The sequence below is a fragment of the Medicago sativa genome, chromosome 1 (assembly GCF_051527215.1).
Source record: "Medicago sativa cultivar Bolivia chromosome 1, Bolivia_mono, whole genome shotgun sequence".
Classification (NCBI taxonomy): domain Eukaryota; kingdom Viridiplantae; phylum Streptophyta; class Magnoliopsida; order Fabales; family Fabaceae; genus Medicago; species Medicago sativa.
Genome location: NC_140749.1, coordinates 4,879,481 through 4,937,237, shown reverse-complemented (window position 1 = coordinate 4,937,237; position 57,757 = coordinate 4,879,481). Strand labels below are relative to the sequence as shown.

General features: G+C 33.0%; 4 protein-coding genes and 2 long non-coding RNA genes across 8 annotated transcripts; 3 read left to right on the top strand and 3 right to left on the bottom strand.

Annotated features, from left to right (window-relative positions):
* Positions 1 to 8,346: 8,346 nt before the first annotated feature.
* LOC146951945 (uncharacterized) lies at positions 8,347 to 11,752 on the top strand. Its single transcript, XR_015032854.1, has 2 exons — positions 8,347 to 9,021; positions 11,487 to 11,752. It is a non-coding gene; the product is annotated as an uncharacterized LOC146951945 (long non-coding RNA).
* Positions 11,753 to 14,608: 2,856 nt separating this feature from the next.
* LOC146951944 (uncharacterized) lies at positions 14,609 to 16,245 on the top strand. The gene is made up of 3 exons (XR_015032852.1): positions 14,609 to 14,919; positions 15,531 to 15,601; positions 15,998 to 16,245. It is a non-coding gene; the product is annotated as an uncharacterized LOC146951944 (long non-coding RNA).
* Positions 16,246 to 16,994: 749 nt separating this feature from the next.
* LOC146951943 (cysteine-rich receptor-like protein kinase 29) lies at positions 16,995 to 22,068 on the bottom strand. Its single transcript, XM_085756786.1, has 7 exons — positions 21,164 to 22,068; positions 19,027 to 19,149; positions 18,800 to 18,945; positions 18,490 to 18,700; positions 17,860 to 18,097; positions 17,583 to 17,733; positions 16,995 to 17,454 (listed from the first exon to the last, which is right to left on the bottom strand). Exons 1-7 carry the CDS (start codon positions 22,002 to 22,004, stop codon positions 17,158 to 17,160), a joined length of 2,007 nt encoding a protein of 668 aa, XP_085612912.1. The 5' UTR covers positions 22,005 to 22,068; the 3' UTR covers positions 16,995 to 17,157.
* Positions 22,069 to 24,956: 2,888 nt separating this feature from the next.
* LOC146951942 (cysteine-rich receptor-like protein kinase 26) lies at positions 24,957 to 28,679 on the bottom strand. Its single transcript, XM_085756798.1, has 7 exons — positions 27,737 to 28,679; positions 26,983 to 27,105; positions 26,478 to 26,620; positions 26,165 to 26,375; positions 25,828 to 26,065; positions 25,540 to 25,689; positions 24,957 to 25,412 (listed from the first exon to the last, which is right to left on the bottom strand). The coding sequence occupies exons 1-7, from the start codon at positions 28,617 to 28,619 to the stop codon at positions 25,103 to 25,105; spliced, it is 2,058 nt and encodes a 685-aa protein (XP_085612924.1). The 5' UTR covers positions 28,620 to 28,679; the 3' UTR covers positions 24,957 to 25,102.
* Positions 28,680 to 36,039: 7,360 nt separating this feature from the next.
* LOC146951941 (cysteine-rich receptor-like protein kinase 26) lies at positions 36,040 to 44,904 on the top strand. Of its 3 annotated transcripts, none has more exons than XM_085756767.1 (7): positions 36,334 to 37,271; positions 42,899 to 43,015; positions 43,149 to 43,291; positions 43,370 to 43,580; positions 43,695 to 43,932; positions 44,035 to 44,185; positions 44,327 to 44,789. In XM_085756767.1, exons 1-7 carry the CDS (start codon positions 36,410 to 36,412, stop codon positions 44,642 to 44,644), a joined length of 2,040 nt encoding a protein of 679 aa, XP_085612893.1. In that variant the 5' UTR covers positions 36,334 to 36,409; the 3' UTR covers positions 44,645 to 44,789. The 3 variants fall into 3 exon arrangements, with proteins under 3 accessions (XP_085612886.1, XP_085612893.1, XP_085612878.1); XM_085756752.1 differs by lacking the exon at positions 36,334 to 37,271 and adding an exon at positions 40,723 to 41,794 and having other exon boundaries at positions 44,327 to 44,904; XM_085756760.1 differs by lacking the exons at positions 42,899 to 43,015; positions 43,149 to 43,291; positions 43,370 to 43,580; ... (1 more) ...; positions 44,035 to 44,185; positions 44,327 to 44,789 and adding an exon at positions 37,925 to 38,140 and having other exon boundaries at positions 36,040 to 37,271.
* Positions 44,905 to 46,281: 1,377 nt separating this feature from the next.
* On the bottom strand, positions 46,282 to 48,259 carry AOS (allene oxide synthase). The gene has a single exon (XM_085756777.1). It carries the CDS (start codon positions 48,215 to 48,217, stop codon positions 46,643 to 46,645), a length of 1,575 nt encoding a protein of 524 aa, XP_085612903.1. The 5' UTR covers positions 48,218 to 48,259; the 3' UTR covers positions 46,282 to 46,642.
* Between the last annotated feature and the right edge of the window lie 9,498 nt (positions 48,260 to 57,757).

Here is a 57,757-nt window from a genome sequence, read left to right as displayed (position 1 = left end):
TATGCAGTTTGTGTTAGGAAGTTACACATTCAGTTTATTTTAGGAAGTTACAAAAGGTGGTTACATTGTGACGTATATATAAGGCTGCTAGGCAAGCTTCGGTTTTTTCTTTGCAGGTTTTTCCCTTGGCGGCTTCTGCTTTTGAGTTGGGGTTTACAGGAGAGTTTTGTGCCAGGTTGGAGGTTCGGTTCTTGCTGTTTTTGGTTGTGAGAAGTGGCTGTTATGTTTTCTGCTATTTTGGGGTAGTAGGTGCTTTGTTTGGGTTCCTGGTGTTTTGGTTTGTTTGGGGTAGTATGTTTGCTTTGTTATGTCTTCTGCTATTTTAAGTGGAGAAGAAGAGAAGAGGGTCACGTGCTTTCTCTATGTAATCCTTCTTTTTTTATTTATTTTTTAATTGCCATAATAATTTTCTTTTATTTTTTAAATAATAATTACACACATGTCTGCCACCTCAGTTAAGTGACCTGACACATGGGCGTTGACTGGTCAAAATCAGCAAATCAAAAGAGTGTCAAAAGTTAGGGGGTCAAAATATCCATTTTTTTTCTTAGGGGGCCAAAATCGCAACTATTTGAAACATAGGGGGCCAAAAGTGCATTTAAGCCTAAATTAAATCCCTACTTACATTCATTACAATTGCATATGGAACGAACATATATATATATAATACATTATTTTCCACCATATTCCTAAACATAAATCCGACGTCGCTATCGTCTTTAATAAGCCAAGGCATATAGCTTGCCGTTTTCCATGCGAATTCATCTCTATCTTCTCCTAGGTCTATCATTGGCATTAAAGCAGACAAGTGACGTGTATATTGATTTTCACCAAGATGCTCAAAATAAGTGTTAAGTTGTGTCTTCAAATCATCAATAGAGTCCGTCAGTGTTATCATAACCTTAACCGTCTTTTTAAACGCGCAATACCTAACACGACCTTCAATTCTTGCAACCTCTGACATGTTTCACTTGACAAAAGCTTTAACAAAATAATCATAGATTAGAACAAAATTAAATGGAATGTAATAAGAAATAAATCAAATGCGTAAACATTAATAAGCTATAAATAAGTATTGCACTAGTTTCAAGTCAATAAAAGTCATATTATCATATATATATATATATATATATCAATATCATTTACATAATGTTACTTATATATTGGCCACAAAAAATTGGCATTACAATTTTGACCCCAAAATATACGTCGGTGTAATTTCTACCAAAAAAAAGGACTAACACCGACAAAAAAATCCCTAGTTAATTGCCAAGTGATTGGAGAAGATCAAGTGACATAAAATCTTCCTCATCTTCCGCAATAACTTCAAATTGTTGCTTTGGTTTTTCGGGAGTGTCCAACAAAATAGGCGCCGCTTTGTTTGATTCCTTTTGTGGTTTTGGCGGTTTGTTTCCACTTTCAATAGCCATGAGCTTTCGGAACAACTCATGTTGATCCAAATACTCATCTTCCCAAGTCACTGCATCTTGTTTCTTGTGATTGTGCCACTCCGTAGATGATGGAGGTAGTGGACAACCATTCCTCAAGTAAATAAGCACAAAGTGATTAGGAATTACCCCAAGGCACATGATGGGAGTTTTTTGCTTACCCGGCGGTGGTGGCCCTCTTAGTGGAAAAAAAGATTCCGAGTTACCAAGTTCAAGATTTGTCAACACAACCACACACCTTTTGTAATAATTGGCAACAATGTGCCCCATGTCCGGAAAAGTCAACCACTTATCAACAAGATGTGCACAACTTTTTGTATTTGCGGGAGGATGTAAGCCATTTAAAATGTAGTTATAACGATCCTCACCCGCAAATACTTCAACATAATCATCTCTATGATATTTTAATTCTTGAATAAGATGTGTACGAATCATGAGATGATTTTGTTCGGTTAAGCCCATGAACTCGGCTATAGCCCGGATCCACAATGTCCATCGCCAATAACATCCACCACTTTTTCAATAAATGGAAGCATGAAGCGTGGCATATAATCAATAGGCCTCATAACCGGGATAGCCTTAGGCTTTGGATACCGAGAAGGTGGTGGAAGTGGGGAAATTGGTGCTTTACCAAGACGAGCACCTTTTTTCCTTTTATATGATGATGTTGTTGGTGATGGTGACGGTTGATTATCCGGATTTTGGGAATCAACAACCTCCCAAGAAGAAGGGATCCGGCTAGTGGATGTAATTCTTCCTTTAGACCTCGCAATGTCCACTTTTTTCTTGACTCCCTTGGTTGTTGCTTTTTGTGGTGGTGGAGACATCATGGTGGTTTCAGGAAATGCCAATTGCCGCAAAGCCTCCTTGACTTCAAGCTTCATTTGGAAAGGGAGTTTCTTGAGACGTTCTACAATACCCTTCAACTCATCATCCACCGAAAAACCAAGTTCATTACTTTCTTCTCCCATGCGTAACCTTTGCCAATGGTGGTGTATCTCATCCAATAAAATTGGCTTTTCTTCACGGAGTTTAGTTGCAATTTCGCATGCACATGGTAAGCCGTAAGATGTCCTTTGAACACAACCACAAATTTCCTTGTTCATGCACAACGTTTCCCTACAACGTGACTCTTCCATAGCAATGTTGTCCAAAGCATATCTAGACACATGACCACCTAAGCCGGAGTACAAAGTGACATCTTTGAATCTATGTTCCAACACGGTAACGCTCTGACCAAAGGCTGTTTGTATCGCAGTGTGTTGAAGCAACAACATGTTATGTATTTTCTCCTAACAAGTACCCAAATCACCCACACTATTGTCTAAATATTTCTTCACCAAAGCATGAGCCGATTCTACCCTATTGGTGGATCTACAACCAAGATGCAACACACGGTCTGTCCATACCCTCACTATTTTCTCCTTCACTTCATTCAAGGTGGTCATGGCATAGGCTAGGAAAGGTGGGAAATCACTACAAGCATCTTGGAACTCCACTAATGCATTTGCATATAACTCTTGAGTGGACGATTCAACCATATCTTTCCATGCCCTCATGATCTTCTTGACAACATCGCGATTACTCACCTCTTTCCCATCCTTTTTTCCCATAGGATATTTACAATCTAAGACGCACCTTTGTTTAACATTTGCTTGCACATGAAAGTAATAATTCATACCATAACTTTCCGGGAAAACAATTCCAACCGCTTTCATCAAAGACCCATCTCTGTCGGTAACAATCACCTTAGGCATATTCATCTTTGAAGTAAGAAGTTTACGCAACATTTTTAAAACCCAAACAAAGTTTTCCTCTTTCTCACGCATCAAGAATCCAAACCCAACCGAATATGTCAAATCGGTCGAAGTTACCCCAACTACCTCAAACATTGGCATCTTATACAAGTTGGTTTTGTAGGTGGAGTCCATAACCAAAACCGTTGGAAAATTGTTAAACAACTTAACGGATGTTGGATGAGCCCAAAAGATATCTTCGATTGTATTACTTTCACCATGTGTTCTTGAGTAATAAGTATAGTTGTGCTCCTCCAACTTCGAGATTAGATATTGCAACGGCTTCTTGTCACCTCTATTTGCCTTCCATATTTTTTGACGTTCATTGTACACTTGCTTCACATTTGTCATGCAATGTGGTCTTTTGTTCTTCAAGTGTATCAAAATATTTCTTGGAAGCATCTTGCTCTTGGTCAAGTCATGTACAATCTTCTTGTCATCCTCCTTTAATCTACCGGCAAGAATGTGTCCTTCTAAAGCCGGCTCCATCGCATGGTTGTGAACTCCATTAAGAATGTTCAATCCCCATTCCTTTGTTTGCGTACTTTGATATCCACTAATCATGAACAAGCACCCGCATTTTCTTGAGCCCGTTGTCGCATGCTTTGGTTTTTTTAGGCACTTTGTGAGCTCCACTCCTTTCACACACTAGGCGCAATATTGGATGGATCAAGCTTGATCTTTGTGTAACAATTGTAAATCCCGCCTTATTTGCTTGACACCGTACCCACCCAAGCAATTCTTCTCTATCTTGAAACTTAATGTCGTCAGAAAAAAACCTAGCCGTGTCCACTTCGTGGGCTTGAAGTGGGACGACACCGGGACTAACATATTTAGAAGCTTCAACATGGACGGAAGCTCCATCAATGTTTGGTTTGACTTCAACCTTAGGCGGTTTGACATCTCCGGAAATTTGGACAAAATTACGTTTTGTCTCTCCCAAAACATCTTCCGCGTTCTCGGTCATTACTATAATTAAACAACACAAAAATATAAATTAACAACTTACTAATGCATAAACATCAATGCCATAATGAACTAAAACAAAAAAAAACAAAAAAAAAACAAAGAAAAATTTTTTTGGAAAAAATGGCAATAGCTGCCATTTTTTCGTTCCAAAATTTTTTCCTAAGTGTTCCTCGGTAGTTAACTACCGAGGTTTTCCTCGGCAGTAAGGTACCGAGGTTTTCCTCGGCAGTAAACTACCGAGATTCCCCATGACAGTTTTACGTAACTGACGTTGTAAAACTACCATGACAGTGTTACAAATCCAAAAAATAAACCGAATAAAATGCACAATACCTGTTTTTTTACGTCAAAAGTGTGTTGAATCATCCTATGCTTGATGCTTGAATCATTTTGGAGCAAGATTTGATGAAAAATAATTTAGGATTTTGGGTTGGATTGGAGTTGTATGGAAGGTGATGAGAAAATAGTGTGTAGGGGGAGCAGGTGACTGTTTCATCTGATGAAACAGCTTTCCTCGGCGGTTAACTACCGAGGAATTCCTCGGCAGTTAACTGCAGCCGGATTTCAAATTCCTCGGCAGTTAACTGCCGAGGGGGTAAAAGGGTATTTTACATGTGTGTCCCAGCCATATGGAATGTGTGAACAGCAATTTTCCAATGAAATTGGTTGCTCCGTGGTTAAAAGGAAAACGGAAGAAGTGCTTACTCCAAATTTCCAGTCTCTATATTTATGCTAGTATAAAATCACTTAAGACCAAAGTCCGTAGTTTATAATGTGAACTACTATATGCCTATAGTAATTATAATAGAGCTACTTTATTATTATAAGTGTATACAAGATAAATTGAAAATGATGAATTATTATCTATGATGTGTAAAAGTTGTGTTATTTAATAATACGTAACTAAATGTATTTTTTTTTAGGAAAGGTAACTAAATGTATTATTTGACGATGTATTATATAAAGATGTGATTTAAAAATGTGTTATATAAAGATGTGTTACTATTTAAAGATCGTGTGGTTTTAAGATGAACTTGGAGTAAGAAAAGAAGGATGTCTAGATTATTAGAAGTTGTTCAGAAAGCCTAAGTTAAGATGACTAAGATTATTAATGATGTGATATTGTTATATATGCACTATATGTGTTATTTATGATGTTTATGTTGATGCGATGTTTGAGATGCTATTGTTATCATTTGATACTGTTAAGTTATGATGCTGATATGATGTGACTTTATAAGTGCTGCATATGTTGCTGTTGATATGTAAATGTCGGCCTAAGTCAAAGAATTATAAGAGATGTTCATGAAGTTGTCTAAGTTGTACGGAAGTTATGTCGTTGCATTAAAGTTATGTCGTTGCATTAGAGTTGTGTCGTTGCATAGTCAGAGATGGGGGCTTAATGTCCGACAGGTCCTTTATGACCTTAGAGATGGGGGCTTAATGCCCGACAGGTCCTTTATGACCTTAGAGAAGGGGGCTTAATGCCCTGGTGGTACCACATGCATATTGAAGATGTCTAAGATGATTTAAGATGTTAAGATGTCAAGTTGATGAGCTATTAATGAAGTGTTTTATGAATGATTATGGTGTTTAAGATTAGTAATTTGATGGTATATGAAAATGTTTATGAATAGTATTATGATAGTTTTATGACTAATATAAGAAGATTAATGATACTAGTTAAGAAAGTTAAGTTGTTAGATATAATTAATGAATTATATATGTTGTTAAATGTAGTTCATGAGTTACCTGCTTAATATTATTGTTTGAGAAATCTCACCCCTTTGCTTGGAAATGTTGCTCTTCGTATGGGTAACTTGCAGGTAACCAGGATTAGTTGTGGTCGTGAATGGACTCCTCACAAGTGTGTCTTAGGTGCTCTGATACGTAACGGGATGGGGATTTTGATACTATTTTATGTTCCTTTACGTATTGCTTTTGAAGTTTAAGAATTATTATTGAACTAAGATTTATGAGACTTTTATGATGAGGCCTGCGTGCCAAGACTTTTTTATTGTTGAACTAATTCCACTGCAAGGTTTTTGAATTACTTATGTTAAATGATTTTGAAGAATAAATTGTTATTTATTCAGTTTATGAATTTTTAAGAAGTGAAGCATTCTGTTTAAAGTTGTTAAACTCTGACTTATATTTAAGAAATTTTTATGTTGGGAAAAATGGGGTGTTACATATATCACCTTTAGACCTAATACCACCATGTATCCTAGATGTAGGAGTTGAATACTTTGTTGTCGTGCGAATGTTGTTCGTAAAATGATGACTATAAAGTCGGTGGACGTGTACTCGACAAATCATGTTGAGGAATATGAGTGATCTAGATGAAATTTGTCCCTCCCATATAAGAGAAGTAATATCTATGAGCCTCCTGATAGAGTATGACTGTAAATAAGCATGACTATGTCGAACCCAATAAATGTGAGATATTAGACTAGTTCGCTAGTCTGTATATATGGTACAAATAAGTAATGCATTTGAGTTTCATGATCTTGATAAGCTCATCTATAATATATGTGCAAATGATCAAATGAGATTTGAACCTAATGTATACCAATTACATATTATTGGACTTATTTAATTTTATATCATTTGAAGGATGTGATTCTCGCTTTTTGGGAAATAATTTAATGTATCAATCACCAATCAAAGTGATTTAGCATACGATATTTGAACTAATAAACATATGACTTGTATATTGGTCACTAAACTTATTTGCTAGATATATTTTATTTCTATTACTTCATCTACATTACTGACATGCTTAGTAGATGTGAATATGTGTATTTGACACGAGGTGGAAATCTTTGAGTTTGTTCAAAAGTTTGAGAATGAAGTAAAAGGAACAAATTTGAAAAATTTAAGGACCACCATACGAATAGGTCGTGATGGAAAATATGCAAGAAGTATAATAAATATTTATATCAAACCATGTTTGACATGATTCGATTTGAAATAGTTCAATTATAACTCCACGAATCTTTCTAAAATCGTTTTACTTAGTTACAATAAGTTCCAATTAAAGTAGTTATAAAGGAACTATATTTGATATGGAAGTAACATCACCTACCTATTTGCGGATTTTAGCATTGTCGTACGATGCAAGATTCTCTCCCTTTCCCAAGGGCAATCCCTTATTTAGGCCCTTGCAAAATGCTGACAGCTCATGTGTTGTGTTACATCACTCAGCTTCAAACTAATTTGAAATGGAGAGAGGTTTCTCGCCTCAAATTTCCCAGAGGTTAAAGTATGTTTGTCAGGGTTAATCTCCGGCATACCCAAATCTCTCAAATCGTGTTTTCTAAGGATACCCGTGTCTCTACCCCTCACAAATTTCTCGGGGGCATGTAGTGTGTTGATATGAGGTTCAAGGCATCTCCAAGATGCATAACATTGGGAACATGCTCAAACAAAGAGTACCTAAAGCCTCCCACCATACCATCCAGACGAAACTGTAACACACGGTTATTATTTATTTATTTTGCTTATAAAAAATATATATTCCACAAACACACTAAAAAAAAAAGTCACGTGACACCTTACCATATCACTCCGGTGAGGTTTAACCTGGGAAAGGAATTTTGTTTCCCACCATGGGAAAAAGCTGGTTTTAAAGGACAGGTGGCAGTTGCTACTTGTTGAGACCAAACAAAAAAAAAAGAAATTTTCATATTTTAATATTTTCCGTCCCTTTTACTAATTGACCTCCCCCCTTTATTATTACAACACAACTTATTTTATCTAACAAATTAATTGAAATACAACTCCACCACTGTACATCTTCTGAAAATATGAACTTCGTGTGAGAGAATCTAATCATCAATATTTCAATCTATTTTCCAATACACAGTGGAATGTTACTTCAAATGACAGATTTCTTAAAAATAAAAATTAAATTGATGATGGAAATTCTTGATCTGTGTTTATTCTTCAAATGCATGTCTAAATATATATATTATTTTTAACGTTGAAGCTCCCTTCCTTTTCCTTTCAGATCTGATGCACCATGAAAAAGTTTGTGAATGAAATATTTCATCTTTTATTCGGTGAGTGAAAGGCCATTAAAATCGTCATCTTGTTCGTTAATCTCAGCAGTTGAAGTTAACAGAATTCCAGTAACCGGAATCTCGCTAGAAAAGTGGTACTTGAAAAACTAAAATTGATGATGGTTTAAATAAATAAATGGAATTTATAAAGGATGACGAAAGGAGTTTACGTAGTGGCGTGTTCAAAGGAAAAAACGAGTTATGGTTATGGAGCATGGTTGAGACCTGAGAAGAAGAAAGACAAAAGTGAATTAAAAAAACAATTTAATAAATAATAATAAATGAATTAAACCTAAAAGGATAAAATGTTATTTAATGAATTGGTGGGGTCATATTTTTTTTAATGTTTTTTTCATCAAAAAGTCATTGCAATTATCAGGTAAACAATCTCAACCATTGAAATAAAATACTATTATATCTATGGTCATGTTTAGCCTTTCCCATCATGGGAAACAAGTTTCCTTTCCCATGCTAAACTCCACCTATCACTCCCCTCATTCTAGAAAATACCAAGACCCACCCAACATTCTTTCTCTGTCTCTCCCGTAAACTAACTACTACTCCATTTTCCCTCAAACCCACCTTTGCTCCATTCCTTATTTCTTCATCATATTATCACTCTCATCTTTCTTTTAGCCATTCCTCTAATTTTCTTCATCGATTGTGACTTCAAGTTTTAGAAAAATATTTGAGTGAGAAGTAAAAGTACCACTCATGGAAAGTGTTCTCTTTGGTGTTCTTGAGGTAACAAATTTATGATTCATGAAAAATTTAGAGTTGATATCTAGCTTAGATGAGTAGTGACACTAGTATAGAAAGTAAAAAAAAAATATTGATTTTCATGAATCCCTTTCAACCCTAAGTGTAGCAAATTGGGGGTTTTGCCAAATTCTTTTATATATGGGTAGTGTGATCGTAAATAGGTATTAATAAGAGTTGAATGCATTGTATGATGGTCAGATGTGGTGAAAATTGCTCCAGTGATCATTTCGGAAGGCATTGCTAAGCATAGTTTTCAGACTCGGCTCGGTCATCGACTCGGCGAGGGTACTGGGTCACTGGGTCAATGGTCGAACCACTGCGTCGTTGGTCGAACCGCATGACTGAATCGGAACCACTCGGATGACTCGGTTAGATAACTCGGTCCTTAGATTAAATTTATATAGTTATTTAACCGGATTAACTCGGATTGAATCGGTGACTCGGTCACTTTAAAAACTAAAATAATGACCCCTGTAAAATAAGATAAAAAATATCCAACAATAATAATTTCATAGGCTAATTGCTCAAATTCAAAACATAGTCATAACTCAAAATACATCTTGGTAGTAAAAATCCAAATAGATCCCAAAAAAGTATGATTCCAATTCCAACATAAATTCAAATAAGAGATTGCCCCAGTTGTAAAAATCCAAAAAGATCCAAAGAAAGTATAATTCCAACACAAGTATTATCATCAATAACATTTAATTCCAAGGAGTCAAGATTGATTGAGCAAAACGACGTCGTTTCAGACTTTCAGTTAAGCAAAAAAAAAAAGCAAAAAACCGGTCTGACCCATGACTCGGCCGAGTCACCGGTTTTTACCGGTTTTGACCGGTTTTGACCGGGTTTGACCGAGTTAACTGCATGGCCGATCCAAATGTTGGCTCGAACCGGCTTACCCACCGGTTCACGGTCCGACCGGTCCGACCGGCCGGTCCGAGCCGAGTCTGAAAACTATGTTGCTAAGAACGGAGTTGACTCGTCATAACTCTGAGTTGATAACGATCATTATCACTTATTTTAATTATTGTTATTATTGATATTTTGTTGATTTTATATGTTAAAGTATTTATCAAATTCGGGAACACACCCTTTGAACATTTTTCTCGTCATTGTTATATAATTTCAAAGTCATCAAATTTAACTATACTCTATTTGGATTTATCTATGATTTATTGAGCAAATGATTTGAAATTAAGGTTTGGTTGCATATACTATGACATGAGCTTTGAGATATGGGGAAATACGTTTTGAGATATGTGTTCTTGGGAATTTTCGGTATTGATATGCGCTCCATTTGGATTTTACTTGTGAATTATAAAGTAGAGAAATTGAAACGGAGAATTTGATTGTATGTATTTTCGTAGTTGTGTTGATATGTTGTGAAACGTGGTTTGAAATATGTGCTTTTGAAAGGTTTGATATTAATTTGTACGCGGTTTGGATTTTGAATTGGATTTGAATTTGGATTTACTTATGTTTATAAGTAGTAGATTTTCGATTGAGTTTTTATGATACATATTTTGAAATAAGTTTCGCTATGTTGTGAAATACGGTTTTAGCATTGTGTTTTAAGAATGGTGTTTTGAAAATTACGGTTATAATGACGACGACCTAGGTGCACCTAGTATGTGATTTCAATTAGGTAGGGTTACTCCGTTAGATGGAGCCGCCCCTATGGATAGGCCGCCATTAGGAGGAGAGGGCTATCAACGAGAGGTAAACTACCTAATTGAAAATGTTTTACATTTTTGTTTTGAGTCGAGAGAAAAGAGCTATCCGTTAGATGGAGCCGCCCCAATGGAAAGGCCACCATTAGGAGGAGAGGGCTATCAACGAGATGGAGCTAGTTCTTGATTCACCCATTTTGATTATTTTCACTAAATTGAGTTTACTATACTTTAAAAACATTTTTGTTTTGAGTCGAGAGAAAAGAGCTATCCGTTAGATGGAGCCGCCCCTATGGAAAGGCCACCATTAGGAGGAGAGGGCTATCAACGAGATGGAGCTAGTTCTCGATTCACCCATTTGATTATTTTCACGAAAGTTGGATTTTTATACTTTCTTTAAATTTTATTATTTTGGTATTATTAAATGGAATTTGATTTTATATTCTATTTGGAGTTGATTATTTCGATTCCTTTTTCATTATACGCGATTTATACATTTTCTTTAAAGTTGTGGATTTGGGTTCACTTCTCTACGACATTGGAATTTTGATATAGTCTTATTTGGTTTGATAAACTCACAAAGATTTTCAAATTTTCACGGTACACTTGATTAAAAGTTATTACATTTTTATACGGTTAGTAACTTTGTAAATTACAATTTGATATGAGAAAATAAAATAATCGTGCCCTTGTGTGTTTCCCTTCTAGTTGGTGGTGGTTGTTGTCTCTCACTAAGTCCTTGTGACTTACTCTTCTATTTTCTATTTTTTTCAGATTACCAAGCAGTTAAGTGGGAAGTTGCTAGTGGATTCGAAGTTCAGTGGTGTCACTCTTTTTGGTAGGCTTCCTTGATGAATGTCTCTATTGTTTATGTATATGTTGAGTCCAAGTATCTGCAGCTATTTGGAGTTTAGAAATGTCTCATTTTGAGTTGTACAAATATGTTGAAATGTCACTTTGAAATTCTGGTTGATGATGATAGTTTATGAACAAGATTTACATCTTGGTAATGTTGAAAATATAGGGGTTACTCTGTCGAATTTTTAGTGAACATGATTTTGAATCGAAAGTTAACTTGAAAATTGTTTATTAATTCTTTGGTCATTAGGCTTGCCGAACTATGAGGTATTAGTTCGTGCGCCAATCACGATTAATGTCCTTGGGTCGTGACAGAAACCGTGTCAATCCTCTACATGCCTACTATATATCAACATTTTATTAGAATTCTGGATATATATAGTGTAACAATCCTTTGTCTTCGTTTAATTACTTATAAATAACACTAAAAACTACTAAACTAAAACAATATAAATAGAAGAAGGAAAAAGACTTAATTAGTTACAATTACAATACATATAGAGTTTAACTTTAGCGGTCTGAATCATGTCGGGTTTGGTCGGATATGACGCAAACTATGAAAAGAAATAGGAGAGAATGCAATTATTGTGATTTTTTTTAAAACCAAAAGATTTATTAATTGAAAATTATTTCATCATACAAATTAATAAGAGGAATTCTTCGATCTAAACATTCTTTTGACTCTTGAAAGAGAGCCATAATATTTCTCTGCCTTTCAACAAAATGCAAGAGTAGAACCCCGAACCACCGCGCCTAGACCCAGGTGTTGGGTTGTTGACGGTTTTCATCACTATTCCCTTGTATCCAACAATTTTCTGGTTTTTTTCACCGCTAATCTAATTGTATGGATAATGCGCCAGAGCAAAACTTGGTACCTAGGAATAGTTTTAAGCTTCCAGATTTTGGAGTTATTGTGAAATTGAAACAAATTAGATTAATTTTTATTTTTTTTTACAAATAAAGTTCATTATTTGAAACGTCAACCCTTAAACTAAATTTATTTTTTTATGGTAAAACAGTCAGAACTCTAAATAAAAAATAGTTATTTAGTTACTATATAGATAGTTTCATGAGTTTTAAATCATAAATTTAATTATTATTGATCTACATCATTTGGGTTTGATCAGATTTGACGCAAACAATGAAAAAAAAAATCTGAATTGAACTCTTTGGATTTAGTTGAGTCATCGAATTGTTAGTCTCATACCCGTGAACTACTCTAATTGATGTTTGTGTAAAAAATGACACTTTTAATCCATAATTATTAATCTCTTTTAATATTATATTAGTCTTGATAAAAAAAAGCTTAATTTTAAATTTAACATACTTTTTATGAAATGCATAATCTCCTTCAATGACAAGATTACATCATTAGTTAATTAAAAAAATATTTATTTTTATTTTAAAATATAGTTTAAAAACAAATTTTTCATACATGTTGTTTTCATTTTCTCAATCCCAAAACAATATTTAAACATAGAATTATCAAACATAAACATGTTTTTAATTTACTATTTACATATTAAAAATAATTTCTTAAAATTGATTTTGAAAATACATTTCAAAAACTAAAAATTAAACTCAATCAAACAAGCCCTAGATGCTAAGTTTCGTTTCGAATTAACATGTGACATGAAGGTCGTCAAAAAATTTGTTAAGGGAGGAGTTAAGGATATGAATGGTTAAATGGAGCTATTGTGAAATTGAAACTAATTGATAAGTGACAAGATGACAATATATTTTTTAACAAGGGCCACATTGATGGTGAAGCAGAGGTGTTTGTATTTAAAATAAACGAAGAGCAAAGTTCATATTCAAATATGTGAAGACAGAAAAAGACGACAATGATGAAAAGAAGAAATCAAAGAGGAAGATAAATCAAATGTAATTTGGTGTATAAACAACAACCAATAATCAATGGTTAAATCTTCACATGTTATATGAAATATGCTCATGTGTTACATGAAGATGTAAATGAAAATAAATAAATAAATCAATAACTAATGACTACATCTTCATGTGTCACATGAAAATGCTCATGTATTACATGAATATGTAGATAACCAATACTTAGTTGATGACTACATCTTTATGTGTTACATAAAGATGAAGCATGCTCATGTATATTGCATGAATATGTAGAACAACAACCAACCTTCAATGACTTAGAACCAACATACTTAGGCATTACATGAAACATACTCATATTTTACATGAAGGAAATGGAGGAAGAAGAACATGAAATAAAAAGGCTGAGTTTTTAGAATATTTTCAATCAAATAAATAGCATCGAAGGGAAAGAAAAAAAAAAGCATTCATTTGAAAAATATTTTCAAAATATTTAATTTGTAATCACTAATAATTGAAAATGTTTTTGCATAGACGTTTCAATCAAATCTCACTATTTATACATATATTATTTCATAAGATACCTACAAAAATATATAAATAAAAAAATTATAGTTATTTTTAAAAAAAATTATAGTTAAGTGTATATCAAAAATGATTTTACACTATATTATTTCCTCAAAAATAATAAAGCATAGTTAAACGTATATTATTTCCTAAAAAAAGATTATATAAATAATAAGGTATATTTAAATGTATATCTAAAATTATTTTACATTTTATGTGCATATAAATTAAAATCTTACGGAATAATCTACAATTAACCATAATTTTTCTTGTCCATGCCAATTTCCTTGAAATGTTTTCCTTCATCAAAAATATAGCTCAGGGCAGCTCTAGACACATAACCTCCCAACCCAAAGTACAAAATGTTGTCTTTGGATCTATGTTGCAAGACAATACAACTCCTCTCAAATGATGCTTGTATCTCAGTTAACTGGATTACCAACATATCATGTATTTTCTTCCTACATGTACCCAAATCACTCACACTATTGCTTGTCGACATATCCAATTAAGCATGTCATCTCTATCTGTAACACCCCAATTTTATATTAATATATTTTGGTAATGATTGTATTTTTAAATACTAATATCTACATATTTTCCTTTGAGTTTGCCTGAGTGATATATTTAAATAATTAGATAAGCTTATAATGAAGAAAAATAATAATAAGAAAATAGAATGTAAATGTGGAGGTACGAAAAAGCTTTCAACCACTGTATAACCCATAACCTAATTAGCCCAACACCAAATATAAATAGTGTTTCGTCTTGTAACCTAATAGAAATTCATTCATATATGAGAACCATTAGAGTTAATGGCCGCCACACGCATATACAAAGAAAATAAATCCACATACCTAGTAGCCAAATGCATCTAAGGGCTCAAAGAAAACAACAAAGTAGCATTGTACTATTTGAGAGGATAACTGCCATCGTAAGTACTCTAATAATTCTCTATTGTTTCTTGTTTCATTATTTTTGTTATTCACAAATTAGCCTTGATAGTTATTATACATATACATCATAGAAGTTGTTATCTTGAGTTTCTGTGAACCCTCACCGCATCAATCGTAGTAGGTATCGGCCTGGTAATTTTAGTTTTTTTTAGGGTTAATAGTGTTTTATCATATACCAATTTTAAGGGAAACAAGTACTTTTACTATTGAGATTTCTAGTATCAAGATAGAGAAGTAATGATTGACTATATTTTAGTTTACACGGTTAATCTAGGTTCTACCTTTCAGGTTGTCATTATTATATAAAAAAAGATTTTATCATCTTGATGGCATGCATCCTATTTTGTAAATATAATTTATTTATATTCGATAGGTTTATAACAGGTATTAAACCGGAAAAGGTTTAGAAAACATATATGATTTTAAATCTGATTCCTTTAACCTAAAAATAAATCATAATCATTTTGTTTCCACTTACACAATAGAAATATATTTAGTATTTTAATTAGTTAAATTTTTGAACTAATGGTACATAGTTCACTTGTATTTGGCTGTTTGTATTTATAGTATTTCTTTTACGGATTGTTAGATACAACAGCTGATGAAGAAGAAACATGTCAAATAAGATGTTCGGGTTTGTTCGGAGAATCTTCAATCGAGGTATGGGGTGAGAGAGAAGAGTTCGAGATCATGAGTGTAAATTAATTGGGATGAACGGGAAAGCCGTATTTCCCAAAGTTCATTCGGGGCTCACCGAGACGGTTGTAGCCCTTTGAGAGAATAATTAATTAATGTGCAAATTTAGATGTGGGAGGTTAGAAGAAGAATTAGAAACATTATTAAGGTGTTGCTTGATTTAAACTATGTGAATATGTGGTATTTGAAGTCATGGATAAATTTGTGGGTGCTTATGCTTGATTTACTGCAACTATTTAGATTGATGACTTAATTGCTTACGTGTTCTTCTCATTTTTTTTTATACTATTACATGTTCTCGGAACTCACCCCTTCGTTGTTTGTGTTTGCTGGCTTGGCCCTGCGGTTGCGAAACCGTAGTTATATAGGTTATGAGTCTTGGAGTCAAGTGCATGCCTTTCGTGAGGACTTGTCTTGTGTCGTCGATTATTTTGGGGAAAAGCACCGCTCTGATAGTGACACGGGAAAAGGGTTACTTATTTAATTTTGTGCAAGAAAACCATTGTCTATGATGTAAAATGAAATATTTTCAAAAGAAAAAGATTCGATGTTATTATTACTATAATTTTTAATGAAGTGAAATATGAATTATGTTTGTTATGAGTCAATGTGGTATCCTAAATTTTGTGGAAGAATTCTTATATCATTAGAGAAGTTTTTATTTGACACTTTCCGCTGCGAATCAAACTTTATTTTTAATTAAATAATAGCAATAATTATTAATTGGGATTTAGGGTGTCACACTATCTTTCCATGTATTTTCAATTAAAAGAAATGAGCCGTGTCAACTTCATTGAACACAAACATAACAAGTATTTGTCACTAATAATTCTGAGACAACTATTAATCACTAACACATAAGAAAGCACGTGACAAATATTTGTCATTGATAAATATCAAGAAAACACTAGACAAATATTTGTTAATGATAATTATTAGAAAACACGAGCAAAATATTTGTAACTGATACATAATAAAGTACGTGACAAGTATTTATCACATGTTTTTTCTGATGTTTTTATCACTGATAAATATATAGAAAATGAGACATATATTTGTCAATAATGAACACATAACATATATTTGTCGTAAGAGATTGGATAACTCAACTAGTTCAAGCTAAACTATTTTATCAATATTTGATAAACAAAGTATAAATAAGATTGAATGATAAGCCAGTTTAGACAACGTGCTAAACAAAGGTTTAACCAAAGTATAATTATTAGTTTAGACAAATATTGTAGCATGAGATTTTCAATTAATACAAACCGAAGATGGTTTCTCTATCGCATTTAAAAAATTAAAAAAAAATTCAGTTTACTTATACAAAAAGAAGAAAAAAGTATAATTATTAGCATTTTCCTTATATTATTGTTATACTCTTCTAGTTTTAAATATAAGAAGAAAAAAAAAGTACATGCTTGGTATATACATTGGAGGAAAGAATTAAGTTTGTTTATTAATGGACTATGTATGTATTATGGTTGTGATAGACATTCCCATGACTGAAATTAATCCAACTACCGAGGATATAGCTCTGTATTTGAAGCCCCATTGACTGATTCTTGAGCTGAACTATGACCCCATGATTTCATACTGCCATCCATATGAAATGCAGGTTCCAAAGGCATTGGGAGAGTAACAGAATCACTATTAAGCATCACTACAACAGAAGCCATGGTTGGTCTGCTAGCTACATTCTCTTGAACACAAAGTAATCCAATATGGATACATCTCAACATTTCATTTCGTGAGTCATTGTTTAATGTGGGATCTATGATACTTGTTGCAGTTCCCTCCTTCCAATTTCTCCATGCCTTTACAAATTTGTCCAAATGCAAATAAAATACTAGGTTAGATATATATAATACACTTCTAAACAAAGTTAAATTAAAACAAAGTAATATAACATGAAAGATATGATGACATGAAAAATATGACTTACAAAGCTCGAGAGATACTCCATATTCTCCTCAGCACGAATGCCGCTATTTTTTGAACCACTTGCAATTTCAAGAACCAATATACCGAAACTGAATACATCTGACTTCACTGAAAATTGTCCGTGCATAGCATATTCAGGTGCCATATATCCACTACAAAAACAATATGGACAAGTAACCTCGATAAATCAAATTTTGTTCACAATCATGTTTACTTTGCATTTGCTAAGCTTGTTGATATAATATCAATAATATCATATACTTCTTTTGAGTACTTACTAGGTTCCCACGATTCTTTTTGTGTTTTCCTGTGTTTGATCCACACCAAATAGTCTTGCCATGCCAAAATCAGATATCTTAGGATTCATTTCTTCATCTAAGAGAATGTTACTTGCTTTGAGATCACGATGAATAATGCGCAATCGAGAATCCTCGTGAAGATAAAGAATACCTCGAGCAATACCTAAAATGATTCTGTAGCGCATTTCCCAATTTAACTGTGCTCTCTTAACTTGATCTGCATATAACATACCCAACCAATTTGAATTTTGTAGCAATGCAATTAATGAGCTTCGTATTCATCCAGAACTAAAGTACTCCCTCTGTTTCAAAATGAGTGTCGCTTTAGCCAAAAAAAATTGTTTCAAAATGAGTGTCGCTTTCAGTTTCCAATGCAATAATAACTTTTTTTTTCAATTGTACCCTCTAATTAATACTCTGTGCACTACTTTCAAAGTACTACTTTTAAAACTAACCAATAGTTAATAAGGATAATTTGGTAAAATAACCACTCTCTTTCTCTTAATCATTGCATTTCTTAATATGTGTGTAAACACCTAAAACGACACTCATTTTGAAACGGAGGGAGTAGTATAGATATTATACATTTCAAAAGATATTAAAACTTACCAAAAATGAAATAATCAAGACTTTTATTAGGAACAAATTCATATACAAGTACTCTTTCTCTTCCTTCCAGAGAGAAACCGAGTAGTCTAACTAAATTTCGGTGTTGAAGCTTAGCCACCAAAAGCACCTCATTCTTAAACTCCGAATCTCCTTGTCCCGAGCTCATTGACAACCTTTTGACCGCAATCTCTTGTCCATTGGATAACCTACCCTGAAAATATATATTATTTAGGAGTGATAAGTTTTCAAAACAAGTATTAGAAATTTCATATTTTAATTAATGAAGTGATGTTTAATAGTGGTATTTTACTTTGTAAACAACCCCGAATCCGCCTTCTCCAAGTTCATTAGAATGCGAGAAGTCATTTGTAGCATTACGTATGGTGTTGAAGTTGAGTTGTAGTGGTACAGGACTTTCAATTTTATCTTCTTCATCATATTCTTCTTCTTGAATTTCTACAATGAATAGGTAAACAAAATGTTAAATGTGATATAAAATACTTAAGTTACGGTATATCAATGTTTCAATTTAATTACCTTCAAACGGTTTCTTTGGCTTCCTTACTCTCAAATAGATGCAGATAAAAATGAAGACCATAGCAACAAGAGCAATTGGTACTCCTACAGCGATGCCAATGGTAGAACCATTGTTGCTTTTTCCTGCACAAACCAAATCTCTCCTTACCAAGATAATAAAAGACCATTAACAATTTCAAATAAGTTGTTTAATTAAGGAGTAATGATAAGTTTTTTTTTGAAGGAAAGGAGTAATGATAAGTTGACAACCAAAATGTTGTTTAACATTTATATGGATTAGGTGTCATTTGGATTTTTATTGCTTTTATTTCTCTCTCTCTCTCTCTTTTTTTTTTTTTTTGTCAAGTAGCCTAGTGGCTAGAGCCCACACATTTTAAATATGAAGAAGTGGGGTATCCGGGGTTCGAACTCCGACCCCTGCATATAATATGCAATATCTTTACCAACTGAGTTAAGCTTACAGGATATTTTCTCTCTTTTCTAGTCATGTCATTAATGATAAATGATATATTTTTATACTATTATCAAATGCGTTGTTCATTTTTAGATGTTAGAAGAACATTGTTTTATTTAAGAATAGTGATGCGATTAGGGATGGGAATAGGCCAGACCAGCCTACAGGGGCCTACGACCTAGCCTACGACAGGTCAGGCCAGGCCAGACTTTTTTCTTAAATAGAGAAGGCTTATGCTTTTTTTTTAAGCCTATTTAGCTTAAAAGGCCATGTCACAGGCCTCTCAAAAAGCCTCTTAAGCCTATTAGACCGGCCTATTTAAGTAATATGAATAATATTATTTATTATTATATTATATTTTGTACTTTGAATTAAAATATAAATTTGTAAACTTTTTCAATAATTTATGCTTTATTAGTATACATTAATTTTTTGCATATATAAATGTATTATTATAAAGTAGAACAGAAATATGATACAATATATAGTCGAATTCTCTAAAACCTTGTGTTGATTATCAAAATAGAGTTTAATTTAATTGAACTATTAGTTCGCTATCACATTGCGTATTTAAAGATGTTAATAAGATATAAGCTTTTAAACAGGCTAGCAGGTCGTATCAGGCTTTCAGAATGCCAGGCTCAGGCCTAAAAAGTAGGCCTATGACAGGCCGCAGGCCAGACTTAGGCTTTAAGAAAATATGGCATGCCAGACTTAGGCCTTGCAAAGCCTAGCTCGGCCTACCCTATTCCCATCCCTAGATGCAATGATGTTCTTTGAATATAAAAAAGTTGATATTATGCAAATATACATCATTTATAATTATAGATGTGACTTTTTTTTTAAGAAGCAAAAATGGTATATATTAACATAATCACATGTGTCTTCTCAGCGCAAGGTGTACTAAGAAGAACCGTCAAAAGTTACAATCTGTCAGACAAAATAATACAAGAACATAGGTCAGCCGATACCCAAGCAAAACAACGGGTCCGACCACCATCTCTGACAACTAAACACAAATGTGACATTATTAACCTTCAACCACCAATAGGAGTGGAACTTAACTTTTTCCATCATCTCATGAATAGAGGAATGAGAATTATTAAAAAACCTGTTATTTCTTAAATAAAACAGCTAATAAAAAACAACTAATAAAAACTAAATTTAGACACTGTAAACAAATTTGGTGTAATTATTGTCAAATTAACATTTCTCATAGTGATTTTTATTTTTGTACAACATTTCTCACAGTGATTTTGTTTGGTACAACATTTCTCATAGTGATAAAATAACTAAATGAGTTAAGGATTCAAATTCTTCCACTTTGATAAAGTAACATTTACTGCTTGTTTAAATTTTTTTAGTTATGAATCTATCACTCAAGAAGTTGAGCAAAAATTTTAAAAACATCCCCTAAAACAGTTAACGTATTTGGACCACAAGAATCATTATATTCTTCCTAAACATAAATTGTAGACAACCTATACCACATAATTTGCACGTTATTTTGCTTTTGAAAAGGCTTTTCATTGAAAACCTTGGAAGCATTTGCATAACCAATATAGAAAATATCATCCCCTCATCATTTATCCATAAATAAATATTTCAATAAAAGATATATTTTTCAAAAACATAACAAATTAGATATTTAGAAATCTATAAACTCCTTAATGTAACAAGTACCTTGTGAGGAAGTATTACCACCGGTGGTGCTCGGCGGAGGAGGTGATGGTGGTGGCGGCGGCGGTGATGCTCTAGGCTCATAAAAAAGGTAAGAAGTTTCAAATCTCATATTACAACTAGGCCTAACAACTCTTCCACCAATCTTATTTTTACAACAACTAGGAATTTGTTGAAGATTCTCAACCAAACATGAATTACAATCCGTTTCAGACAAATCAGGTGTACATTGAACCAAACCATATATAACTTCATACTGAGGACCAGGTTGACTGCCTACAGCATATTTAATCCTAGAATCACCTTTCACAGCTCTACTTGTTAAATTATTCAACAAAGTAGTAACAACTTCATTAGACAAATCAACATCACTTGAATTATTTTCATTATTTGAAGCAAACATAGGAACATCTTCCATTACACCTAATATTAATCGGTCCGAATAACGCAACATGCATTTTTCATCTTCGGACCAAAAAATAGCCTCTTTTCGATTTGGACATATACGTGTGAGATTTGTTCTGGCGCTGCCGAGGCAACTGCGACAATTATTCGGCATAATATCCCCTCGGCATAGTCCTATTGCGTAGACTTTGTCGCTGTTTTCACCGTGTGAAAAATTGTAGAAACCGTAGTTGATTTCTATGTTGGAAGTGAGAGTGGATAAAAGTGTGTTGAGGTTTTTGTCATAGGTGCTATTTGTTGTGTAGTTACCTCTATTATTGTCTTGATCACAAACGTAATGGTATAAATTTGTTTCATCGTATACAACAGCTTTGGTTTGAGATGTGAAAATTATGATTATGAGAATTTGGAGAGAGCAAAGTAAGGAAGGAATAGCCATATTGATTGTCCTATTGATACAAAGAATTGAAGTTTTTTGTTGTTGAAGATTGAAAGATTTGGATAGGTTCTATGTGGCGTTAGGTGTGTATAAGTGAAGGATTGACTATTGCAGGCAAATAACTAAAGTCACCTATCTTGAATTGAAAATTATTTCATTTCATAAAAAGTAATTTTTTGTTTTTGGCATTCGTCAAATTTTGGTAGGTATGAGCATTTAAATTCCCTCATAGTTGAGTAATAATTCCTACAATTCTTTTTCGTATTCTTTTAACTAGGTGTGAAAAAATCATGTGATCGTTATATATGCAGAAAACAAATTATAATTCTTTTTCTTATTATTTCCTTTTGGACTATAGTTACCTTTCAATGTGATTAATAATTTTTTAGGGGATCAATAACTTTTGTTGTTTTTTTTACCAAACTTTTTGCTGTTGTTGTTATTGTGATGTGATAGGGAGAGTCTTTATACTTCTACTATTATCAAATATCAATTATCATGCATTAAAAAGAATATGAAACGGAGACACGGTGATATTTATAGTTCTGCTAGCGACCCACCCAATTCCCATTCAATGCAAGAAGTTTCTTTGGTTGAATAACTATATTTTCTTGACTTTTCTGCATTAGATTATTTGTTAGAAAGATACAAGAAACCTGAGACAAAAATTGGTCCACAATACACACACCGTACCTGAAAGTTCCACGGCACTTTCGAACCGACGATAATTATTAATTACATGATCTATAAAATCCTTAGTTAAGTATAGGATTACCAATCAAAACATACACGATTCAATTATAAAATTCTTAGTTATTACAAGTCAAAACATAGACTATTTAATTATAAAACCCTTAGTTAATACCAGTCAATAGTTTAAATTATTTTGTTTGACCAAGCACTCTCTCCTCATACACTAATGGATCACACAACAAGATCATTTTGACCTCCATCTCTACTGTTACTTTGTTGAAATGAGAAATTTGGATTTAGGCCAATTTGGGCGATTTGTGCCAATTTTCATGGCACAACCTCAAATCAATATTATTTGGACACATACACATGAAAGCAATAATTTTTAAGAAAAATAATTTAGTCAGATCAACTGATATTATTTAATTTCATTCTCTTTTAAATTTGTTTAGTATTGTGTGTGTACCTGAATATTGGCTTGTGTCCAAACAAATACTATATCTCTGCAGTTAGAATCAAGGAGATCTTGTTTTTTCCAATCCACGTGTATTTCGGAAATATATTTATCTTCTCAAAGATTTGGCTACTAGCTTCCAATAATGATTCTATTTTTCTTGAAAACATAATTTTTTTTGAGGCCATTGAATCGTACCTTGGAGGAGGAGGATGTGTACATGGAGATTTCACATGCCTTTGGTCTCATAAATGGAGCCAACAACGTGTGTCAATTGAATAGTGTCTTATGTGGACTAAAGCAATCCCTCAAGCATTATTATTAAGATTCACACAGACAATGATGTGCTTGGGTTATAAGCAAATTCAAGGAGATCATACTATTTTACTGGAACATTCACAAGGAGGAAAAATGATAGTACTTCTTGCTTATTTTGATGATATTATTGTTACAAGAGATGATTATCTGAGAGAAATCAACTCAAATATAAGTTATCAGCCGAATTTAAAATGAAGCATCATGGGCAACTCATTTTTAGTAGAATTTAAAATAAACAAATCATTTTCAATAGAAAGTAAGAACCTACACGTAAACTTTTGTGCGTAAGTGTATCTCTTTATAGGACTGACAACCCTAAACACTTAAACACGTAGAAGCTCCGGTGTAATGGTTGCAACTGACAGCTGGAGGGAAATGATCGCATATCTATGAGAGAGGAAGACCCCACGCGTACCTTTTCGTGTGATCAGCAGGTGCAACTCGACAGCTGATACGTAGTAAAACCCCATGAATTCATCACTTAGATAGATAACGATAAATAACATGAATAAGACTTGACTGTTAAGTAAACCCAACAACTAAATAGAGGGGATTCGAAGAATCCTAACCGCCGCTAACATTCTGCAATCAAAACATGTAAACTTTGTTCTGTTGCATACATATTAAATTGTAAAACTCTAAACCCTTTATCTTTATTTATTTTATTGTTCCTAAATAAGTAACGTGAATTGTTTGGTTGACACTTAAGAAACCCCCCCCCCCCCCCCCCAAGCCAAGGAGTGGACATCTGGACATGATATGAGTGTGTCAACAAATCTTGAATAGATTTTGATACCATGTAGTAAAGAAGACCGGTATACTTCAATAATGTGATACCAATATAAGAGCTACTAAATTTAAATAGATAATATTCTTAAGCTAATGACATTATATAACCAGCCTTATGAAGGAAAAAAAACTACTATTTACAATAGTCTAGTATTTACAACACTAATGATCTGTGTTGCACGGGTGCGGGTACGGTACCCGGTACGGGTGCGGGTGCGGGTACGGGATACGGCATTTCTCAAAAAACAAAGGTACGGGTACGTTACGATAATTTTTTTTAATTTAAAATAAATAACATTGCATGAGAAAATTATATTGCTCAAATGACGACAAAAATTCAACCAAAAAAAAATTACAACGCTAAAACATCCAAATTGAAAAACTAAAGTACGTGATAAAACTTAATAACTATGCATGAATAGGAAAAATCACACTCCAACTGTGTCGATATCACTATTTCCTTCCTCATCTTCAGTAAAATGACTAGCTTCAATGCTATTAATTCTCATAAAAGGGTTTGTTTTTCTCAAAAAAAAAAGAGGATGTGCGTGGAGTTAAGTTTGACTTTTATAAAAAAACAAAAAAAAAAACTATAATTGCTCCATTTTCTCCAAAAAAAGAGGATAAACGTACCCAATCAGTACCACTGCAGTACCCCGTCCGTACCCAACCATTAAAAAAAAAAAAAAACCTGGTGCTTCATGGTTGCGTACAGTACGCGTACCGTACGTGTACCAGTACCCGCGCAGTACCCGGTACGGGTACGTTTAGCAAAACGGAGTACCCGTGCTTCAGAGCTAATGATCTATGACTATCATCGACATTCTCATGATTAAAATTATAACTAGCGAGGAAAAGGCTCTGTATTTGAAGCCCCGTTGACCGACTCCTTAGCTGAACTATCACTCAATGATTTCATATCTTCAAAGTTTCTGGAATCCATATGAAATGCAGGTTCCAAAGGCATTGGAAGAGTAACAGAGTCACTATTAAGCATCACTACAACAGAAGCCATGGTTGGTCTGCTCACTATATTCTCTTGAACACAAAGTAATCCAATATGGATACATCGCAACATTTCATTTCGTGAATCATTGTTTAATGTCGGATCTATGATACTTGTAGCAGTTCCCTCCTTCCAATTCCTCCATGCCTGTACAATTTTACCCAAATGCAGATACTATTCTAAGTTAGATATAATTTCACTTCTAAGCTAGTTTAAATTAAAACAAAAATATTATAACTTGGAAGATACGATGGCAAAAAAAATTTGACTTACAAAGCTTTGAGAGATATTCTATATTCTCCCCATCACGAATGCCGCTGTTTTTTGCACCACTTACAATTTCAAGAATCAATATGCCAAAACTGAAAACGTCCGATTTTACTGAAATGTGTCCATGCATTACATACTCAGGGGCCATATATCCGCTACAAAACAATACGGATGGTTAAGCTAAATTAAGAAAAATATTTTCACTTATCTTCAACTTTCTACTAATTTGCATAAACTAAGCATAGTGATCGAAAATGAAAATCAACCAATATTTTTTTTTCTTTCATACTTACTAGGTTCCCACAATTCTATTTGTGTTTTCCTGGGTTTGGTCAACACCAAAAAGTCTTGCCATGCCAAAATCAGCTATCTTAGGATTCATATGTTCATCCAAGAGAATATTGCTTGCTTTAAGATCACGGTGAATAACACGAAATCGAGAATCCTCATGAAGGTAAAGAATGCCTCGAGCAATACCTAAAATTATTTTATAGCGCTTTCCCCAATTTAATTGCGCTCTCTTTGCTTGATCTGCATTTGACATACCCAACCACTTTCAATCTTATAACAATGTAATTAATAAGCTTAGTGATCAACCATAACTATAGTTATAAATATAATAAAACCTACCAAAAAGAAAGTAATCAAGACTTTTATTACGAACAAACTCATATACAAGTAGTCTTTCTCTTCCTTCTAGGCAAAAACCGAGTAATCTAACTAAATTTCGGTGTTGAAATTTAGCCACTAAAATCACTTCATTCTTAAACTCTAAATCTCCTTGTCCAGAATTTATTGATAACCTTTTGACAGCAACCTCTTGTCCATTGGAGAGCCTACCCTGAAAATAAAAAATATTTAATAATGATAAGTTTTTATAACAAGTATAAGAGTATATAGAATATTTTGATTGATAAAGGAATGTTTAGTAGTGTTATTTTACTTTGTAAACAACCCCAAATCCGCCTTTTCCAAGTTTACCAGAATCTGAGAAATCATTCGTAGCAATACGTATTGTGTTGAAGTTGAATTGCAGTTGCTCAGATGTAATATCAATTTTGTCGTCTTCCTCTTCTTCTTGAACATCTGCAACAAATGGGTAGAAGATTTTTGTCATACGTGATATGAAACTATATATTACCATTTTATTCAGCAAAATTTTGTTACAGGGAGTATAAGTATTCCAATCCTTTCAAAAAAAAAAAAAAAACAGCTTTATTCCTCAACTGTACTTTTTTATTTCCCCTCTACTTTTTTCTCATTTTATGATTACTACGAATGAGTAAAGTATGCTTTGAATTACTGAAAGAGGATTTACTAACATTATCTATGTGCAATTGTAAAAGTTCCAAGTCTCATAAAATTGTATTGCAATAGTGAAGGTATATCAATGTTTCAAACATCATCAAAAAAAAAAAAAAAATCAATGTTTGAAACGAATTAATTACCTTCACACCTTTTCTTTGGCTTCCTTACTCTCAAATAGATACAGATAAAAATGAAGACCATAACAAGAAGGGCAATTGGTACTCCTACAGCGATGCCTATGGTAGTACTGTTGTTGCTTTTTCCTGCACAAACAAAAAATATTTCCTTTAACAAAAATAATTAACAACTAACAAAATTAATAATTAATAACTATACTCATTAAGAGAAAATTTTATGTATCAATGTGACATGAGGAAACATTGAAATATCATCCATTGAAAAATAGATAGAAAGATAATTTATGCAGAGAAGAGTTTTAAAGTGGTGATTACATAACATGAAGATTTTTTGTTGACAAGATTCATTCCTTAAAACACGGAGAAAGACCACCATAAACTTGATTTTGAAATCTTTTTAACATATATAATGTTTGTTTATTTAAGATCATTAGGAAATTATTTTTTATGTTATAGTTATGTTTGTGTGTACCTGTTTCAAAAAAAAATATTGTTTAAAAAAAAAAAAAGGAAAAACATTACAAAGAGTGATTTTTTTTTTTTTTTTTTGTAATTTTAATCAAACACAAAATAACATTGTTTTCATAAAAATCTCTAAAACTATAACTAATTTATATCAAAACTATTTTCAAAAATAGCTAACACAAAAACCCAACTATAAAACATCAAAAATGAGTTTTTAATAATCTTAAAGAAACTATCCATGCGACATGTAAAACTTTATATGATCTATTGACAAGTTTAATATAATATATACCTGGAGAGGAAATAGTGTTTTGTGCAAACGGAGGAGGAGCTGAGAATGATGGCACTGATGTTGGTGATGGTGGATCTGATGTTGGTGATGACGATGATGACGGTGAATCTTGTGTTGGTTGATAGAAAAGTGAATTGGTTTCATATCGCAAATTACAACTGGGTCTAACAATTCTAGTACCTAACCTATTGTTACAACAATTTGGAATTTCTTTGATAGAATGAACCAAACAATCATCACACAATGTTTTAGACAAATCAGGTGTGCATTGAACAAGACCATATATAGTTTGACTATTATTTGGACCAACCTGGTCACTTCCTACAGCATATTTAAGGTCACTGTCCCCTGAAGAAGCTCCATTTCTTAAATTATACAACAAATTTTTCAGTGCTTTATCAAATTCATCTCCGAATTCATTTGTTACGTTGTGCACATTCCATGCTAAATAACGAGGTCCAATTTCATTGAGACCAAATATTGAACGGTTTGAGTAACGCAACATGCATTTTTCATCATCGTACCATCCAATTGCTTCTTTTCGATTTTGACAAAGTTGTGTTAGAAAGACGGTTGAATTTTGAAGGCAATTTTTACAATCATTGGGTTTGACATCTCCTCTACATAGTCCAATAGCGTTTACTTTGTCAGTATTTATGCCATAAGAGGAATTATAGAAACCGTAGTTGATTTCTTTGTTGGAAGTGAGAGTTGATAAAAGGGTTTTGAGGTTTGTGTGGTAGGTGCTGTTGGTTGTGTAATTGCCTCTATCGTTATTTTGATCACATAAGTATTGGAATTTGTTTGCACCGTCAATGTTAGCTGTGGTAAGTTGAGATGTGAAAATGAATATGAGAAGGAGAGAACAAAGAAATGAAGACATTGTAAGGAAATAACAGACAATAATTATGGATCTTTGAAGCTTTAAAAAGTGGAATGAGCATTTACTGAAAAAGAATTTGGCCGGCCATAGATTTGGCTGTTCCTAGCTTTTAAAACTATATTTTTTGTTTGGTGCAAAGCTTTTAATATTAAAACTATTTGAAACAAAACTTTCTTAAATGAAGATGTCAATTCATATTTGAATATGCAAATTCCTATTTCTCTCTCTCTCTTGATATCTGTTGTGAATTCGGTCTCAAATCTCACACCAATAAATTTAAATGTATGGAGCAAAGGGGAAGTAGTAACTAATATCAAAATAACTTGATCAAACAACAACAACAATATCAGTCCTAAAGAATGTTTCTGTCGAAGAATGCTTTCCTTCCCATTAGAAAGAAGAAAGAAAGCATTGTTATTACTTCTTGTGGATCTGTTGTGTAACACTTCAATTTTGCAAATTGACTCCCACAGTATCCCCACGGCTTAGGCTCTTTGGGCCCGCTATGAGACTAAACCTCGAGAGTATCCTTGAGCCAGCAGCGGAACATATGGTTTTTTACCAAGGCTGAGCTACCTCCCAAATGGGCGATTCTAGAAATCTTAGTAGAGAATCATGTTGCCAACTGTGTGTCAATTTTATCCTTAAATTATCACTCTTTCTTTTATTTGGTCTCTAAATGATAAAAATACAATAAATAGTGTCTAAAATTTCTCAACTTGAAGACAGGAAATAGACTCCCTTATGGCTGTAATAAACAGTCTAAAAAATATACTCTATTTTATAGGTGTAAATTTTATGGAACACACGTGTATAGAGCACCTAGGATCAAAGTTAGTACATGTGGTTTATTTAAACAAGACTACAAACAGACAATTTAGGGATTACAAACATGAGTCATTATTATAGAACCAGTACATTAAACCAAAGGCCAACAAAAAAAAAAACAGATCAATTATAAACCAGAAAGCATTCCCAAATTGCAAACTTTTGTAAGAGAAATGAAAAGGATAGCATTTCTTATATTTGGCAATATAGCACTATGTTACTTCTTCAATATTCTAACCAGTACAACCAATAAAAATATACTTAATAAAATACCTCATGAAGTATCAATCTTCCCAAGATTACTTAGGCATATGACAGCATGTAATGCTTTCATACTTTTAGAACCTTCATAACACAAGTTACATATCAAAGTTTTCACCTTAGGATATATAAACTACAAGTTTGGCAAGATTACTTTGACCTGTATTTGAACATGATTTGAGTAAAAAGTTACTATCCCATTGGATCAAACACTAATTTCAAAACCTATCATCCAAACATTCACTTAGCTGAGGAATTCAATTTCTTATTTCGAAATTGAATCGACTATGTGTTATGTCACTAATTTCAATACTGTTTTTGCATACATACTAGGTTCCCACAATTCTATTTGTATTTTCCTGAGTTTGGCCCACACCAAACAGTCTAGCCATGCCAAAATCTGCTATCTTTGGATTCATCTCTTCATCTAATAGAATGTTGCTTGCTTTGAGATCACGATGAATAATACGCAGCCAAGAATCCTCATGAAGGCAAAGAATTCCTCGAGCAGTACCTACAATGATTTTATACCTTCTGTTCCAGTTTAATTGTGATCTTGGTTTGATCTACATAGAAACATAAAAAAAACAAATATGAATCGTTGAACTATTTGATTAAGTTGTCTTCAATCACAGCAAAATAAATAGAGATACGTTTCAGTTCAACATATATTAAAACCTACCAAAAATGAAGTAATCAAGGCTCTTATTCTGAACAAATTCATATACAAGTAGTCTTTCTCTTCCTTCTATACAGAAACCAAGTAACCTAACTAAATTTCGATGTTGAAGCTTAGCCACTAAAAGCACTTCATTCATTCATAAATTCTAGATCTTTTGACAGCAATCTCTTGTCTAGTGGAGAGAGCCTTCCCTAAAAATACGTTCGATTTTTACAAAGTAAGATAACATTATTCAGAATGAATAGTTGTTTATAGGCCTCTCTCTTGTCCAGTGGAGAGAGCCTTCTCAACAAGTACCTGAGTATGAAACGATATTTAATAATGTTATCTTACTTTGTAAACAGTCCCAAATACGCCTTGTCCGAGTTTATTATAATCAAAAAACTCACCCGTTGCATCTCTTATTGTGTCGAAGTTGAATCGCAATGACTCAGAAATTTCAATTTCACCATCTTCATTTTCTTCTCGAGCTTCACATGGGAACAAGTTAAATTGTAGAAGTTTTCATGTAATATGAGACTAACATTTACATTTAGATTCATTGCAGTTTAAATTAATCTATATTTGTTAGAAATAATTTTTTAGCATGAACTTCATCTCCTCTGATATTCCTTTTCCCTTTCTTTAAATATAGTAATTCTAGGGGGTGTTTGAATAAGTCGTGCTTTGAATTACAGAATAAGAAGAAAAAAAAATATCTTCTAGTTGCAAACTGAATTTTTATATGGCATGGTTTAATAGAATGAATTACCATAGTGACCAGCAATTTAGAAATGTCCGGTAAATATAGCTCGGATGGAAAAATACTCCAGACACATTTGAAATATTGGAGCGTGATTTCGAATTCGTAATTTCCCACTTCTCAGCGGTTAGTTTTTGTGAGTTAGCCACTAGGCTCTTTAGGAAAGAAAAAAGAAACTAAATACTTTGTTTATTATGTTCGGTATATATTTTCTCTCTTCTTTAAATTGTTATGCCACAATGCAGTGTTGTCAAATATCAGCCATGGTGGATATCGGTGGCGGGTTTTTGAATTCCTACCATTGGTCAATTTTGTGAAGGATTGTGGCGCCACAAGGTCATACTTAGATATGACGGCACCGATTAATAAATTTGCAAATGTGCACCTTTTTATTTTAACAAAAATGTTCATTTGGCACTATTCAAACAAATTTAAAATAAACAACTAATTTTGTCAATTTCATTAAATTAGTCAAGAAAAAAATCTAAAATCTCTATCACACCAAGGCACATTTTTCTCGTTTCCATTTTTCAGAAATCGCTATTTCGTTTATGTTGATGTTATGTTATACCCTCGATTTTAAATCCAACCGCTATTTCTTCTTCCTCATTTTAGATCACAAAATGCATCTTTCTCTTGTTATTGTGACATAATTTTTTTTTTTTTAAGAAACTAAATTAGTCCGCTCAAATGGACATTAGAGAGAATCAAACATAAAATCTTGAAGAAAAGCACACTCTAAGATCTCAATCCTACATCATTAGACCAACTCAAATGAGTTGTTATCGTGACATAATTTTTGAGTAAATAGTCAATTACCTCCCTGAAATTGTAAGTTTCGTCAATTACCCCCCTGAAATTAACAAAACTTCAATTACCCCCCTGAAATTGCACAACGTTAATCAATTTACCCCCTCGGTCAAATTTTTCTGTTAGTCAAGATGATGTTTTGCAAATACCCCCCTAAAGTTTTGCACTTATGTTCAAAATGCCCCCTGAACTTGAAAATTTATATATATTTTTTTCTTATCCTTAAAAGTGATTGCATTATCACTAAATTGTGGAGCATATTAGCTAAATTTTGACGGTATACAACCATATATTGGTAGTATGGTAGAACAAAACTTAGCTAATATGGACTAATTATCCAAACAATGTAGTTTAAGCCAATCCTTTTAAGCACATCCTAAAAACATACCACTCACTAAAATTACTCTATCTAAACAGACATTGAGGTTTCTCTCTGTTTGCGACATTAAGGAATTCTAGCAATAGGAAAGTGAATCTATGAAAATTTGACTAGTTAAGGAATTCATAATCGAGGCTCCAACTTCTAACAACCTTAAGACAATACTAACTACCTGCAAATATGATTAGAAAATGGTAGCTAGGAATATATAGAATCCGGAAAATGGTAGCATATATTGCACCATCCTTTTGAAAATTATTGTAGGTTTTACCAAATACTGCCAATTTGTTCTACCATACTGTCAATATATGATTGTATATCGTCAAAAACTTAGCTAATATGCTTCACAATTCAGTGATAATGCAATCACTTTTAAGGATAAGAAGAAAAAAAATCAAGTTTAGGGGGCATTTTGCACATAAGTGTAAAACTTTAGGGGGGTATTTGCAAAACGTCATGTTTACTAACAGAAAAATTTGACGGAAGGGGTAAATTGATTAACATTGTGCAATTTCAGGGGGGTAATTGAAGTTTTGTTAATTTCAGGGGGGTAATTGACGAAACTTACAATTTCAAGGGGGGTAATTGACTATTTACTCCATAATTTTTAGTTAGAAGGTTTGACTTTCATATGAAGTCGGGGAAAAGTGATCGAGTTTGTCGGATTGGATGAATTAGGATTACATATTTCTAATTTAAGGGGTGAATTTTTTTTCTAGGTTGTCAATCCTTTTTGTGGTTTTTCTTGGGTTGTTTAATGTTGTCTTTTTGACACGTAAATATGGGAAGCAGATTCTCTCCTGCCTATCTCTCATGCCTTTCGTCCCGCTCTTAATATGAACCATCGATCAATTAATGTGTTGTTGGCTACCAATAGTTGACTGAAATCAACGATCCAGATCGCATAGGACCGTCCTGCGGCTGTAGAGGATTCGGGCCCATAAATAAGTAATCTAACAAAATGGATGTAAGTTAATAAACTTTATCTGATGAAGGTACAAAACTAACCATCGATCAATTAATGTGTTGTTGGCTACCAATAGTTGACTGAAATCAACGATCCAGATCGCATAGGACCGTCCTGCGGCTGTAGAGGATTCGGGCCCATAAATAAGTAATCTAACAAAATGGATGTAAGTTAATAAACTTTATCTGATGAAGGTACAAAACTAACCTTAAATCCTTATTTATTAATTTTGTTACGTTTGCAGCAATTTAACCTAATTTTTTCCCGCTCATTTGCTTTATTAGGTTTGCAATTATTTAACCTAACAAATTCTATCTAAAAAATGCATCGCACCAATTTTATTCCTATCCTCTTGCCTTTTTTTTTTGAAGAAAATATTTTCTACACTTATTTGATGTTGCACGTTTATTCTAGAAACTATGAGCATATCAATGATCACGTTTGATGCCTTCTATTTTATACTTTTTTTTCGGCTACCCTAATTTCCATGTAAACTTGGTTATATATACCTGAATTATTGATAGGATTACCGAATTTTCTTTTATAATATTTTCAGATGTCATACATTTTATGAAGTGTTTTATTTTCTCTACTATGAATTATCACGTGTTATTTTTTCACTGTTACCTATTATATATTGCATTTTATTATTCGTATGTCAATCCCTTTACAATAAACCCGAGCGGAGCACGGGTCAAAAATCTAGTTTATTAGTTATTATAAATAACAAAGATAAATAATGTTTTGGTTGAGATTAAAATATGCACACTTACTGATTTACAAATTCATGTTAGTGTAAATTAGTGATTCCATATTTAAATAAAAAAATATATATATTCACAAGTAATCTAGCATGATGTATACAAAGCAACATGCTCATGTTCATGTAAGGGGCTTAGCTATTTCTTCACTCCTACTTTTTTCTTCTTTTGACAAGTCAATGAATACTTGTCTTCCAAGAAAGTTTCCATGTCTTTTATGTTGTTGATTAGCTGGCACCAACTTCCTTCAATCTAAATTTCTTGTTTATTTGACGAATATTGGTCAACTATTATTAATATTAGCACAAATAATTGTCCAAGACTTGCTCCTTGTGTGGTCCAAAATGTCTGTAAATGTTTCCTCATTTCAGTCTCAGTCAATGGGTCAACTACGCTGCTAAGCTGTTCTGCTCTTATTTTCTTTCTAATTTTAGAAAACACGAATTAATTGGTATTTTTTAAAGACCGAACTAATTGGTATTTGAAACCTATAAAATTTCCATTAACTGAGGAAGTATTAAATAACGGGTGACACGTCTTGAATGTTATTCTCTTCAAGCAATAAGACGGTTAATGAGCTTTACGAAAAGATAAATTATCCTTATTTATTAATTTTGTTACGTTTGCAGCAATTTAACCTAATTTTTTCCCGTTCATTAGCTTTATTAGGTTTGCAATTATTTAACCTAACAAATTCCATTTAAAAAAATGCATCGCACCAATTTTATTCCTATCCTCTTGCCTTTTTTTTTTAAGAAAATATTTTCTACACTTATTTGATGCTGCACGTTTGTTCTAGAAACCATGAGCATATCAATGATCATGTTTGATGCCTTCTATTTTATACTTTTTTTTCGGCTACCTTAATTTCCATGTAAACTTGGTTATATATACCTGAATTATTGATAGGATTACCGAATTTTCTTTTATAATATTTTCAGATGTCATACATTTTATGAAGTGTTTTATTTTGTCTACTATGAATTATCACGTGTTATTTTTTCACCGTTACCTATTATATATTACATTTTATTATTCGTATGTCAATCCCTTTACAATAAACCCGAGCGGAGCACGGGTCAAAAATCTAGTTTATTAGTTATTATAAATAACAAAGATAAATAATGTTTTGGTTGAGATTAAAATATGCACACTTACTGATTTACAAATTCATGTTAGTGTAAATTAGTGATTCCATATTTAAATAAAAAATATATATATTCACAAGTAATCTAGCATGATGTATACAAAGCAACATGCTCATGTTCATGTAAGGGGCTTAGCTATTTCTTCACTCCTACTTTTTTCTTCTTTTGACAAGTCAATGAATACTTGTCTTCCAAGAAAGTTTCCATGTCTTTTATGTTGTTGATTAGCTGGCACCAACTTCCTTCAATCTAAATTTCTTGTTTATTTGACGAATATTGGTCAACTATTATTAATATTAGCACAAATAATTGTCCAAGACTTGCTCCTTGTGTGGTCCAAAATGTCTGTAAATGTTTCCTCATTTCAGTCTCAGTCAATGGGTCAACTACGCTGCTAAGCTGTTCTGCTCTTATTTTCTTTCTAATTTTAGAAAACACGAATTAATTGGTATTTTTTAAAGACCGAACTAATTGGTATTTGAAACCTATAAAATTTCCATTAACGGAGGAAGTATTAAATAACGGGTGACACGTCTTGAATGTTATTCTCTTCAAGCAATAAGACGGTTAATGAGCTTTACGAAAAGATAAATTATTAAGGAGAACCTAAATTCAATTTCTAGTTGAGCAATTTTGGCCAAACTGCAAACTCCAGATTACATGACTATAAAAAATATATATTATTTTCAAAGTTTAGTATCTTAAAAAAAGTAGCTCAAATGATCTAGCTTAAATAAGGTTCGGTATAGTAGTTAATGTTTGGTTGCGAGTTGGCTATCCTATCATCTTTAATATAAATATTCCGTAGTGTTATTAGAGAAATATGTATAAGTTGCATAAATATGACGTAACGTTATAGAAACCGCTCATTAGTAGTTTACGAAACTCAAAGAATGATTCTTAAAACAAGATCATCGGAGATGCTCTACCAGCTTGCACTGGTAGTAGCCAAATCCATAATGATTTGGATTTCCTACTACCTAGGATGTTTGTAACCGTTCACAACCATTCGATTTCAAATTGATAGTCAAGATGGTTTATAAATAATTCTACTTATGAATAATCTAAACCGTTTGATCTCAAATCAACAGTCAAGATCTCCTACTACGTTGAATTGTGTATAGCCGGCCAAATTCTTGGTCAATAAAAGCTCATCCACTTCTATCTAAAGCTTCAAAATATTCACAATTATTGTCTGTTATTTCTTATACAATGTCGTCTTCATTTCTCTATTCTCTCCTTCTCATATTCATTTTCACATCTCAACTCACCACAGCTACCACTGACACTGCAAACAAATTCCAATACTTCTGTGATCAAAATAATAATGGTGGTAACTACACAACCAACAGCACCTACCACAAAAACCTTAACACCCTTCTATCCACTCTCACTTCCAACAAAGAAATCAACTACGGCTTCTATAATTCCTCTTATGGCAACAACAGTGACAAAGTAAACGCGATTGGACTGTGCAGAGGAGATATCAAACCAAATGATTGTCAAAATTGCCTCAAAAATTCAACTGTTCTTCTAACACAACATTGTCAAAACCGAAAAGAAGCAATTGGATGGTACGATGATGAAAAATGCATGTTGCGTTACTCAAACCGTTCAATATTTGGTCTCGATGAAATTGGACCTGCTTATTTTGTTTGGAATACAAACAACGCAACAAATGAGGTTGAGTTTAACAAAGTGGTGAAAAAATTGTTGGATAGTTTAAGAAGCAGAGCTGCATCTGGTGACAGTGACCTTAAATATGCTGTAGGAAGTGACCTGGTTGGTCCAAATAATAATCAAACCATATATGGTCTTGTTCAATGCACACCTGATTTGTCTAAAACATTGTGTGATAATTGTTTGGTTCAATCTATCAAAGAAATTTCAAATTGTTGTAACAATAGGTTAGGTGTTAGAATTGTTAGACCAAGTTGTAATTTGAGATATGAAACCAATTCACTCTTCTATCAAACAACGTCATCAGATTCACCCGCACCATCACCGGTGCCTGTTCCAGTGCCATCATTCTCAACACCTCCTCCGATTGCACAAAACAATACTTCCTCTCAAGGTATTTATAATATTAAACTTGTCAATAGATCTATAGAAAATTTTACCTATTGTATATCTGTTAAAAAATATTTCAAAATCAAATTTATGGTGGTTTTTGAATGTGTTTTTACTATATCTTTGATGTATTAAATATTGGCTTAATTACTCTTTTAGTACCTTAACTTATTTTTTGATTTCGTTTTGGTCTCTTAAGTTATTAACGTTACAATTTAGTCTCTTAACTTACTTTTTGGTTTCGTTTTGGTCCCTTAACTATTAAAAGTTTCGTTTTGGTCCCTTAACTTATTTTTTTGTTTCGATTTGGTCCCTTAACTTATTTTTTGGTTTCGTTTTGGTCCCTTAACTTATTTTTTGGTTTCGTTTTGGTCCCTTAACTCTAAAACATTCATCCTAACGTAAAGGACCAAAGTGGTTGACGGAGGAAGAGTTAAGGGACCAAAACGAAAGCAAAAAATAAGTTAATGGACCAAAACGAAACTTTTAATAGTTAAGGGACCAAAACGAAACCAAAAAGTAACTTAAGGGACCAAATTGCAACGTTAATAACTTATGGGACTAAAATGTAACCAACAAATAACTTAAGGGACCAAATCATTAATTAAGCCTTAAATATTTAATGTCTCACTTAGGTGTTAATTCTTGTTTTTGCAGATAAAGGCAACACGTCAAGAAATGTCGTCCCTGTAATTTCATTGATGTTGATTTTATTGTGTTCATTGTTATCATCTTTTTGATCAATTAAGAACAAGGAAATCCAAGGAAATAATTTGAATGTACTACTATGTATTGCATATTAAAGGAAACACAAGGAAATAATTTGAATATTATGTTGGTGTGAATAAATAAAGGTGAACGACCATAAAATACCCTAGAGTTTTGTTGAGTACCGTATCCAACTTCCCGTCATTTGATACTTATTTTTTATGGGTCTTGTTAACGAGTGTCCCCGGGGCACTCTTTAAGGATTCCAAAAAAAGAAATTATTATACAAAAAAGTCAAATATTTCAATTTCCGATACATTGATTACACGTATTTTCATGATAAGTTACCTTTTATAGGCCTTAACCAGTGCTCCGGGGACACTGATAACATTTCCCATTTTTTATACTCAATTATATTCCGGTTTCATGATATGTTCTAGACGCCCCTTTGCTTGCACGGGACCCATAAGAACCATGGCATGAAACTCACTTAGGACGGCACTGGAATAATGGCCCTTGAAGACAATTTGAACCCTCATGTCTGGATCCAAAGTCATCTCCTCATAATCTGCTCACAAAATGTCCATTGAGATTCACAATCCACGTTGAAATAAATTAAATATGAATTTTTTTAATTCTCCAATCATTTGAAACTATTATCTCAAAGTTACAATTTCTTGATTGTTATAAGTCATTTCCACACACAACAACGTCTCTACCACCTTTTTTAATCTTGTCGAGGCTTTTATCGCATGCAGGTGAACATGACTAGAGGTGTCAATATCATGAGGCCTTGAAATTTTGGCCCCAACCCACATAGTAAGGGGGCTTGAAAATTCACAAGATTAAAAGTGCAAGCCCACAAATAAAAAAATAAAAAGGCCCCAAAATTTCTATAAACATTTTTTTTACCGTAAAAAAAAAAAATTTACCGTAAAAAAACTTTTTTTTACCGAAATTTTTTTTTTACCGTAAATATTTTTTTACCGTAAAAAAAAGTTTTTTTACCAAAAAAAATATTTGAAATAATTAATATGGAGCTTTTTTAGACCCACAAATAAATAGATTTTATAGTGGGGCTTGGCCCCAAATAATTTTGGGAATTAGGGGGCTTTAATTTAGTGGGTTTGGTGGAGGCTTTTTTGAGTGGGTTTTGAAATTTGGGGCTCTATTGACACCTCTAAACATGACATACTCCTTGATACTAATAATTACCTGGATTCGCTGTGTTCCAAATACCTTTCTTATTTATGGATTCTCTATTTACAACTGGTCAATCCCAAGTTGCTTTTTCTATTCTCAAACAAACCAATTCCCCTCATTTTTTCACTTTCGACATTGCACTTTTTTATCTTTCCCATTTGAATGACATTTCCAATATTTCACATGTTCTTACACACATGTTGATGATGCCTTACTATCCAAGTCATGATATGCTTTTAATAAACTTTGGTATTCCTTTTGTAAAATGAACGCCATGCGCAAGTGTACCAACTCTTGGGTCTAATGGTTATTGAGTTAGGGCTTGGAATCTCTGTCAATGTTTAGATTTTACTCGATCGTACTAAGTTCATTAAATTGGGTCGTCTCAATAAGATGAATGTCATGCTTTCTCAAGGTTTTGTGCCACATAAAGGTAGTTGTGTTGCGCGAATACAAGCAGTTTGCAAAGAAGTTAGTACTGCTGCTACAAATGATAAGCAAAATGAGAGAAGAGTGTAAAAATGTACTTTTCTACTGCTTATCATAGTTTACAAGCAGTTGTGTACATTTCTACTGCTGCCATAGAAAAATAGATTTTGAAAAAAATGTCTTATGCTAGTACTTTCCTCTTTATGCAAGTTTGATGACAGAGAATTTATTTGGTAGAATGTAATTTCTTTTGTTGCGAGTCTAAGTATAATTTAGTTGATATGTTACCATATAATTTCTTTAACTCTCACATGTTTTAGCATTTTATTTTTATGTTACTGTGGGCTGCTACAGATTGTGTTTTGCTATATATATATATATATATATATATATATATATATGGTACTGTCAAAATATACAAGAGAAATAAGATTTTATGCTATTGTTCTTCTAAGATAAATTACTTTGATGCTAAGATTTTATGCTATTGTGATTTGGTTCTAAAAAATTTACTGTTTAAATTATAAACAGAAAGAAAAAAATAGAAAAAAACTTACAAAGTTACCGGCATGTTTTACCAGAGTTACTTCAAGTAAGACTTAAAGATATTGGTAAACGATGAGGAACGTGATAATATAGATGTTACATCAAATGTAACTTACATGGAATTATTTTAAAATGTTTACATATAATGTATAAATTTGAGGGAGTCAATTTTGAGGTGGTCCAAGCACAAGACAAGAATAAACATAATTTACTTGGGGACTTCGGAAGTCACTATCTTCCCTATCAGTGATAGCAACTGGTGATTACATTCACTCACAAGCTTCCAAGAAGGAGCTTGAATGTGTGGAAATAAAGAAAGACTTTGACTAATCCCAATAAGAAAAGGGTGACAGAATTTGACTAGTAGTACCAATAGTATTAGGTTTGAATCGGTTTTGATTTGATCCAAAATTGTGATCCTATCTAAATATTACTCCCTCCGGTCCTATTTATAAGAGAAATTTGGGTCAACAAAAGTGAATGTATTTGGTCCAATTTTTTAACCAGATACATTAACTTTTGTTGACCAAAATTTCTCTTATAAATAGGACCGGAGGGAGTAAAATAATATCATCCAAAAAAACTGGTCTTGATTTTCAACTTGACTATACTTTGGCAACAAAGAATGTAATACGACATCTATAGCAACAGAAAGACCCTCCATTCTAAAATAAACGATGTCTTAGGTTTTTTTGCAAGCCCTACATCATTGCAACATAGAAGCTCATAATTCATATCCAAAAACAAAAACATAAAACACCAGAAACTTTTTTATCCCTGATTTGTTTCATCAAAAAATAACCAATATGGCTATTATTTCCTTGAGGCTAGATTCTTTTCATTGTTCAATCTTTCTCCTAATAATAATTTTCTCATCATCACAATTAGCTAACGCTGATAACACAACACAAAACTTCCACTACTTCTGTAATCCTAACAACGTATCAGGTACCTACACAGCCAACAGTATCTACCAAACAAACCTTCAAACACTTCTGTCTACTCTCACTTCCAACACACAAATCAACTATGGTTTCTACAATTTCTCAAACGGTGAAAACACAAACAAAGTAAACGCAATTGGTCTTTGCAGAGGCGATGTTAAGACTAACGAGTGTCTTAGTTGCCTCAACGGTTCAAGTAACAATCTCACACAGCTTTGTCCAAACCAAAAAGAAGCAATTGGTTGGTATGAAGATGAAAAATGCATGTTGCGTTATTCAGACCGTTCCATATTCCGGTTAATGGAAATAGGACCTGCATATTATGCAAACAACATGGTAAATGCAACAGATTTGAATGAGTTCAATCAAGTTGTTAGAGACTTGCTTGATAACTTGACTAGTAGAGCTGCATCTGGTGATTCTCGTTTAAAATATGCAGCGTCTAGGGCTCGTGGTCCTAATGATCAAAGCATATATGGACTTGTTCAGTGTACACCTGATTTATCCGAGTCAGATTGTAATTCGTGTTTGGTTCAGTCCATTGACCGTATACCTATTGATTGTTGTAAAGATAAGAATGGTGGAAGAGTTGTTAGGCCTAGTTGTAACATGAGATTTGAAACCGGTTTTCTCTTCTATGATCCTACAGCACCACCTCCTCCTCCTCCATCCACCACCACTAACACTTCCTCACCAGGTACTAGTTATTATGTTAAAATATCTTTTGATTTTGGGACTGTTTGGTAACACTAAAACATTAGCTTTTAGCTTTTAGCTTATAAGTTCGTTTGACAAAAAAAGTCCCGTTTGGTAACACTTTTTTCAATACGAGCTTATAGCTTATTTCACGAGCTTATAAGCTATTTTTCAGAAGCTATTCCAAGTAGCGTTTGAGCTTATAGCTTCTAGCTTATCATCTTTTATTACATTTTTACCCTTATTATTTTAATTAAAATCCACTTTTACCCTTAATATTCATTTATTACGTATATGATATATAAAATAAAACGAGGCTAGCTATTAAATTAACGTGTACATTTTAGTTTTGAGTCTATACGAACAACATCAAGTACGGTACAGGCACTTCAAAATTAATAATATACGATCTTTTTATAGCAATTTCTTTGTCTAAAAAGAAATTGTTCTCAGTGTGTATATATACAAACTTGTCTGTTCAATATTCATAGAACTTCTCTTTGTTTTTGTTCATTTAGCACTTTTGTTTTTTTTATCTTATGGGTGGATTATGTTGTATTTTGTTTTAAAATAAAATTGTATACTTTTCTTTTTTATAAAGTATAAAAACTGAATGAAAATAAATTCAAAATAAAATTTTAGCCAAGAAAACTAATTTAAAAGTCTTCAAAAAGAAAATGTATATAAATACTTAAATTATCGAATAATTTTTTTTTTTTGAACAAGAAATTACCAAGAAACAAGAAATATTTTTTCTCAATATTTATAACTTTTATTAAGAATCAAGAATGCCCTTTTATGTCATTTTACGCTTATCAGTCAGTTGAACCGCTAATTTTACCAAACACTTCAACTAGCTTATCAGTCATCAGTTATCAGCTAGCTTATCAGCTAAAAGCTATCAGCTAGCTTATCAGCTAAAAGCTATCAGCTAACCGCTATTTTTACCAAACAGAGCCTTTGTAAGCAAAGCATTAACACTTCCTCTCCATGTGGTTTTTTTATTTCCTTTTTTGTCTAATTGATGAAAAACCAATTTTTTTTACTGAACAGATTGTATTGTTTGAAGTTATGTAATGTCCCATGTTGAATTTGGTTTATACAGGAAATAGCAACACTACTACTGTTGTCATTGCCGTAGTAGTACCAGTTGTTGCTGTTGTGGTGCTCATTTTTATCTGCATCTATGTAAGAGTAAGGAAGCCAAGGAAAAAGTTTAAAAGTAAGTTGAAGTATTCATGTGAAGAAATTATTTCTAACAATGTTAGCTTTCACCAACAATGAAGAGAATTGTAATTGAAAATGTCATCTCATATCACATGAAAAGTTCTATTTTAACTTGTTTTCATGTGTAGTTCAAGAAGGAGAAGAAGATGAAGATGTTGAAATTGAAATTTCAGAGTCATTGCAATTCACTTTTGACACAATAAGAGATGCAACAGATGACTTTTCTGCCTCTAATAAACTTGGACAAGGTGGATTTGGGACGGTTTACAAAGTAAGCAACGCTGTTAAATATCACTTACTACTCAGTTACTCGTTGAGAACACATTATTCATGACTAACTTATTTTCAGGGTAGGCTCGCCAATGGACAAGAAATTGGTGTCAAAAGGTTGTCGAGGGATTCTGGCCAAGGAGATTTAGAATTTAAGAATGAAGTTGTTTTAGTGGCTAAACTTCAGCATCGAAATTTAGTTAGGCTACTTGGTTTCTGTATAGAAGGAAGAGAAAGACTACTTGTATATGAATTTGTTCCTAATAAGAGCCTTGATTACTTCATTTTTGGTAGGTTTTAATATATGTTGAACTGAAACGTATCTCTATTTATTTTGTTGTGATTGAAGACAACTTAATCACATAGTTCGACGATTCATATTTGTTTTTTATGTTTCTATGTAGATCAAACCAAGAGAACACAATTAAACTGGAACAGAAGGTATAAAATCATTGTAGGTACTGCTCGAGGAATTCTATACCTTCATGAGGATTCTCGGCTGCGTATTATTCATCGTGATCTCAAAGCAAGCAATATTCTCTTAGATGAAGAGATGAATCCTAAGATAGCAGATTTTGGCATGGCTAGACTGTTTGATGTGGACCAAACTCAGGAAAATACAAGCAGAATTGTGGGAACCTAGTAAGTATGCAAAAGAAGTGTTAGTTGATATAAATTGACCGAAGATGCATGGTTGTGGAAATATTCTACTTAGTTGAGAATAATTATTCGTATTGTTTGCAGCGGATATATGGCACCGGAATATGCAATGCATGGACAATTTTCAGTAAAGTCGGATGTATTTAGTTTTGGTGTATTGATTCTTGAGATTATAAGTGGCCACAAAAACAGTGGCATTCGACGTGGGACTAGTACGGAGTATTTACTCAGCTTTGTAAGTAAAGTAATCGATTAATTTCTTCCTATCATATCTTCCATATCGGTAGAAGTATGGAATTAGACGATAACGTGTAAGATTACATTGCTCTAGAAGTATAATATAACTTGCATTTTGCATATGTAAAAATTCTTGTAGGTATGGAGAAATTGGAGAGATGGGTCACCAACAAATATTATAGATCCCGCATTAAACAATGATTCAGTGAATGAAATAATGAGATGCATCCACATTGGGTTACTTTGTGTTCAAGAAAATGCAGCTAGCAGGCCAACTATGGCTTCTATTGTACTAATGCTTAATAGTCATTCTCTCACTCTCTCGAGACCTTCCGAACCTGCATTTTATGTAGATAGTGGAGCTGGAGACTTTCAAGACATGATGCAATCATGGGAGTCTAGTTCAGTTCAAGAATCAGTAAACGAGGCTTCGATTACAGAGCCATATCCTCGCTAGATTCAGATCATATAGGTGATAGCTATAATACATAGTCGATTCGATTTCAGAATAATAAATTTAATTTCTCATGTACGACATTGTGTTTAGAAACTCATTTAAGTGTTCATTTGAATAATAGTTTGCAAATTATGGTTTGATCCAACAGGAATGAACTTTCCTTTGCGAAACATGTAGTTTATATATCCTAAGGTGTAAAATTTTGACAAGTGCTTTGTGTGAAGAAGGTTTTTAAATTATGAGAGAACTACATTCTATCATATGCATAGGTAATCTTGTGACCATATAAGACTAGCTCGAATGCACACTTGTTGAGAAAACAAACAGAACAACTAAACTAATTCCTAACTGAATGGTAAAACAAATTAACAAAAAAATGAAGCAATCAAGAGGGTTTAACATATTCCAAACCTTGTTGAGAACATCAACAGAAGTGTATACTGGTGAGCCTTTAGTAGTGAGACAATATGCAGGCTTTAGAGTGAATTGTTCAGCTAAAATAATATTCCGAGATTTTAACATCTGTGAGTGCTTGGCTATATTTTCAACAACCAACCTTGGCAAATCTATTTTTCTATCCCTACTAGAAGCATACTGTATGGGCCACATCTATATTTAGCTATTACTAATTGCACCAGCAATTTATCCAGATTAGCTACTAGTTGCAAATATCCTTGAGTAATACACACTAACATTGAAGGTTCGATAAATGCAAAACCAAATTACATGGCCGATTTATGCTGCAGGAGGAGGGGGATGCATGCGCTAACATCGAGCAGCCTTCAATGAAAACTAGCCAAATTATGGAAACTATTCTGCTCTTGGAAGATGATACCACTAAGTAAAGATTGTATGAATTTCATTTTGCTTCACAAGAGGATTTGAGCCGCGTCTGGGTGAAGGCAACATGGATCCATCCTAGTTGTGTGTTTGCTTTGGTGGATTCGAAATTTCAGTCGGAGCAAACAAACACACAATAAATGTCAAAGTTGGATTCAGTTAGTTGAGTTGCCGTTGAAATATTGGAAACATAGACTATATTGTTTGAGATTGTTGGTAGCATTGGGACTCTAATTGCTTTATATTATATATAGTCAAGGGGGATCAAGTTTTCAACCATTTTGCATTTGTCCTTTATGACATTAGTGTCACAAGAAAATTGCGTAATAAAATCATGGTGCAACAAGAGGATTTTGCTCTTATATCGGCGAATATGAAAGATTTCATTCTATTTGCCACTCTGCCCCACATTACAAGAAGGTGAATTTGCTAAAATTAATGAGTTATAAACTAAAGAAACACATCAAACTTTCTCTAAAATTAGTGCATTACAGATTACAGTTTATGGATAGATTCCCTTAATATGAATAAAAAAAAAAAATGTACAAAAATAGACTGACACCCACTGTTTGGACTTAACTGAACTATTGAAAGGTGCATAAACCAAATAACCTTCCTGGAGTGCCTGCCTGCACTGTACGAATCAACGTCACGGATTCACTCAAAAGAATAGCCAATCAAAAGATTTAGGAAAAGAAATAATTTCTACGTGCTAGCTTAAATAAATGGACAAGTCATCTCATGAAAAAGTACACGTCTATAATCTATCAACAAAAATGAAATTACCACGTGTATACTATCATGCAATTCCCATCATTTTATTCTGAAAATCTAACTCCATATATATAGTACAATTGGTTTCAATTTCAAGCCTCATTCATACATTTAGACAATCGATAGTGGAGTGGACTACATAATTCCCTTTATCAAGGCCACCACTACTCCTATAGTGCATGATTGATCAGCCACCAACAACTACTAATTAAAGATCCAATCCAAGTGTACAAGTACAACAATATCTAGTATCCAAAAAACTACACTTAAATATCAACATCAACATTAAATGAAATCAAGACATACTAGCTAGTTTACAACATTACAATAACAATCATCTTATAACTACTCAATAAAAAAATCAAAAAGTTGTTAAAAAATTAGCTAGAAGCTTGATCTCTTTAGTGAGGTGAGGGTAATAGCAGGACCTAAAGGTGAATTTCCAACTTGAATCTCAAAGGAATCATACCTAAGAAAAAGTTCAACAACCAAAAGTCTTGAAATCAATGTGGTGAAATCTTTACCAGCACATTGTTTATTCCCAACAGTTGGAGATTGAGATTCTGGTCCATTAGACCAAAGCACATGTTTCAACAATTTCTCACCTTCATCACCAACAAATCTATCTGCAACAAATTCCTCTGCTCTATCAAAAATCTTAGGATCTTTAGTAGCAAAAGGTTGATATCCTAACAACAATTCACCTTTCTTAACCAAAAAACCATTTTCATGATTTTCAATCACCATGTCCCTTTTTGCTCTTCCAAATTGTAATGGAACCGGTGGATCAATACGAAAAGCTTCGTATACCACCGATTTCATCAACGGCATATTCTCCATGGCCGCCATAGTAATCTCCCCGCCAGCAGATCTAATTGCTCCTCTAATTTCCGTCGCTAATTTTGTATGCAACCTCACTCCACCGCGCCCGATCCATTTCATCAAATTAGGAAAAAACAGCTTAATCCCGCCAAACGAATTAAAACACGTTGCAAATAATAGATTATGACAAGCCTCCTCTTTTGAAACACCCAAACGCTCTGCTTCCTCGAGAGCAAATCCCGAGGAAGCATAAAAGAAATCATAAAGTCTTTGATAATCTTTCTTAATGAGCCGAAATGGGAGACGAAAATTATGTATCATAGAATCTTCCACAAACTTCGGTAGGCCCAGTTTCAGTACTGGACCTAACTGAAATAAAACCCATTTCTGAACCATTTTTGGACCGTCAAGTCCAAGTTCGGTGTCAACAGGGTTAACACCGAACAAAGCACGGTTCAAGAAATTAAATGCCGCTTGATCATTATTATCAGCAAAACTAGCGTTACCATTTTCAGCAAGTTGACTCTCCAAAGCATTAAAAAACTCTCTATAACATGACTGAAACTCTGCAATAACATGACGACTACGTGATTTAAGGAGAAAAAACATCAACTTCTTGAGCTGTTCATGTTTTGGTTCGGAGGGATCAAGGTAAGATAAAACTCTATAACCACCAGTGAGTTCTGTAGAAGGTGTGTATGTACCTGTGAAGACATCGGTTTTATCGATCTTCGATGCGTCGAAGAGGACGGGGAAGCTTTTACCATCAAGGAGTACAACTACGTTAGGGTTTTGAGCTATGAAAGGACCAGGAGGAACGTTAGTGCGGAAGATGGTTGACTGGTATTTTTGGATACGTGATTTGAAGTATTCATCACGACCTTGGTTGTAGAAATAGTCTAAACGGTCTTTGTAGGGTTGGATGAAAGGGATGCCATAGTCACCAGGGATTTTACGGATCGGAAGCTTGGTTGTTTGTGGTTGAGAGATGGAGACTTGGAAAGGTGGTTTTTCTGAAACTGAGGATCTTATAGGTGGAAGAAAGGTGGAGGAACGTCGTGATAAGGTGGTGGAAGAGGGTCTTTTTTGGTGTTTGAGGAGATTAGGAGAAGGAGTTGAAAGAGTAGAGGAAGCCATGCTTGGAGGTGGTGAATGATGATGGTGGTGTAGATAGTAGTTGAGTTGGTGAGAAGGTGGTGTTGTTATTTATAGAATATTAAATTGTGTGTGTATGTGTAGCTATGACCATTCTTCACGAGCTACAATGTCTATGTACTTTTATTGACCTGACAAAAAGAGATTAGAAAAATGTAGTTGTGAAAATACGTGCAATTATTTTCTTTCTTGCTTTTGGTGTACACACTGTCATTTGGTCACGCTTGTCTTCTCTAATTTTGGAGGAACAAGTAGTAAAATTTATGAAAACTATGGAGAGGACTTACCATATTCTAATGGGAGTAGTGTTATTTTTGAACAATATGAGACAACCAAAGATATGTATGGTTAATATTATTATTTTTATTTTTGTGTCAATGTTCACATTGTTTTGTGCTTTTAAGTTGTTTCAAAATAGATGTTCAAATAACATACGTCAGTTGAGGTATATGTAGAATGGATATTGATATGATGGGATCGAGAAAGATAGGTCGACCTTGAGCATCATCCGTCCAGATGAATATTGGAGGTTGCTATATGCTTGCACTCAACTCCCTCCATGATGAAATATAAACAAAAAGTTAGTGCATGTGGTGGGCTAAGTTTTTAACATTCATCTACCAGTTTTGTTAATATTTCATTTTAGACGGAGTATGTTTAAGTTAGTATAATAGCAAAGAGTGAGGAGGTATCAAGTGGAATGAGTTGTGTACCTTGCATTATGGTGAATGATGATTTTTATAGGCATCGTAAAGGAGTCGTTGGAGTGATGTAGTGGTCATTATGTATGGCGCCTTGTCAATGTTGGATCTAGTGGTCGTTGAGAAGTGTTATTAGTCGTTGGGTTGATTGAATTTATAGTACAGTTTGGTAAAATTAACAGTTATACTAACTTATAAATATAAATTGACATAAAAAAGATATGTATAATTAAATATTTATTTATTTACAAATAAGATAAATAGGCAAAACTGCGAGAAAAATAATAAGCTTACAAGTTTAAGCTAATTCAAACATATCTGTAAGTTAGTAAAAGTAAAGTTATAATCTCGTAAGAAAATGACGATTATTGAACATGTCTTTTTTAGTTATATCACATTATCAGTTATAAGCTAGCTTATTATACTTGTCAAACAAACCCTAAGAACTCCTTTATGATACTAATGATGCGTTTAATACTAAAAAATATGGGACTAAACTAAACAATTATTAGAAATTGGTCATGGGACTAAAAAAAAAGATAGCAAAAAATTAGAAAATAAATAAATAAAACTGGAAATTCTTTTACGTCACTAAACCACAAGAGTTTAATATTCCCTCTTTTAAGAGGTACAATAAAAAATTCTCTATAGTTTATTATTGACACATGGGGTTCAAAAAGGCCCCAACACACACACGCTTACAAAGAGTTTTGCACATGTGGGAACCCGGAAACAACGTCATAAACACCTCGTTGACCAGTGCAATACCTAACTTGAATATTCCATCCAATACTCAAAATTAATTACCTTGTTTGACTTGCATGTTATTATAGTCTCATTAAAATTGAGTTTTAGTAGTTTACCAAAAATAATACTATTTGAATTTTAGTCCTCTCAAAATAAAAATTGAATTTTAGTAGCTAAATCAAGCGATTGAAGGGAATTCACGAACAGCTGCTTGAATATACTTTAGGCTTATAGCATACGTGTGATATTAATATAAGAAATTCAAATCGAATATTATCATAGTTCTCACTGCCGGCCAACATACAACACTCTAGGTTCTTCATGTGAAAACATTATAGTGCTACTATTTAATAATTTGATATTACACCCTCTATCTCTAATCATAATATCCTTTAGGAGATTTAAGTGCAATATTGATGCTTCTTTCTCCCAACTTTCTAATAGAGTGGGAATAGGAGTTTGTATAAGGGATGATACAGGCACTTTTGTTTTGGCAAAAACTGAATGGTTTACTCCAGTCTGTGAGGTACACGTCGGCGAAGCTCTTGGACTATTATCAGCTTTAGAATGGGTTCATCACTTACAATTAGGACCTATCGATTTTGAGCTTGATGCTAAAAAAGTGGTGGATAGTTTTTCATCTGCACATCAGGATGTTACAGAATTTGGGATGATTATTCACAATTGTAAAACTATCTTTGAACAGTACTATGTCAACTCTAGTGTTGAGTTTGTGAGGAGACAAGCAAATGAGGCAGCCCATAGATTAGCTAAGGCGGCCACATCCTCAGCTAGTTTCCAAATTTTGGTAGAAATACCAGATTGTATTGAACACATTTTAAGTAATGAAATGATATAAGTTTCTTTCCTTCAAAAAAAAAAATAATATCCTTTAGGAAAAATGTTTATTCTTAAATGTAAAGGTCATTTATCGGCCCATTAGCTCAGTTGGTTAGAGCGTGGTGTTAATAATGCCAAAATTATCAAAAATATATATAAAGTCATTTACAAATTTTTAGATGTATTATTATTCTTTTTCTTTTTTTTTTTGAAGAATTATTATTCTTTTTCTTATTATAAATGACGATATAATACTAATAATTATATATTTTTTAGATAAATTTATTATTCAAACAATTTTTTTCAATACTCGTGATTTTTACTTTTTTCAATAAAAATACTTATAATATTTCATTTAAAATAAACATAGTGATTTTTGTTATATATTCACATATTATAGGATGGATGGAATAATAAATAAAGCTATAAAGTACTCCCTCCATTTCAAAATACATGTCCAATTTTTGTGATGTGCACTATTCATTTGACTTACTTTGACCATATTTTTTAACTAATGTATAAATACAAATATTGACATGTAAGATGTTGTTTGATTTGTCTCGACAAATATTTTCAAAATATTAAATTTTTATAATTTTTTACTTTAGACAATTAAAGATATTAGCGATCAAAATTGTGCATTAGCATATGTGAAGTGGTTGACTTGGACATGTATTTTGAAACGGAGAGAGTATTATAAGTCTCATTATCAAACTTTATGACATTGAAAAGTCAAAATGCAGCATTCCGTCCATATAATAGAACAGACATTGGCTGCGATTCTTTCCGCCCAACTTTTTGGTATACTTCCAAGTTCTAACATAAATAAGTGGACCATTGATTTAACACAAGAAAAATAGGTAAAAAGGAAATTAAAAAAATGGGTTAATTATGTTTCTAGTCACTATAAAATAGCGACCTTATAAGTTTAGTCCTTACTTAATTTTAATAGCATTTTTAGTCTCTAATTTTGTTTTTCTGCACTGAGTATTAGTCCCTACTCAATTCAAATTTGTTTAATTTACGCTTAAACTCTTAAATTTTTGAACAATTTTTTTGCAGACATGTTTAGAACATTACTAAAAGTTCCTCTGCAAAAAATTATCGCAAAATTTGATTTCTACATCCAGATTTTATTACTTTTTATCTTTAACTTTTGTCGTTTTAAAAAATTCATATTTAATTCATTTCATGTCAGAAAATTCTAAATTTTAGTAAACGAACCTTTCATAGTGTTCTAATCTTGTCTCAAAAAAATTGTTCAAAAATTTAAGAGTTTAAGGATAATTAATCAAACTTTGTTTTAGCAGGGACTAAAATTATAAGTAATTTTTTTTATAGGGACTAAAAATGCTATTAAAATTAAGTAAGGACTAAACTTACAAGGTTGCTATTTTATAGGGACTAGAAACATAATTAACCCTAAAAAAATTGATAATGGTGATTAACAGTGTTCCGGTTAGCCCCACCCTTATGATGGATGGGATTACTAAGGTACACACTAAGTAACAGGACCATCGTCATACCATAGCATTCGAATGGAACACTGTTTATAAAAAGTAATTCTAATATGGATACAAAGTTTTGTTTTGAAGGGATAGATACAAAGATTTTGTTGTTTTTGGATTTTCAAACTGTTGTATTTGGATTTTCAAATTCTATCATCTACCGAAGTTGTTACTAGGTTGAGTCACGACCAGGTCGCTCTCTTTAAAACGTTTCGTGGCACTACCCAAAATTGTGCAAGGCAGACTATCAACCACGCCGCCTCCAGGATAAAACAAGTCCAGCTACAACTGTACGATTAACTACTGCACTGTAGAAAACCGTTCGAGAATTACACCTCCAATATGGTACCAAGACCATTCTTTTAATACTGAAACCACTTTAATATGGTACTGTTACCACTCCATTATGCTGCTGAGACCACTCAAATATGGTGTTACACCATTGTAATTATTAACTTCTCCATCTATAATACTATGATCACTCAAATACGTTTTTACACCATTCTAACGTCTAACTTCTTCAGGAATCGAAGAAGAATATATTTTAAGATCATTCATAATTTTGAAGGGACATTATACCGAAAAAGGGACTATGATCTTAAATTATTATTTATTTCGAAGGACATAAAAATATCGAAGGGACTATGAACGTAAGACCATTCTTAATTCCGAAGGGACATTAAACCGAAAAGGGATTATGGTCTTAAGAACACTCTTAATTCCGAATGGACAGAAAAAGGAGATGAAGAGAAGAAAGACTCGTCAACACAAGTCAAGAAAGGGAGAAGAGAGAAAGAGTTCCCGACAACTCAAAGAAACTCTTTGGTGTGTTTTTTGAACTAGGTGAGCTCTCCTTTTATAGGGAGAGTTTGTAACTAATTTGGAGGAAACTTAAGAATTAAGTAAATTTAAAAATTAAGCAACCCGCAGATCAGCTCAAGTAACAAACTAATCGGATAAGTTCAAAAAGAAACAAACCCACAAGATTAGCTGAAACAAACTAATGAAGGAAAGATAGGAAATTCAGTTGGATTCTCAATCTTATCACAACAACCATAACCTAAAATTATGGGAAGTGATATTCAATAATAATAATAATAATAATTATTATTATTATTATTATTATTATTATTATTATTATTATTATTATTATTATTATTATTATTATTATTTTCATCATTATCAGATATTTAAAATTAAATACCACTATTTAAACACTACTAATGTGTGTGTTCTATTTTATGTGGGACCCCCACACTCTATTTTTTCAATTCACACAACACTAGATTTATTTGGTGTTTAATCTTCCAACCTTCCAATTTCTTTCCATCTTCACACCAATGTTCCAACAATCCCCCACTTGAATTTAAAAAATGGTTTCAATAATAACGTCAAAACTTTTCTATAAGGTTGCTAATAAACAAAGGTGTCGCCTACAACTTGAACCTTTGCATAGCGGATAATATTCCGATTAACAAGAGTTGCTTACAGCATTGAACTCTATCTCAGACATAGAACCCGCACACAAACCTTTTCCTACGGTGTATTCTAAAAGCCCGTGTGTTTATGGCCTTGTACGTCTATCCCAGTTTTAACGAACGCTCTAGGTATTCTGCCCCGAATCCCATAGGAACCGACCTCTATTCCACATTCGTATAGGTGAGTCTATCAAGAGTAGTCCTGTAGCTATGTACTCCACTCAACATAGAGTATCTCATTAAGAATTTCTATTATCTCATCCTTCTAGCGCTGCAGGATTCATGCTTTCTTAATTTTCTCATAGCATGTTCTATCACTCATGACTTGTTATTACCCATTGAACCTATTTCTTGGGATCTCCAGTCATGTAGGTCGGGTTACCATCACTTGTGACCTTTGGGCATTAGTCCCATCCTATTGGATGTGTTTAGGACATTCTTTCTAGTATTTCCTTTCGTCAAAGGATTGACTAATTCTTCATCAGTACGTGCACGATATACTTTAACCGTTCCTTTTAGAGCTCTCTAATTATTGTGTTCGTGCCTTAATTATCGTCTCTCACCATTGTGGTAACGATTCTCAATTTTGTAATAGCTATAGACTATCACAATAAATTAACACTTTGGACAACGGTTTCACCCACTAAGGGTTCTCAACTAGCAAGTATCTTATCAACTTGCTTCTTCACTAGTTTTCTCTAGTGTTGTCATCCCAGATACATTCCATAATGGACTGAGTCAATATCGTTTGTTTCAACAAACAACTCCTACAAAGATGCTCAATGTGCAGTCACTGGTCTCTTTAAGACTCATCTGAAGGATGTTCTATTTTGTATCTTGTACCATTCAAGTACAATAGGTTACTCCTCATAATTTAATCTTAGAGTCACAGTCTTCTTAAGGCACCTCATGACTCTTTCAATAGCATGGCAATGCTTCTCATTCGTCTACTAGTAAACTTGCACAAGAGTTTCACGACATCAGCAATGTCGGGTCTAATACATTCAATGGCTTACATAAGGACTGCTAATGATGCTCGCATATTCTGTTTATCTAACTCCATCTCAAGTGTTCTTACACTTGGATCATAATATATGCTTGCAAGTTTACGCTTAAATAATAACATTTCGTTAAGATCTTCTCAACTTTGTGAGTTTCATCAAAAAGATTCTCTTTTTTTGACCTAGTAATCTTGAAACTAAGAATTACTTCACCTTTGTCTAGGTCTTTCTTATCAATGTTGTTGATAAACAATGATTTCACATAATTCATAAAATTAATCTTTAAACCAAATATGAGCAAGTCGTCTTCATAGAGACATATGATCGTGCAAATATTATTTCCATATTTGTTGTAAATACATTTGTCACTTTCATTCACTTTATACTCATTCGATAACATTAGAATGTCAAATTTTTCATGTCATTCCTTAAGAGTTTATTTTATACCTCACAAAGAATTATCTAACTTACAGACCTTGTTTTCTTGTCCATGAGTCACAAAACCTTCAGGTTTTAGTTTCTTTTTCCAAAATCCAAATACAACCGATTGGTTTTGCAACTATAAGGCAAGTCAACCAAGTGTCATGTTTTGTTAGACTCTAGAAAATCCATTTCATCGTTTATTGCTTCTTGCCATAATTCAGCATCCAATGAGGATATAGCTTCTTTAAGGCTTAATGGATCTTCTTCCAATGTATAAACCATAAGGTCCATACTCTTTAGAAATTCTTGCTTTCTTACCTCTTCGAGGTTCTATAACATCTCGTATGATGATTTCATAACTATTTCTGATTACATGAATGTGATTAGATATAGTGCCCCCACTAGTTCATAATTTTTAAAAGGGAATTTATTATGCCCCCACTAATGTCGTGCTCCCACTAGAATCCCCACTAGTGCCCCCACTATTCTTTAGTTAAAGGGGTAAATATTTACATAGAAATCGACATCTTTTAAATCTATGATCACTTTAGCATTTAAGTCATAAAACCTATATGTTTTGTTATTTATATCGTACCCAATGAATACACATTCATAGGCTCTACTAGCGAGTTCAACTCTTTTGGGGTCCAGAATCTAAATATAGTCCAGACAATCCCAAGTTCAAAAATAAGACAAGTTGGATTGTCTTTTCTTCAAAAATTTCTTAATTAGAATTTTGTTCTTAGACTTGGGTACTCTATAAATTTCAATTTTCGTTATAAAAATTGAACATATCAAGTATATCAATTTTATTTTCAAAAATTCACAGTCATCAATAAATATGATAAAATATCATTTTATCATTTCTAATTTATGTGCTATCAAGTTCGCACATATCATAATTTATCAAGTTTAGAGATTCAAATTCTCTAAACATGGATTTAAATGAACTTTCTGGTTCATTTATCTTGACTGCAAAAAATAAAGGGTAAAATATGCTTTTCGTCCCTGCAATTATAAGTCATTTGAATTTTCGTCCCTGAGCTTACTAATCCTCCCATTTCGTCCCTGTAAAAGTTAATCACTTGAAATTTCGTCCCTCTCCCATTTTAATCACTGCCACGTCAGCAATTTACCAAAACGGCATGGGGAATTGATGAAAATACCCCTGGCTTATTTTTTTTTCCTTAAAAAAATTTTCAAAATTTTGAAATAAAAAAATCTGAAAAAATAATTAAAAATCATAAAAAATTTCGGAAAAAAATGTTAAAATTAAAACTGAAAAAACTGAAATTTTTCGGAGAAAAAATCGTAAAAAAAAATTTGGGAAAAAACTGGGGAAAAAAATTTTGAAGGAAAAAAAACAAAAAAAAATAAGCAGGGGTATTTTCGTCAATTCCCATGTCATTTTGGTAATTTGCTGACGTGGCAGTGATTAAAAGGGGGGAGGGACGAAATTTCAAGTGATTAACTTTTATAGGGACGAAATGGGAGGATTAGTAAGCTCAGGGACGAAAATTCAAATGGCATATAATTGTTGGGACGAAAAGCATATTTTACCCAAAAATAAAATTGTCTAATCATATAACTTTGGAATTAAGTCCAAGTTATTCAAGTTTAAAGTTAAACACTTGTTCACATGATAAATTCTGACATGTCAAATATTAAAATCACACAACTAATAAAATAGAAGGTGAATTTAATTTTGATCATACCATCAAAGCCGCAGTCTTTTTCCACAAGAATGCATTGTGCACAAGTCTCTCTTTAAGTCTGAGTGAGCTCAGTCTTATTCAATAGAAATCTGAAATTCAGATTCTTTCTTGTTTTTATATGAAATATTTGGAACAAATTTCTCATATAATTTCTAGTTCATCAAAAAACCTTTTCAATGTTCATATTTTGTACATATAACATGGACCGTTTAGATGGTAAAATTGTCCTTTTTCTTCCTCGGTGCATTACATCTATCTGATAAATTTAACTTGGATTATAACCCATTCAGTAGCCACTCAAGAGGTGACAGGAAGCAAACTTTATACTCCAAAGCCAATTTAATAGTTGATTCCATAAAAAACAAACAAAGGAGCAATTGATACTTCTATCAAACAAATAAGATTTCACTACCAAAAAAAAAAAGATTTAACTAGTATAAATTTTTACCAAACTATTGTGATGTGTCGAGAGACAATTTTCTATCCACAATTTACTTCACGCTTTACCATTAAAAGCGATATGCAAATTTCTTAGTGTTGTTGTTATAACAACAAACACTTCTTCGTTTCAGTCGAAAGATGTAATTATATAGCTTGATTTATCCTTCTTGTATTTAGGGACAACGAAACCTCAATAAGTAATTTTTTCGGTAGACATAGCAGTCGAAACATCTTAAAATTGTTGTTTTTGGATTTCCAAACTGTTGTATTTGGATTTCCAAATTCTATTATCTACCGAAGTTGTTACTAGGTTGAGTCACGACCAGGTCGCTCTCTTTAAGACGGTTCGTGGCACTGCCCAAAATTGTGCAAGGCAGACTATCAACCACGCCGCCTCCAGGATAAAACAAGCTCAGCTACAATTGTACGATTAGCTACTGCACTGTAGAAAACCGTTCGAGAATTACACCTCCAATATGGTACCAAGACCATTCTTTTAATACTGAAACCACTTTAATATGGTACTGTTGCCACTCCATTATGGTGCTGAGACCACTCAAATATGGTGTTACACCATTCTATTTATTAACTTCTCCAACTATGATACTATGATCACTCAAATACGGTTTTACACCATTCTAACGTCTAACTTCTTCAGGAATCGAAGA

Bases quoted from the DNA above. Each gene is read 5' to 3' on its own strand.
- LOC146951943 (XM_085756786.1), bottom strand. From the start codon at position 22,004: ATGGCTATTCCTTCCTTACTTTGCTCTCTCCAAATTCTCATAATCATA. The intron at 18,098-18,489 runs GTAAGTTTTAAT...TGTTATATGCAG, and splicing joins TCTTGATTATTTCATTTTTG to ATCAAGTTAAGAGAGCACAG. The intron at 17,734-17,859 runs GTAAGTACTCAA...TTGTTTTTGTAG, and splicing joins AAAAGAATCGTGGGAACCTA to TGGATATATGGCACCTGAAT.
- LOC146951942 (XM_085756798.1), bottom strand. From the start codon at position 28,619: ATGTCTTCATTTCTTTGTTCTCTCCTTCTCATATTCATTTTCACATCT. The intron at 27,106-27,736 runs GTATATATTATA...TTGTTTGTGCAG, and splicing joins AAACACTATTTCCTCTCCAG to GAAAAAGCAACAACAGTACT. The intron at 26,376-26,477 runs GTAAAATAACAC...TTTTATTTTCAG, and splicing joins GATTTGGGGTTGTTTACAAA to GGTAGGCTCTCCAATGGACA.
- LOC146951941 (XM_085756767.1), top strand. From the start codon at position 36,410: ATGTCGTCTTCATTTCTCTATTCTCTCCTTCTCATATTCATTTTCACA. The intron at 43,581-43,694 runs GTAGGTTTTAAT...GTTTCTATGTAG, and splicing joins CCTTGATTACTTCATTTTTG to ATCAAACCAAGAGAACACAA. The intron at 44,186-44,326 runs GTAAGTAAAGTA...AAATTCTTGTAG, and splicing joins CGGAGTATTTACTCAGCTTT to GTATGGAGAAATTGGAGAGA.
- AOS (XM_085756777.1), bottom strand. From the start codon at position 48,217: ATGGCTTCCTCTACTCTTTCAACTCCTTCTCCTAATCTCCTCAAACAC.